This window comes from Camelus ferus, chromosome 1, assembly GCF_009834535.1.
Source record: "Camelus ferus isolate YT-003-E chromosome 1, BCGSAC_Cfer_1.0, whole genome shotgun sequence".
Classification (NCBI taxonomy): Eukaryota; Metazoa; Chordata; class Mammalia; order Artiodactyla; family Camelidae; genus Camelus; species Camelus ferus.
The window spans coordinates 15,424,624-15,496,712 of NC_045696.1; the positions used below are offsets into that span (position 1 = coordinate 15,424,624).

A 72,089-nucleotide genomic window follows, 5' to 3' on the forward strand; every position below is an offset into this window, starting at 1 on the left:
CCTATCCTTCAACATATTTCTAAACATCTGAATATTCTATCTGAGTACAAAGATCATTACATAATTAAAATGGAAAGCTTAAAATTTAAAGGCATGATTTATGTAAGACATGTAGTGTTTCTGAGAGAGGAGAAACCATTCACTAAGAAGAAAATTCAGCTGGATTTCTTTAAATGCTAAATAAGAGATCTGCTGTCTGTGAATCCAAATAATTGTAATTCGTAAATTTACACCACTGTCATCTAAAATGCCTGTCTACCAAAATGATCCTTTGAAATTAACAATAATAAAAAGAGTTCAAGTTACTGAATCAAAGTTATTTCAGAGATGGTATTTAGTGATAAATATTGGGCCACTTTTTACTGAAATTGGTAATAATAATAATAATAACAACAACAACAACAATAACAAATGCTACCAAAGGGCACAAGGCAATGACCACTGAAGAGAATGGCCAGCCCAAGACATGGAGGCTTTTGAGGGGACAAAGAAGAGTACAGGACTCTAGGTTCTCCTCCTTTATTTCTTGATCCTGATGTCTCTAGTTCCTCAAAATACTCAACTGGTAGTGTTGCCCTTGGACAACTGACCACTGAGAGACTGAGGGTTATGGAATTAAAAAGCAATGGCCTTCAGCAGTAGTGACTTCCTCCCAAATCTTGAGGTATTTCAGAATCCACCAGAGGTTGCTGGGTGGTCTGGGGACCCCAATGATCGGCTCATTTATAAACGAGAACTAACTCCCAGGACACACATCAGTCCTCGTCCCAGATGACTCCCGAGGGTTCTCCAGGCGCAGGGCAACAGGCATCATTGCTGAGCAATTCTGGGATTCCCTCCCAGGTTCATCTCTACTTCAGGGACCTCAAGCCAGTTCGGGACTCTCCTGATTCCCTGAAAAGTGATCAGATCCCCCAGCAAGGATAAAAAAAACCCACCAGCATCTTGGGGTGCACAGAGGTTGCCCTGTTATCCTTGGTATGCATCCCTGTGAACTAAACAAAGGTAGAAAGACATAAATGTGCTAAGTATGGTGGATTCGTTTTTCCCTAATATATTCATTAATTTGCCTAAAGAATAATGGGGCAGGAAGATGCTCTAGACCCTATACTAAACCTGACCATTACCAGCAGTGGCTAGAAAGGCCTTGGATTTTCCTTTTTTTTTTTTTTTTTTTTCCTTTTAGATTTGATAGTCTGAGGAAAGATAGAGGAGAGAGAAACCAAGGAGGAGTAACAATACCACTCACGTCCTAAAAAGCACCAACCTGCGTCCCCTCTCCTCAAATGTCTTCTTTTTCTCCTAAAAGAAATTTCTAGGAATTGGTCAGGGCCAAAGGTGATGAATGGTTGTTTTAGGAGATATAAATACAAAGGATACGTATTTATCATTTAGGTATCATTTAAGCCGAAGTAAGAAAAGTGTGGGCACATTTTTTTAATCTGGGGGGGTTAGGGGGATGAGCGCAATTCCCTTCAAGAGTTAACTCTTTCCCGCCCTGCCTTCTTAAAGCCAAGCAAAGGAAGTTCCAGTCATCCGGGATTAAGTGACAGATTGTGGGCGCCGGTGAAAGGCGCGCTTGAGAAAGGGGGGAGCCCGCGGCTAGCACACAAAGGCGGGAGTTCCCAGGCCTCCGGCGCCCCTGCCCGGGGACACCGCAGCCCTCAGGGCGCAGCGACGCGCCAGGAAGCGCCCGCGGCTCTCCGTCTGCTCGGCCCCTCCGCTGGTGGCTGGGAGAAGTTAGTCACCCGGAGCCCGAACCTCGCGTGCGTCGGAGCGCGAAGAGGCCGGGGAATGGGACGGGAGGAAACCGGGTACCGGGACGGCCGACGTGGGGCGAGAGGAGCGCGGGGCGAGGGGGAGCACGGGAAGCCGAAAGCCCTTGGCTGGTGGATGCAGTTGCAAGGTCGGCCGGGCCGGAGCGCACCGGCGTGCAAAGGGGCAAAACTTGCGGCAGGAACTTCCTACAGAGGCAAAGAAAAGCCGGAGTGAAGGAGGCAGGGAGAGACTTGAAACGTCTCAGTAACTTAAAAAAACACGCCAAAACACCCTTTCAGGAGATGAGGTAAGCCGAGGTTAACCAACCCCGATTGGTTGTGAAATATCAGACAAACCCCGAGCCACTGTGGCTTTAAATGAGGCCAAGGAAATCTTCTGTTTTTCTTACTCAAACACTTTCCCCCTACCTCGCCCTTGCTCCCTCCTTCGTCCCTCCTTCCACCTCGCCGTGTCCCTTCCTCCTTCGCGGTCTCCCTTTCCTCGATCACCCCCCTGGCCCGCCCTCCCCCTTCTGATTAGGCGCGGACCGGGAAGGGTGGGAGTGGTGGGGGAAGCTCTCCCTTTAAGAGGCAGCTTGCAGTGACGAATTGTTGAAATTGCCATTGCAGGATGGCATGCCGCTATAAATTCATTGTTCCACCTCCTCGCATCTTCACAGCGCTCGCGCTGCTCTCCGCGCTCGCAGCGGCCGACTGGGGATGACGGCTGGCAGGAAGACACTGCATCCAAAGGGACACGGACGCGCCTCTTCACCGGCTCGCCGAAGGCCGCCCCTTGCATCTTTGTTTTATTTTTTATGGCTTTTTTCCCTCTCTTTCTTTCCTTCCTCCTGGTTCCACTAGGGTCAAGGAAACCCACAAAATAAGAGAGGAAGCGGGCTTCGGAGCTTGGAACCCCGGCGGGTCCCGAGCAGCAAGGGGACTGGAGGCAGCCCGCACCCGTTGCCAGCCTGGTGCGCGGCACCTTCTTACTTTTCTTGGTGCACCGATCTTGGCCGCATTTGGGGTTGATTTGGGGTTTTCCCCTTTTCTCGTACTTGCTGAATCTCCAAAACCCGGCTTTTTTCTTTTTCTTTTTTCCCCCTCTTTCCGGAGCACGAATCCAAACATTTTCCAAACCAACAAAGAAAAGTTCGCACGTTGGCACCGCGGCCGGGACAGGCTGGCGCTGCTGCCGGGTCCCCTTCCCTCCGACACTTGACTCAACCTTGCAAGCAAGCAAGTGTATGTGTGTTCCCACCTCCCGCCCCGGTAACTTCCAGAGCGAATAACAAATTCCCATAAAGTCCCCGTCGCGCAGCCCCTCCCCGCGGGCAGCGCACTATGCTGCTCGGGTGGGCGTCCCTGCTGCTGTGCGCGCTCCGCCTGCCCCTGGTCGCGGCCGGCCCCGCCGCGGCACCTGCCCAGGATAAAGCCGGGCAGCCTCGGGCTGCAGCAGCGGCCGCCCAGCCCCGCCGGCAGCAGGGGGAGGAGGCGCAGGAGCGGACCGAGCCTCCGGGCCATCCGCACCCCCTGGCGCCGCAGCGCAGGAGCAGCGGGCTTGTGCAGAACATCGACCAGCTCTACTCGGGAGGCGGCAAGGTGGGCTACCTCGTCTACGCGGGCGGCCGGAGGTTCCTCCTGGACCTGGAGCGGGATGGTTCGGTGGGCGCCGCTGGCTTTATGCCCGCAGGAGGCGGGCCGAGCGCCACCCGGCGCCACCCGGGCCACTGCTTCTACCGGGGCACCGTGGACGGCAGCCCCCGCTCCCTGGCTGTCTTTGACCTCTGCGGTGGTCTCGACGGCTTCTTCGCGGTCAAGCACGCGCGCTACACTCTGAAGCCGCTGCTGCGTGGGTCCTGGGCGGAGGCCGAGGACCGGCGCGTGTACGGGGATGGGTCCGCGCGGATACTGCACGTCTACACCCGCGAGGGCTTCAGCTTTGAGGCCCTGCCGTCGCGCACCAGCTGCGAGACCCCTGCGTCCCCTCCAGGGCCGCGGGAGCGCCCCTCAGCGCACAGCAGCCCCGATCGAGGCAGGGCGCTGGCCCCGCAGCTCCCGGACCAGTCAGCTCCCTCGTCAGATGGGAGTCCGGGACCACAGACGTGGTGGCGGCGGCGGCGGCGCTCCATCTCCCGGGCCCGCCAGGTGGAGCTGCTCCTGGTGGCTGACGCGTCCATGGCGCGGTTGTATGGCCGGGGTCTGCAGCATTACCTGCTGACCCTGGCCTCCATCGCCAACCGGCTGTACAGCCACGCCAGCATCGAGAACCACATCCGACTGGCCGTAGTGAAGGTGGTGGTGCTGGGCGACAAGGACAAGAGCCTGGAGGTGAGCAAGAACGCGGCCACCACGCTTAAGAACTTTTGTAAGTGGCAGCACCAGCACAACCAGCTGGGGGATGACCATGAGGAGCACTACGACGCAGCCATCCTGTTTACTCGAGAGGTAGGTCCGGCCTGGGTGGGTCGATGGGGCACTGGTGTAAGGAGGTGTAGGTCAAAGGGGCAGTCTTGTTGACAGTCTGGTTTCTCCCACGAACCGCCTGCTGCCACGGATCTGCTTACCTGCCTCTTGCAGGAAACCCAGCCAGCCTCCAACTTTGCTCCTGTATTTGGAGTAGAGCCAGCAGCAATGCCCTGAATGACCAAGCACCTGCTTAGACGATCAATCCATCAATCAGGGCGGACACCTCCAGTCTGAGATATGGTGTCATAGATGCATGAATATGATAAAATGTGGCTAGAATGCTTGCGAAAATATGCATCGTTAAATGGGAAAAGGGGGAAAGCCAGTTTGTCTTTGGAATCAGAGATTTTCTACTTGCCAGTGAACATAAAGATAGAACTTTGTCCAACCTAATGGTCACTTTTATCCACGACCTTCCTTGGTAAATGTCCATACCTTCTTACTTAAATCCCCTTCTGTGACTTAAGCCAAAGGAAGAAATTATAAAGGAAGGACTCTTTTTTTTCAGTCTGACTTCCTAATGGACCTCTTACATGTCCAAGTGGGTGGAATCTGGGTTCTTTGGATGGAAGGGTTTTGGGAGGGCCAGGAGGACAGAGAAACCCAATCTTGTGAAGTTCCTTAGCAACTGCTTTGCCTGGTCCTCCAGTGCACAGTAAGCACTGCTCCGCCCTCCACAGCTGCTGGTGAAGGGTCACATCCAGCTTGCACGTTTGGGTTTTGGACAAATATGTTTCTGAAGCCCCAGTGTGGAAAGATCTGGGCAAAGAGTCAAGACATGAAGGAATGTTTTCCCAGGGTTTCCCTCTTTTAAGAAAGAGGGTTACAGGAAGGGAAAGAAACTGATATTTATAGGCCCAGAGGCTCTGGGAGGAACACAATATCCATCAAGACCACCACAGAAGTGTGACATCCAAACACAAAGTCTGGGTTGGTTGTGAGCTCATCTTGCTCAGAGCTCTGAGCCTCACTTTTCACAGCTCTACTTCTGATTGGCAGTCTTAAGTCATGCTCTCAGATGCCTGGTAAAAATGGACTTTTAAAGCTCATTCTTTAAGTGTTTGAGATCCACCCAGGATAGATGAAGGATCAGAAACTTTGAAATATTATGCAAAATCATGGTACAAAAGAGAATAACCAGAACCAGGACGGGAAATTCAGTGACAGCTTACAGGAGGTTTCAGAATCACACAGCTTCACCACCTAATTCTCCTATTTTTACTAAGGCACCCCTGGTATGAAGGAAAAGTGTTGATAAATTTGGAGTGGAGCAACACTTGTGGTTCATGGGGTGGACATAAATGTAAACCACATGTAAATAAAGACACTGGAGGGCAGTAGTTTAGGGAGAACTGGGCAGCACACTTTGCAAGATGGAAAATCTTTCTCCTCATTAAGTGATCTCCTGGAAACCATCCTTTAATTTTTCTGCACAGCATTAATCTTTAAAACGAAAAGGACATCCATTTTTGTAGCCTTTCATATGAAGTGAAGTTCTCCTGTAAAACTATCCCTTTCTTATTTGGTTTCCAAGTGGTTTTTTTCTGGAGGGGAGGGTGATTTTCTTCTTCTTCTTCTTCTTTTTTTTTTTTTTTTTTTTTTTTTTGGTAAGCAACTTTCCATGTCTGGATTTTTTGCTTTGCTACATCACAAGAGGCTGCCAAGAAGGAGGCTTCAGAGAGTTTATGGAAGGAAGTTCTCTAAAGACAGAGGAAAAAATACTTTTGTAGGCATACTACTCAAAGTGTTCACTAGAACACTTTGAACATTTTAATGGTTCACTTTCATTTTTTAATACAAATGCACATTCCATAATTTTTAAATAAATAAACATTAATAGGAGATCCAATTACTCCCTACTTCCTGCCCCATAATTTTCCCAACTGCTCCTTAGAAAAAAGGAAAACTAGTCATTGATTCTAAATGATTTGTCTGTTGCTTTTTCTGGTTTTGTTTTTTGTTTGTTTGTTTGTTTGTTTGTTTAGATAGTTAACAATTCCTGTTTTCCAAGCTCTGAGATATATCAGTAACTTTTAAACAGATAAAGCAAGGAGGAAATAAATTACCAGCTGTCTTAATTTTAATAAGTATTATAAGAACATTCATTTTTCAAACTAGTCCACCCATGGAAAATATTTGATCTGGGCCCTCCCTGGCCTTCTTGCCAAGCAGCAGCATACTTTCAGTAAAGTAAATCTCAGTTTGTCGTTGACCCTTTGTTATCTACATCTAACTTGATGAGAACCAAGTATCTGAAAAGCACATTATTATGAATATATGCACCTAATTTAAAGGAGTGCAATTAATTAGGGGGCTGAGAAAAACACTACGAGACTCTCATGCAATATTCAGGAGTACTTTAAAATGCAATATTAAACTCCACCTAATACTTTAGAATGTGGAAACCAAAAGGACTAGAGGAGGAATGATCTGGGGGCTTCAGTCTCATGGAAGTCAGATAGCTAAGCCCTGAAAAGAAACTTTCATGGCTATATTTTTTTTCAGTGAGAAATACCCAGAGTTGGCACCAGGATGCTACTTTTACAACTCTGTTTTGAATGTAAGAGGTACGTTGCCTAGCAGCCAGACGCCAAGCCATCAAATCCATGTTTTGATGGGCTCCTAGCACTGTTCAAATTCTATGTCCAGATGTCTTCTCCTAAACTACTTGTTTTTCAGGCATGAAGCAAATGTGTGAGGATATGTTTTCCACCCCTGTTTACCAGCCGCGGCCACCTTGAACGTTGTGTCTGGGTGTCAGCAGAATAGCTCTAGTAATTCATTTATCAAACTAACAGGCTTCACTGTCAGGACTGTGCCCCAGTGCTCCGTGCTGTTCTAATTAACGAAACTTAGCACCAGTCACTTTTCTGCAATCCGAGCCCTTTTCCTTCTGCAGTGGCACTTATGCTGGAATTCACACCACTTCTGCCATCAAACAGTAGAAATCCGATCTCCCCAGCATTTATGTTTGCTGTCCAGGATCCTTTTCTGGTTCCTGGCTTCCTCTTTTATTTTAAAATAGTTTCTTTAAAGGCAAACTCTCAGTCCCATTTTGGAGATGATGCACTATTCTTTAAAAACAAAGCACTTACCTGCTTGAGGACAAAACATGAAAATTGTTGTACATTCCCTCACCCCTGCACACCGTGAAGGAAAGCTTTACTTTTTCATGGATGGAAGCATTGGCTTGAAACTGAACCAGTTTAAGAGCTATATAATATAAAAGGTTCATTCACTTTCATTAACCATCCATGTGCCAGTTAACAGGCAATCCTGTCTCAGCTAACAACTCTGTTCTACATTCTGCCTTCTAAAGCTGTGGTTGGGACTCCACCCAGCACCACCAGCTGTTTCCCTGTAGGATTCTGACAGTGGGGGCCCTAGAGGAAGACTGGAAGCTTGGAAAAGGGACAAGGAAGTGCTTTTTCTTATTTGCTTGTAGGCTGGATTGACTAATTCAATCACCTGTTTGAGTTCAAATCCCATTTAAATTCAAAAGCGAACCCTTATCAAGGAATCCTAGCTGATAGGTCAATTCTAATCAATAAATAAGTTAGAAATAGGAAGACAGGGAGCAGATTCATCAGCTCAAGTTGACATTTTAAAAATAAATTGTACACACCAGAAACTGACACAACATTGTAAACTGATTATACTTCAATAAAAATATATGTACATTAAAAATAAGTAAATAAATAAATTGTGATTGAAAATTACTGAGAGTAGGTCGTAAAAGTTTGCATCACAAGAGAAAAAAATAATAACTATGTGTGGTGATGGATGTTAAATAGACTTGCCGTGGCAATTGATTTGCTGATTTCATATATACATACATTGAATCATTATGTTGTATACCTGTGTGAACCTAACATAGTGTTGTAAGTAAATTCTGTCTTAATTAATTAATCGTGAAGAATATTTTGCAAAATTTAAAGTCGATGAAATCAGAGACAGTAAACCATAGCACACAGGACATATTTCGCTGTCATCTTTCTCACATTCAGCACCTGTCTCTGAGCATTTCCTATGTGTGAGACACTCATTCAGGGAGCTGAAGTCAGCAAGATGGAAAATACCTGGTCTCTGCCCACCCCGACTTATTACCAGGGGAGAGGAAACAGATACATGCATAAATCACTCCAGTGTAAGGAAAACTCTCGTAAATGCTGTAATTGAGCTATAAACAAAGTCTGCAAAAGGAAAGAGGAGGGAACGGTCAACTGTGCCCCTGGATCTTTATACAGACTTCATTGTAAATGTAGAATTAAATTGCTCCTTGAAGGGTGGATAGATCTGATTTGGACTCAACCAGCTTTTCCTGAGCACTTCTCAAGACACTATCCACAGTCATAAACCATTTTGTAATTAATTCATTCAACAATCGGCAACCGTAGTAACAGTATTATGATTTGACAGATAAGGGCATTCATACAAAGATAAATGGAGATAAACTTCTGAGTAACAGCTGACAAACAGCAGAGAGGGAAGGTCGTCGTGTCTAGTGGTCTCTAAAGTAAAAACATTACAATGAATGTATTCAAACATTCAATATGTTTCTAATAGGCAAAGAGGGATTCAGAGATTTGAAAAGTGGCCCCTTTCCTAAAAATCTATTACAGGAAACAGACACGGAAATGAGTATTTGCTGTACAGCATGAAGACTTTTATAATAGATGTGGTCATTTGACATCATGGAAGTACATTAGAAGGTAGCCTAGCCCATCTGAGTTCAATCTAGAAGAAAGAGGAGAATTAGCTCAATCAGAAGGAGGAAGTAGGCATTGCAAACATGCCAGACTTCTATGTGCAATGGCCCAGAGGCAGCCTGGTGATTCTGGGAAATATAGAGGGTTAGGTGTGAAAGGACAGATGATATGAGAGTGGAAGCATGATAGATTAGTCTAGAGAAGATAACCAAGTTATAGAAGAAATTGTATGCCACGTGTATTAGTCTTTTTGGACCACCATAACAAAATACCGTAGACTGGGTGATTTAAACAACTGAAACATACTTTCTCAATTCTGGAGGCTGGGAAGTTCAAGATCAAGGTTTCAGCCTATTTGATTTCTGATAAGAACTCTTCCCAGCTTGTAGACTGTTGCTTTCTCACCATGTGCTTACATGGGGGCGGAGGGGTAAAGGGGAGAGGGGTAAGATGAGAGAGAATTCTCTGGCGTCTCTTACGAGAACACTGATGCTATCTGATCAGGGCCTGCCCCCAACTTATGCTTTTACTTAACCTTAATTACCTCCTTATTGGCGCTATCTCCAAACACAGGGACATCGGGGATTAAGGCTTCAACATATGAATTTAGACAGGGACAGGGAACACAGTTCAGTCTATAGCTTAAAGAGTTTAAAGAATTTAAATTGTAAGTTAGATTTAATGAGAATCTATGGAAAGAGCGTTGACAGGAAAACAGTGTGTTCTTAAATGAGCCTTCTGGCCCAAGTAGTTGGGCTGGATCCTGTAGGAAAATCTACAGGCTATTTCAGTAATCTTCAAGGCTTCAAGAAGAGATTCAAGATGGTCTAAACTAAAGCAGTGGCATTAGAAATAGAAAAGCAGGAATGGAGTCAGTAAGTGTTTTAAAAAAAAAAAAAGTGGATATGAGTAAATTAATCCTTTCTAGCAGGAGGAATATTTGGGCTAAGGTTTAGAGCCAAAATGTTGATGAGATATGCTGAAAACGTAGACAAGATGGATCACGAAGGAGCACCGAAGGCTGACAAGAAAGCCTAGTGGAGGGTTTTATATGCCAGGCTAAGGTTGGGATGCCTTTTAAGTTTTGGAGGAATGGTGGAATCTTCTAAATCTGGGCTTTAAAAGGAAACTGACTGCAGCATCTGGGTAGGGAAGTTACAGGAGACAAAAGGACCATTTCAAAGCCTTAGGTGATGGTCCAGGCAGGAAGGAATGAGAAAGAGAGGATAGCTACATGAGACATTTGGTTGATGGAGTCAGTGACCTCAGTGACCAGATGCGGCAAGTGAGAGACAGGCAAGTAAATGATGTCTCCAGGTATCTTATCCAGCCCTTCCAATTTCTTGTTCTATGGAATATCTTTCTCAGTGCATTTGATATTTTCCTGTACCTCTAGATTATTGAGTTTCACCAGACACACCACAGAGATAAAGACCATGCTGTATTGTTTGTGGCAAAAAAGGAATTTGCTTGACCAAGTACAGATTATGAATGCAAAAGATAAGAGTAACGTCGAGAAACATAAATGATGATTTAACAGCACCATGATGAAGTCAGTCCAGGAACTGGAGTGTTTAGATATCAGTCTGAATTTCAGCCTCACCCATCCCAAGTTTGCGATTTGGCCACTAATTGCCCCTGAGCTTTCATTTCTCTGTCTATAAATTGAAGTATTTCCCCCTAATACCAACACATGTGTAGCTGAAACAAACCCTAGAGACCACTTGGCCCAAAATTCTTATGCTGTTGATGAAGGAAGGTTGTCTCAAAGTATGTAAATAGTTTATGCAATGCTTCTTACTAACAGAGTTGAAGTTAAAGCCATCTACCTTCTCATTCACTGTCTCTAATCAGCTTCCATTCCCACTGTCCAAAATGATTCTTCTGAGCATCTGCTTCACCTCCATCCCCAACTTCCTCCATCTTTCCTTCCCCTTCTTACTTCACATTTATCAGAGAAAGTTTCCCATCTTGGAACTCTGGGCCCAGACTATCTTTCCAGCTATCCCTGCACAGCTTCCACCAGGCATGTCCTGTCCTCTGGCCACCGCAAAAGTGTGGTCATTTCCAGAACAACCTCTCCCTGCCTTTTCCTACCCTATGATGCATTCACTAGTCTTTCCTTGTTCGAATACCCTTGCTCTTACACTGTCAGAGTTCTTTTCATCCCTTAAGATGCAGTGACCTCCTTTAAGACACGTTGATTCTCACAGGGAGAGCTCTTCAGTTCCTCCTTGCACTCCCTCAACAGTCTGTTCAATTGCTTCTCTCATGACATGTCTTGTTTTGCTCACTAGCTCATGGTGTTTCCTAAGGATCAAGATCAGATCTCATTTTATTTACTCACCGCAGTGTCAACGCTCAGTACAGTGTCTGGCAGGTTGTGGGCGCACAGCAGTTGTCGTAGGAATAAATTCCTTCCCAAGGAAAGCGCCTCCGATCCAGCCGAGCTCTCTATGTTTGGTGTTACCTAGTTGTATCCAGAACCATGGATAGAGATTGCATAACATGCATCATCATTAATGGGTGCCTAACAGACCCAGTCAATGTGGTCTCTGCTGAAATTCAGATCAGGACCTCTGTTGTTGGAGACTTCTGTTTAAGTATCCAGGCAAGCAAATGACACCTCAAAAGTCGGATCCTAGGACACATATGAATTCTGGTGTGTAAGTGTTTGTTTGCATAATACTTATGACTGAAATATGTACCCCACCAGATTCTTCTACCACTAGTCCCTCTTCTCTAGAAAGTGGGTAGACAGATAGGTAGAGACACCCAAGACTGGTTAAACCCTCTTCTCTGCCCTTCCCTTGAACTCCAGGCTCGTCCTTACCAGGTGGTAATGTCTATAGAAACAGCAAGTACTCTTATTTAACTCCAGATGCTCTGGCACAAGGTACTCATCCTTCGTTTTGACTGTGGTTGCTGCAGTTGTGATGATATCTGCTCTTAACAGCCTTTGTGTTTCCTTCAGCTCCTTCTCTCAGTACATTTATGCTGCCTGAAAGACCAATCTCCCAGTCAGGACTTGAAATCCTTCATCTCCTGTTATTTCTCCCACTTTGCACACTCATATCTGCTTAGTTTACTTTCCCCACCCAGTACTGACCACTGGGATTTTCCACGTTGTATGATTTTCTAAGCCTCTGCTTCTCAAGGTAGCGTACTTTGCTGACTCCTTGCCTCCAACTCCATCCACAAGAATAGGCCTGAGGTACCACGAGTCTGTGTAAATTCCATGATAAATCACAGATATTCCCATAGTCATAATCCTCTAAACAGCCACGCCTGTTCACCACGTCAGTGACCTCCCTGTCAACTCTCCGTTGGTCTCACTGACCATCGTGGCTCTATTTTTGAATTAGATGCAATGTCCCAGTCCTGTCTCCTGGCCAGGAACACACCACAATCCCACTAGTTAAATCTCTGCATGCTCTTGCTACCCTGACATTTACTAAGAATTGTACTAAATCTTCTGTTACATTGTTGTCCACACCGTTGTTGTCTATACGATATTAATATCGTGATATGGTATTGATCCTGAGTGAAAAGGACCATCTAACATAACAAAGATGTAACTTACCTTCAGATGTAGATTGACTAAGCAGAAAAATTCTTGTCAGCGCTTTTAATTCATTTGCCTCTTATGTGGATACTGCATGTGATTTACATTTCTTTAGTGTCCTCTGCCTCCAGATTCAGAAGGTAGATAGATAGATGATAGATAGATAGATAGATAGATAGATAGATAGATAGATAGACAGATAGATAGATAGATGCTGTTGCCCCAATATTATCCTTACTCCTGTTCTGAATTAAAAAAAAAAATCCTATAAACTTCAAATAAGGATTGCACCTGTAAATGTCATTATAAATCACCATCAGAAAATAGACATGAGTGTGATGTGATGCACCAGCTGAGTTTTAACACATTGGAGTGAACATTGAATCACAAAGTACTGCAGGCATTCATTGTAAATCTTGAGGAAGAAACCATAACTGGGCTGCCAAGGTTTGAAATTGCATGAGTGAAACGGAAAGGTTGCCAGTTTCCAAAATTACAGTTACAGAAATGTAGACTATGGCTATGTACTCAAGGGGTTTAATCAGTGTCATTAAAAAAAAAATAACTGCTTCTGTTCATAATTTTGTCACATGTACATATTTCCATGGCAAAAGGCCAAATGCATTCAATGCAATTCAAGGATGACAAGGAGGGTTGATGGCCTCTAATGAGCAATTGATTACCAGTAAACAGAGCTCAAGAATCCACATTAAACTCTGTTCTGAGCAAGAGGGCCATTCCCATTAGCTGTGGCTCTTCATCTAAGCTCATTAATGAAGTAAAAAGTAAGAAGGGGAAGCAATTCTTGGGTTTTATTATTTGAAGATAGCAAACCCCAAATTTTGAAGATAAACATAAATCTCGATTTAAAAAAAAAAATCGGCATGTGCAGAAATAACCAACAGTGTCTAACAATTCACTTAAACCATGACCTGGTCTTTGGTCTTAAAGCTACTAAAATGTTTGGGGGTTAAAAATGAATTAAAACATGGATTGTACTATATAATTATCTCAAAGACTGATTGTTATGCAAAAGTGTGTTCCAATTTCAATTTTAAAAACTACTAATTTGTTCTCGACAGTTGCAATTTGAGATCCCACAGGATGACATATGAGGATGCACAGGACACTTTGGGAGGCTAGTATTGGTCTGGTGACTTGATTCACCAAGACTTCTTGGCTGAGATCTCCACTGTCTGAAGCTGTAATGACATGGTGGCCACAGTGCAATTCATCACAGCTGGGAGCTCAGAATATATGGAACACAATAAGGACCTGAAAATGTACTAGAGAGACCGTAGGGTATACCTTTTAAATATTCTTTACCATAGCAGGTCTTTTATGCAATGAAATAGAGAAGAGTTAGAAGAGTATGTTGATGTTGAGTAGGCGGCGTTGGTTATGTAGTAATAATGTCTTGTGCTGGCTTCCTGGAGTCTGCTGAGGTCTTGCTAGCACACAGCATATTAAAGGTGTGTGAGGTCTGCATTGCATCTGCCTGTATGTCATCAGAAATCATCTCAGCTGTAAGCAAATGTTTATTGAGTTCGTATCATGAGCCATAAGATATTGTGATAGCTGGGTAATAGCTGTAATGGAAAGAACACAGATTTCAAATAGTTAACAGTCATCTTTCATAGTAATTAATATTCTAAATTTTTTCTGCAATTTTTTTATTTACTTAAGGCTTACCAGGATAGTGTCATGTTTTTGGCTATAAATATACATACTTTCAATTGCTTTTCACTGCAAAAAGTAGTCAAAAACAAGAAATTCTAATGTTCATGAGTACTCAAGTAGTGTTTAAGAGAAAGTTTATCATTACAAATCTATCATGTCAAAAAATTTGGCATGTATTTTCTCTTTATGCTTCATAATTTAATATTGTCTTGTTGATTTCTCTTTCATCTCAACTGACAATTTGAACCATTTGTGAGGTGCGATAATGTTTCCCTTTGAAAATCTCTTCTTTTAGGGGAATGGAAAGGAATTTATTAGGGGTACGCTGCCATAGACGACAGTGGGCCACACAGTGTGAACCCTCATTTGAGAATCTCTTAAATGCTATGCAACTTCTCACCAGAAAAATGCATACACTCATTTATATTAATATTACACATATTTTCTGAGGATTGAGCAGGTTGAGAAACACTGCCTTCAATGCTACGGGAAAGAGCACATACATTTCTGAAGATACAGACTCTGAAATCACAACTTGATTTGGAAATGAAGAGATGACCTTTTGAGAAATTATCCTTATGGATTAAAATGGAATTTTCTATCCAAATTACTAATAAATTTACGTTCTGCCATAAATATGTAGTTGGGGTTTGCCCCTGGGATGGAAAATAAATTATTAAGCCCAGCTTCCGATAAATTTAGAATGAATTTAGGTCAGAATATTAAGGCTTTCCTAAGCATGACCCGCTGTGAAATTGATCATGGCCTAGCTATCTGCATAGACACCATACAGCTTGGTTAAGGCTGCGGCTGCTACTGCAATGGACAAGCTACAATCTTCTGACATCTTTTAAAGTGTAGTTGAGTCCAATCATCCTTTTTGTGCTTCTGGGCCCCAGAGAAGCTTGGAAGAGTCAATGCCGTTAGTTTGTCTTTGGAACATTTCCAGAGCTGAGCCAGTGACACCATACACATATCCCAGTGTTGACATCTGGGGAGAGCATGTGGCTCCACAAGGTGGCTCCTTCTGGATGGAAGTTGATTTTAATGATTTCTCTCTTTCTCCCGGGCAGGATTTATGTGGGCATCATTCATGTGACACCCTGGGAATGGCAGACGTCGGGACCATATGTTCTCCCGAGCGCAGCTGTGCTGTGATTGAAGATGATGGTCTCCACGCGGCTTTCACCGTGGCTCACGAAGTTGGTATGCGGTGCCCGTTCTCTTCCCTGGCCAAATCAAACACTTGTAACAGCTGCAATAGGAACCAGAAGACTTGGCAGTTAATCCCAGATTTCTCCTGGTTCAGATGTGCCATTGGGGATTACATTTGTTTACATTTGCCCTTTTAGGGTTAACTAATAAGAGAGAAGGAAAGCGAAGTCAGGCACACACAGTCGATATTTCCTTTCCGACAGTGCCTTTAAAAGTTTAAGAGAAATTCGCTACTGCCACTGGCTTTGTAAGCATCCGTAAGTGACTCTTAGAATTTGTTACAGTTGGCTATGGCACGCAGAGATGTTTCTGTTAGCAGTTACTCCATTGACTCATCCAGGGGTAATCAGTTTACACAGAAATGCATCAGGTTTTATTCCACTGTGAGTGAGAACAGTCTGCTCCTGTCAAAGGTAATCAATAGCTTATGGGCAACATTCCTGTCTGGTTTTATAGCAAAGCAAGTGGAACAAAACCTCACAGTCATCGGGGTTTGTTTTAAAATGTCTCTTCCCTGGTTTGTTTGTCATAAGAAACTCACCTAAATCCTAACACTAGTAATTTAGGACGGAGTTGATGGTTGAGAAACATCTCCTCAATTAGGAATATGTATTTCTTAACCATTGACCTAGTCTACTAGGTATGTAAGAAGTTTAGTACTTAGACACGTGAGAATTAGACGCATCCAGATTCAGCTCTTTCTGAAGTGTCTTCTACCTGTGTCACGGTGGTCTTACTATTTAAACTCTCTAAGCTTCAGTTTTCATACCTGAAATATAAGAATGACAGTGTATATTTCATTGAGTTTTTAGGGGCCATGTGTAGGTTATAGTTATTATTTATATCCATATCCACGTCTGTTTTGGTTTTTAACTAGTTCATTTACTTTATATATTTTTTTAACTATAGTCAGTTTACAATGTTGTGTCAATTTCTCGTGTTCAGCACGATGCTTCAGTACTATAGAAACATACATATATTCATTTTTATATTCTTTTTCACCATAAGTTACTACAAGATATCAAATATGGTTCCCTGTTCTATACATTTACTTTTTAATATATCACCTTTTAGCATTATCTTTTGGGGGCAAAGTATGGTTTGATAATTATTGTACTTTTCTTTGCTATATTTGATTAAACAGATTTAGTTTTCTTCAGCCAAAATCATCATTTTTAAATAGAAATTAAAACTTTTTTTTTCCATATTCCTCATAAGCAGAGAAAGTTTCACAATGTGTTGATTTTGGGCTGCTATGTTTTCTTTGGGGACTTAAAATAACTTCACATCAAAAGTATAATTGCATAAGTCGGTGTATCAGAGCAGTAAAATAGAAATCAGTAGTTAAATTCCAATTCTCTTGTGTTAATCATGACCTTAGTTTTCTTAACTGACGCCCTTGGGCCATCTAAGCAGAAAAAACCACAAACATAACCACAAAACCACCAATAGCATCACTGATAATAATTCAGTTTAACCCTTTATTAATTGAGCACCTTTAGCTTCAAGATGGAGTCCCAGCTCTGTTTCCATGTCCTGTTTTATCAGAGGCAAGAGATTCAGATGCTCCATCTCCATATCTTCCCTAGTAGGTGGAATCAATGAGGCACAGCTCCCTGGTGGCTGCACTAGAAGACCTGGTGTGCCTGGAAATGTTTTTAAAACACAAACCCCATTCCGTGTGAACTTCAGGGTTGGCGTTGTGTCTTCACCTCTCTCTCACTCATGCCTGTTCAACTAACTGATAAAAATTCAGCCTAACTTTGATTCTTCATCAATGTTTATTAGATATCTATGTGTGTACAGGAATGAGTGGGAGAAACACAAGAAGCCTCCAAGACAACATTCCACTTTTGCAGCAAAGCTAAGAATTAGTTCAAATACTCAAGAGCATTGTAATTACGTAGCTAGAGATGATTTTAAAAGTGTGCCAGTAGTTCATCAGCATTATTCAGAGTGGGAGAAGTCCCATAGGAAAAGTTCCCAGCCCTGGGCAGGCAGAGGCTGGTTCGTCTCAGACCAAGCAGAGGAATGATGAGAAAGAAGAGACAGAGAAGAATTGTGGCGTCAACTGTCCATATGATTATGAGCCCTAAATCCTGACCTTCTAAAGAAGAGATTACAGATTCCATGAAGGAAGAGCGATTTTCTTCCTTCAATCCTCTAGTGATTTATTTTCACACATTGACAGCATCTGGGAGCTTTCTTTGTAAGGGAACCACTGTGGCAGTAAATATAGCTTCTTTGAGGCTGCATTGACCCTGAGGGCAACTGGACTGGAATGAAGAATCTTCCAGCATTTCCCAGCCCTCCTGAGTTCCTAAACCAAGAGTTCACATAGGCAGACAAAGCAGTGAGAGAAGTCGGAAGCTGGATGCTGGTGAGAACAGAAGTTTTATTAAAACTATGTACAATATGAACTTTTCTTCATACTATGAGGATATTGGACATAGTTTTAAGAGAACAATGCAGGAGAAATGTCGGTTTCTATGCAGAAAAAAATCTAACCTAAATCTTTGATGTGTAACTACGCTGTGTGCCCTTTCGTTTCTTGGTTGGATCATTTCTATTTACTTCTTTAGAATTCTCTGTCAGTCATTCTCCAGTCAAACAGTGCCTACTTAATGTCCCTTTTTGTGTTACGTATGGCCTAATCTGAGAAGTTTAAGGTCCGGGGATAGGGGATATGGATTTAATTTCCCTTTCATAAAGGGATCTGGCTTTCGTTCACTTCATTTTCTAATTGTTTTATTATTCTTTAATTTCACTTCTTGCCTAAATATTGTGAACATGTGTTATAAAGTATGAGCTTTAAAAACTTTAGAGAAGATAACCTTACAAAATATTTCCCAATCATCTGTATGCGATTACAGAGCTTTGCCTCTGCAGGCAGTGGGATCTTGGGTAATACAGCTCGCTGTTCTGTTTCCAGCTCTTTATTTTTAGCTCCTTGCTTGAAACCATCAGCTCAAATTAACTCTGCTCTGGATTCTAATTCTACTCTGTTCTTATGTAATTTCCTCCCTTCCCTTTTATTAGACATTTACTACTTTCCAGATTTGGAGGTTATATATTCAGGCTACATATGGTGATAAAATGACGTCGTGAAACCTCGATCTTGCTAGAGTGTTTTGAATTTGCTTGTCCCATTCCAAAATGAGCAACTTGCTTCATGCACACAGTATAAAGATGTTACTGTGTTCAATACATAAGTTGTTGAGAAAATTTCCAGACTATTCCCATGATTTTTCTACTTTATTTTTTCTGTAAGCAGTAAAAGGATATATTTGATGAAAAATAACACTTTCATCAGCCAACTTAAGGTTTCTCATAGGATGCCTCATTCCTGGCTTCCTCTTTCTATACACGGTGGTTTGAAATACAAAGTCATTAGAGTTGAATAAAAAGCTCTTCATCCCTTTACTCCCCTTTAACCTGTTCTTTTACTCCCTCCATTTAAAAATATCCCTACCCCGAGAATTTTCACGTAAGGTAGATAAAAGCAAGCCGGAAGCCCTTATCTTGCACCTTGTCTGTCCATGATGTTAAAGTCATAATGAAGTGACTTAAACGAACAGTTCTGAAAAGGGACTCTTCGTGTGCCACATGGCAATGGGAACACATCTCCTTGCCTGCTCACTCTTTCCAAAGGAGAGCTAGATTTTGGAGATACGGAGTCAACTGATGCCAGGAAAGAGACTCTAATGAGTCTAGACTCTGCATAGGGGCGACAAATTGCCTGCCTTTTTGTTACGTTACATGTATGTCAACACTGCGTAAATTGTTAGGACGTTTAAGAAAGCTGTTTTAAACTATCAAGAACACAATCCCCATCCCTGGGCCTTGGGTTGAGGTAAGAACATGGTTATAGCCATTTTACAATCCAAATGTGAACCGTAGCAAGTTTCAAGTGAATGTAAGTTTACATTTGGAGTATATACTTTTAACTTGTCGAACTTTTATTATCTGCTCGTAATAATAAAGATTTCACCTGCTGCCCACATGGTTCTTCAACATCATAATTTTATTCATGTCGGGCCAGCTTCTAACATGCTAGAGGGAACAATCTGATTTTATTTAGACTAATGGAATACATGATTTGCCAACATGCCGAAGCTTGGCTTTAGAGTAATTAGAAAATGTGCTAAGTGAATCTCCACCGTGAAAGATTCCAGAATGTCCTCCTAAGCTAAAGTCAAAGCCAGGTTTTCAGCTGGAAGCTGAGGAAGTGGTCGAGACACAACAGTATGGCAGCCTGTGTTTTGCTGTGGTTACAGGGAGTTCTCTGGTTGTGCTGATCTACGTGTGACTGCCCCCACAGATGATTAGATTAAACAAGGCCATGTTTTGAAAAGCTGCAGAGGCCCACGAAACACCACAGACCAAAGGCAAGTGCACAGAATCAGATGTCAGGACTGGCTGTGAGATGTGAGGTAAAAGGAAACTCGGATTCAACTGGGTATTTACCTCCAAACCCATAGCTTTAATCAACATAAACCAAACATGTTTTTTTTTTCCTCCAGTTTGGAGCTATGCCACATTCTGGCTTTCTTGGCCCCCAGATGAAAGGCGTTTGCTACATGTCCAGTGGCAGCATTGAGAGATTTGGTGTTTTAGCATCAGTTTGTTTGTTTGTTTTTAAATCAAATCCCAATTTTATTTCTCTAGGGGAGGCCTATAGGTTTTTCTGCCACACGTATAGAAACTCAACAGGTTGAAGATGGCATAAAATAAATATATCACACACTCAATGTGTGATGTTTTTTCCTCTTATGATTAGAAAATTTTCCCTTCTCTCCCAAATCAAGAGTCTCTAATAATATCACAATTTATCAAAAACCACTGAAGACTAGATACTCGTAAGTCAAGTTATAACAAATCCAAGTTTTCAGTGAGAACAATAAAGTCAGCTAACAATCACTGCCCATTTATATTTGTTAAGCATGTATTCTAAGCACTTTGCATCTTTTATATTCTTTAAGCTTCACAAAATCCCAGGAGCTAAGTACTTTAAATGAGTCATCCAAGAGAGGAGGACACTGCCATGCAGAGAAGTTTCTAAACTAATCTAAGGTCAAAAACTAGCATACTGCTTGGGTATAACTGGAACCCAATTCATCTGACTCCATTGCCCAAGATTTGGGTATTATCCTATAATGACTTGACAGTGTTCATTTTGAAGGAGATAATCCTGAATTTGATTCACAAAGATATTGACTCAACTATTTATAAGGTGAAAAAAATGTGTTCTCTTCCTTCCAAATTACATCATTGATGTAAAGTTTTGCTTTTATGTTTAATGTTTTGAAATGAGGGTTTAAGAGTTTTCTCACTTCTACATAAGGACTTGTGTTTGAATAGACGTGTACCATCCAATTGTTAAGAGTTCCTGGTCCACTTCATCGAGGATTCTAGATTCTGATCCCATGTGAGCGTTTGACTCCCTTTTCAACCCCTGGCAAGACCTTCCTGCCCCCTTAATAATCCCAGCTGGAAAATTAGGTAAAATAAAAACATGACCTCATTAAGAAACAGATGTTTCATCTGAGCTGGGCTTTCTTAAGTAAACACATTACAGAGCTTCTTGTGACATTTTTTAAGGATGTGGTGCTATGTCCCCTTGACCATTGGTCAGTTTGGGGTCAGGAGACAAGAACTTGTAATCCTGTTTAATTTACAGACCAAAGTCTAGAAAAACAACCAAATTTACTTCCTGAGGTTAATGTTATAAGTCAGCCCTAGCTGTAATACCTGAAGCTGAGTAAGAAGCTGAACCAACGTTTTCCTCTAAAGTATTGTGCCTTTGCTCGGGGGGCACATTGTCTCAGATTTTCTAACACCAGGTTCACATGTGAATTGAAGGAGGCGAGACGCTTTTTGAATCCACATTGTGAATATCAAAGGTGAAATGTATTTAATGAAACGTCACCCGCTTGCTAATTGAAAAAGATGATTACTGTACTAGAAAAATTATCAGGTGACTAACTGTCTGCTATTTCTGAACTAACAACATGACTCAGACGCTTCCCCTGCAGACTTTTCTGTGACATAATTTACCATGAAATTCATTTCCTTAGCACAATTCAGATAACTCCTTCCTGGTGTTGCTTTGTGTGATGGGCACTCCTTAGCAGGACTGCCGTGTTCATGACATGGTTTAGTATTTATTAAGAAGACATCAGTATTTTCTACAGACACACTTATAATTTACACCTTGATTTTTACTAATGATTTCGAACAAACAAGTTATAAGTTCTGGGGTCTGCATCACTTGAGGAAAATACTAGATTAGAGCCCTGCGTTACTCTGTACATTTCCCTCTGACTTCAGTTGTGCCTCTTTTTTTTTATTAATTTAGTAGATAAATACAAGTGCTGTTAACAAGTGCACCCTCTTCACAACTGTGTTGGGTCCTTAACTGTGTGAGGTGAGAAGTATTTTAGCTGAGAAGTATTTTGCTGAGAATTATTTTCCAATTACAGAAAGATGCACAAAGAAAGGTAGCATTGTAAATAAGATTGCTTAACGTAGCTAAAGCATACAAACCTCTCTTCTGTCTTTTGCATGCCTCCTGATTGCAAATGGTTCCAAATACAAAAGCTAATTCTTCCTTAAAGCCAGACTTTGGCATCTCTGCTTTAAACCCTGACCTTGAACCCTGGTTCCCTGTATCTGTATCTCCCTTATCCTATCACTAGAAGTTTTCCCGTCCTGTTTCACTCAGGGAGCTTGGCTGAACTTCCTCAGATCTCTTCATTTACCCTTCACAGTTGCCTTGACTCCTCTTCACCCTTTTCCTATGCATGGACTTGAGAAAGAAATATCTCTCGGGAGGAGGGTATAGCTCAGTGGTAGAGTGCATGCTTAGCATGCTTGAGGTCCTGGGTTCAATTCTCAGTACCTCCATTGAAAAAAAAAATTAAATAAGTAAATAAACCTAATTAGCCCCCTCCACCCCCCCTGAAAACAAACAAACAAAAAAGAAATCTCTGAGTGCCTTCCTCCGTGGGGTTTTGGATTCAGTCACTCTGACTCCTTCAAAACCTCACCCCTCAACTGACTGTTTTTCATTGCTCTAAAAACTCATCATAAAATACATTTTGATGAAAACAACAATACATTATTTTAGGAATTGTCAACATTTTCTCCAATGCTGTTTTTTATTCTCTGGGGCACGTGTGTTTAACCCCCCACTGCACTAACCCTGCCAGAGTCTGTTTGTGGGAGAAACGCACCATCTCCCATCCACACCTGTAGTTTTAAACATCTCCATGGGTGACTTAGGAACAGACTCTCACTGGTAAAAGGACAAGGTCCTAGGCGATCAGCGACATCATGATAAATTCTGATTCAACCCTTCACAACATGAAATGTATTGTTGTTTTCTGTGACGTTATATTTGACATTTCCTAGATGCTAGATTTTTCTCTGCTCATAAGCTTTTAGTATTATAGCAAGTTGTCTCTAATGTGAGTGTCCCTTTGAAATAGTTTTTGCTTTTAGATGTGTCTTGCCATGTCAAGGCTCAGAGATATGGGCAGATTTCAGCACCATGACTGAGGGATCACATTTGAAAAATCTCACCTCTTCGGCTGTTCACAGCCTTTAGTATGCCTGTCACGTCTCTCCTGAAGAGCTTCCAAACATCCCTCACATGGCTTTTCCATTTCAATTCCTCTCCAGCCCCTGCAGGGAAATCACACAGGTCCCTCGCTGTGCCTGGTTCCAGCTACTGTGGAAGTGGCTGCCAGTTTCTCTGGGCCCTGAAATGTTCCTCAGTGGCCATGACTCTCATTGTCCTTGAGAGGGCACACCTCTCCCAGCCAGCTGCCAGACTTTCTTCATGGAGGACAGAGCATTCATCTTCCCTCCAAAGAGTCCGTCTCTCTTAAGGGACTCTCAAGCAGTCCCTTTCTGACCGACTCTTGGAGGTTCTTCCAAAATTCACATCACCTTTCAGCTCTTGCTAATGTGGAACTAAGATTTGTTCAGGCCCAGAATGGCAATCTTATGGCCATCTAAGAATTTCTTATGTGTCTTTAGTGGCAAGTAAGATATATTGATAAATTAGTGATTTAGGGGCCAAAGGACATGCCAAAAGAATCATAAAATAGACCGAAATATTTTAAAATAAATTGTCTTTGCTTGCAGTATTGATATTTAACATGATAGACTCTACCTTTCTGTATAAAAGAAAAAAAAAATGAGATACTTGCTTAGATCCCTGAAAGAGAATTTAGTGTTTACCACATGGCTTGTATTTTATATCAGAAATCTAAAATTTAGCCTCCAAATGAAGTGAAACTCCCTGGGTACAATCATAAAAATGCATATGAAAAACACTGTTTATTTAGATACACTTGGGGGAAAAAAAAAAAAAAGACTGTTACTCCATTAAATAAACATGAATATCTTATGACATAGAAGGCAAAAATCACAAGTCTTTTAAATAGAAAATCTGGATTCATGTTGCAGAGGTCCCCTTAGGCCACGTTCCCTCTGTCTTCTATGCCAAGGTGGGGAAGAAAACTCAAGTGTGTAATTTCCACACAAATCCCACAGTCAGCTGATCAAGATTTTACCTTCTCAACAAGTGTTTGATGTACTAAGTAACTTTAAGCAGTTTTGACTAGGACGTGAATGAAAGGGTCTATTTTTCTGTGAGCTGTGGATGCCATGAAAATCTCAGCATACCACCCAAAAATTGGAGGATCCCCTGCCAGTCTTCTTTGGCATGTGATATGGGAGCTACTTTACAAACTATCATGCACGTTTATGGTCCTGACCAAATAAAGTGTGAGTGGTGGCGGGAGGGTTTCCCACAACTTGCTAGCCTTGTAAATGCTCTTGAAGTAAATAACTGCATAAATAACCTGAAAATGTGGAGCCTTAAAAGGTCACCGAGCCCTGGCCACTGAATTTCGGCCACAGAAGCAACCAGCTGCTCAGTGGACAATTTTGTTACAAGGTGTTAGTGATTTAACAAGTTGGCCAAAAGCAGTTGGAATTTAGCATACAAAATTTCATCTCTGTTTGGGTTTTACTGTTGTACACTGGATTTTTTTCTTGGTGGAGTGGCCAAAGCTCCTGCCTTTGGCATTCAGGAACCCAGGGGGCATAGAGTCATCATTTTTCTGTAGTATTTCCCTCATACAGTTTTGGTGGTTTGTGTATAATTCTATAAAACTTTGCAAAAAAAAAAAAACACTACTAGAATGACTTGGCTACTTTTTAGAGTCTCTACAAACTGATGTCCTGGATTTTTTTTTTTTAACAGCATTTTTAATATATTGGAGGCTGCATTATCTCCTTAGACTATGTGCAAATGAATCTTATGTAATTAAAACAAATTAGTCAGATTATAAGAATGGGGTTGAGTATTCTGTGAAATAATACCTGGCTTGCTAGAATGGAAACAGCTGTGATGGGTCGCATGTTGAGTAGTCTTAAGAACAAACACCACGCGCCGAGTGGTTTTGGACCATCACTTACCTTCCCATATTTGTTCTCCCTGCAAGCACTAGCACACTAGCTTTGTGTCCTTGACATCTCTTAAGTGTAAATGGGTATGTCTCCAAAATATACCTGTGGAACTAGTAAACATTCACAGCTCACTAAATAACTAAAAGAAATGAAAGAGTGAATGAAACAAGCTTACATTTGCATGGAACCAGAAAGTTACTAATTTCACTTCTTTCTTTTCCTCCCCTGGTCATCTCTTAGATGACTACCTATTTACTTAGCCAAGAAAGTGGAAGTCACTGACATTCAAAAACCATTTATTCAGTGTTTGTAACTCACAGAACACTGAGTTAAATACAGGCTTTTCATACAGTGAGGGGGGGGAGATGCTCTCTGATCTCATGGGGCTTATGGTTGATCAGAGAAGATGGAAAATTAGACAAGCTTTCAAAATAATATGTAGTGAGGGCTATGACATAATCCCACAGTTGCCTTGCAGATTCTAGATTCTAAATAAGGCCGGTTTGTATGTATCTTTGAGCATGTGTGATCCAGATGGATTATGGGAACATCCACTCCAGTGTAATTTTTCGGTTTTCCTCTAAATGTTCACCAGAAGTGACTGCCCTAATTCCATGCGGCTTTAATTTCCCTGGGGGCCCAGTCACTGTGTGAAAATGCAGTTAAAATGAACTCATGTACGATTGGGAGTTAAAAAGCCAAGGGCTAGTATAACTGCCACGGAAAAGGAGAAATGCAGACTCCCTCATTATTTGTTCTTCATATATTCTCTCCCTTAGGACATCTCCTTGGCCTCTCCCATGATGATTCCAAATTCTGTGAAGAGAACTTCGGGACCACAGAAGATAAGCGCTTAATGTCTTCCATCCTGACCAGCATCGACGCATCCAAGCCCTGGTCCAAATGCACATCTGCCACCATCACGGAATTCCTGGATGATGGCCATGGTAGGTAAAGTTCAGGACAGCATAGGCTCAGAAACAAAACTTGGAATTATTACAAGTTACACTTTATTATCTCCTCATGACATCCACCTGGCCCTCTAAGACAGTAGTTACTTGGATAGTATCAGAAGAAGGATAAGAGACTGTCTGTGGGTGTGCAATGCCAACACCCTTGGTGGCATCATAGCAATGGTATTTTTGCTTTTGAATCGCAAAGTTCAAAAGAGAAGCAGTGTGGGAGACCACACAGAATGCCTCGCTAGTGCCCTGAAAGCCTGGCTTTTATTCCCCCTTTCACCACGAGCTTCCTATGAGAACGCTGGCACGTATCTTGCTTCTCTGCTATTAATGTGACTCTCAGAATTATTTGTTACATGCCTATTATAGGGGTGTGGTTAAAATGTAGGTGACAGTTCTGTCGGATTCTCTTTATGGCGACATAAAACCAGGAGAGGAAGCTCTTTAGATTTGCATTCACTAAAAGATTTGGTTTCATCCTGACAGCAGGTTTTCCTGAAAGCGGAGTCAAAACTGCAGAACAGAAATAGAAAATCAATCTGAATGGTGAGAAAACAGTTTAAGAACTTCAAAAGAAAATCTTTGGCTTCACTCTTTAAATACAGTTCAGGAGCATAGCGTACTTTATTAAGTTCTGTAAATCCAGGATTAGTGCTGTAAATTATATAAAAATACTGAGGAAGTCACAGTTTTTAGAAATAATAAATTCTGACCTTTAAGCAATCTTTGAAACAAGCTCTTGCTAATTTCCTAGCATTCTTTATTACCTTAAAATACTAGAAACACAGGAGAATAGTTGCATTAGGGTTGGAAGAGATCTTTGGAGACCACAGAGTTCAAGTTTCTCGTATTACAGAAGAGGACATATTCTCATGTCTTTTTTTCTTCCTCTTAAAATTTACCTCTTTAAAATTGGTGGTTGAATACGAAATTCTTGATCACGATAATCGTTCACAAAATTAGCACATGATGTACAATTCAAAGTCGGATAAAGAAAATCTGTGATAACTGTTTTTTTCCTAGTTCCACAAAGTTTAAAGCTTAATTTTTTTGTAATTTCTTAGTAAGTTGGCCACCTTGAACTTTGGGTACATAATTACAAAACAATTGATAAATTCAATTCTTTTCAGACAAAAAGAAATTTTACCATGCAGTTCTTTGGCATCTGGTAGCCAAAATATTCACTAACTCATTTCTTGCTATGTTAATGGTGAACTGATAATGCTAATTTAGCTACTTGGGGCTGCTTAAATTTCTATTTCCTATTCCTGAAAACAGTCCACACCCAGCTTGCTTTAAAATTTCCCTCAATACAAAATAAATGTTCTCTGTTTGTTGAAAGGATGGCCGAATATCTCAAAGATTCAGAAACAATATCAAGAATTGATGTATGAGGTTTTTCTATTCTACTACTAATAAAATGGTAATTTTCTGTTTTGCTCAGTTTAAAATGCTGATAAATGCTGATAAAGTCCTGAAATGAATGTTCACCTAATTACCCGCCTATCTACATGGGTCAAATCCCTGTTTAAGAAGCTTCCTCTTGGGTGGAATCTTAGTTTCCACTCTTAATATTACGTTCACTGTTTTTTCCCCCCAGGTTTTCTGAAAATGGAGTAACATTAATATTTTATTTCCAAATCACACATACACATTCCAAAAGGTTGAGCTAAACTCTGAATCTCTAAATGAACGAATTTAGTTGCTAAGGCAGCAAATACTTATGGCTAAAATGGGACCAACTTTTTTTTTCCCCATATAAGTATTAGGTCAGCTAATTACAATGCTGTGCAGAATTCTGTTCCTTATTGCCATCATTCTGGAATGATTCATTTATTTCATGTTTGTGGAATTCACGATTTTACTTTCCATGCAGTAAATAAGCTCCCAATATTGTTTTCACTTTTTAAACATTATTTCTGTATTTAAAAGAGTCTACACTCAGATTTTTAAAAATTTTCCAGCAAGTTTTCTGTGTCTATTCTAAGTGATTTTGTGGTAGATGGCAACCAAGCCTATACTTTTACTAGAAATAGATCTTACTCATTTGCACGGATGAAATCTTATCTGAATTCCCCGTCTGCATGATAAATAAATCAATAAATTCAGTTACCAACGCTTGTTGGACAGGAAATGCTCATCATTAATTAACTAATTAATTGTATCAAACCTAGACTCTCTCACTTTTGAATGTGTTGGTTAGACAGTCTTGTGTTTTAACCACACCACCACCCTTACCCCCCAGATTTGAGTTTATCAGTAGCCCGTAGTGAATGAATTTCAGAATGATGAGAATCCAAGGCAGGCACAGTGGCCATGATACAGTGGCAAAGCTCAGCCGTACTCATTTCAGAAGAGCAGGCATAGACACAGAGCCAAAGGAGCAATAAATACTCCCTGTAGGGCTGTCATTTAAACTCGAACTTACATAATTTAATAATTTTTAGATTGCAACCCAAGACAGACTTAAGTCAGTTTAAGTAAAAGTGTGGTGATGGGAACTAGTTGACATGACTTTGAGAACGGTGGAGGTTCTCACATTGCAACCTCCGAGCTTAGGAGAGAACCAAAGGGAAATCAAAGCCCAAGATGATGGGAAAGCAAACAAACATAAGTCTTTGTTCGAAGGTCAGCCTGATGTCATGAAACCGTGTCATCAAACCTTTTCATTTTTACTCACCCTTTCGAGCAGAGCCCATGCATTCACATTTAGTAGAAATAGTTCTGCTCTTTTTCTGTTCGAATTTTCTAGGCCCCTCACAATTTAGAGCAATAAAATGGTCATTTTGGTGGGTAGGGCACTTCAGAAAGGTAAGCTGAGAGCAAGAAGTAAACTGACTTGACAGTGAGAGAGAAACCAGAACAGCTGGAAAATGTTAGCCCTAAAACAGTAAAAGCACAGTGGTCTGGCCCCATTTCCCAGAAGGTCAAAAACTCTCTCCCACCATCACAGTCCCTCAAGGAACCTCTCTCTTTCAGCATGATACAATACTCAGAAAACTGATACTCAGTTCAACTGATACTCAGAAAAAAAAGTGATTTTCAGTTATTTAGGAAGATTAAATTCTGACACGCCCATAAAAGGCAACAAAGCCATTGCTGTTTTTAAGCAGATAGTCTCACAAAATTTATACAATATTTAGGTCGTTCTTAAAGAATACCTTGCCTAGAAAATCTTTGTATGGAATAGCTCGTCGGTGGCCTTCCCACCTCCAGCAGTGCTGGAGAAATGTGACCTTAGGGTACAATTACATTCAAGTCATTGGATTTGTTTTTTACATTATTAGCCATAAGTAGCTGGACATTGTAGCCCTTTATCACTGCCAAATTTAAATTTATTAATCTTGAGTGTTTCCTGATTTAGGTCCAACAAGAAGTAGGCAACACTTAGGTTATGGTGGAAAAGTCAATGTGCACACTCGAAAATCACTGTGCCTGCAGATTTGTGATGCAGAAAGGAAAAAGCCAGGTCTCACAGGGAATTCTCTCCCACCCCAGCCTGGCCAAGATACTTGTAGACTTTCTGCAGTGTTTCTACAAGTTAGCTCTAGGCAAGCTGGCCGGGAGGATGATCCCCCAAAATAAAGGTAAGCACTTGGCAGAGAAACTGCTCAGCAAAAGCAGGTTATTAAATTTCCTTTCTCAAATGCTTCATAACCTTGAAGCCAAAAACAACAGCTGTGTCCCCTGGATCCCAAGTCCTCAGCACCGGTTGATAAGAAAGGCCACTACCTACGTAGACACAGCTCAAGAACACCCAAGACACGGGCTGCAAAGGAGAATCTACAGACAGCTGTGAAAAATTAACAGGTAGCATATTTAAAGAACTAAGTTTACAGCCACTTGCTAAACACAGAACTTTGGAGATAAAATGGTATTAGAAAACCAAGTCTCTGAATCCTTGGTAAGTGTAGACAAGAGAGCTAGTGATATGACCTTAAGGTCCAGTTTTCAAGGTCATACTCATAAAATTCAAAGCTCCTTGTGGAGTGTCTTGATTTTTACAATAAATAGGTTCTTTAACAGAGTCTGTCAGTAAGATGTATATTTGAAGTCCACGGTGACCTGTATGTTAAAAAACTATGCTTTATCTTTTAACACAGAGAATTTTTAACCTAATTTCCTTGGCATGACACCTGCTAAACTGTACCGATCTTCTAACCGTTTCACAAAGAAATGCCTTGAATTACTTTGGTCGGCAGCAGTCGTCATGGCCCGAGTTAGTTCATCCATCCCTGAGCCCATAAGGCATCAGTGTCCCTTCTAATGTTAGACGTTCAAATAAAGACCTAAAAGGAGAATCGCAGGGCCAGAGAGGTGGCAGGAGGAAGTAAAAGAAGAGACTCTGCCGTGTTGTGAGGCATCTTGGAACGAGTTTCATTAGGAATATTAACTGATATCTCCTGAGCCGTGGCTATTTGGGCCAATGCTTCATTTCATTCCTGTGTATTGAAAAGGAAGAGGAAACAGAAGTAACTATGGTGCTAGAAATGGGAGGGGAGGCGGAATGAAATGAATAAAGAACAACCAACTTTAATCCGATAATTTTCTTTAATCATTAATATGAAGGCAAACAGGGCTAGAAGTCAGATATGAAAAACCAAAGATTTTTCTGCTCCATTTCCTGGAGGCAGGGCTTACTGTCCATCACCCCTTAGTGTACTTTTGGCCATGGAGAGACTACCACATTCTTTCTTTATTTGTCCATCACAAATCCCTGGGCCTTACTTTTTAAAAGTAATTTTTCACCTTACTTATAGCATTTATCTTAATTTAACATGGGTGGTAAAAACAAACAGGTGATGTGCACACATTTCTATTGTCTTTCTTTTGGAAACTCTCCATCTATGTACACAAAATGCTGAACAAAAGGAAAGACGAAGGAAAGTGGGGAAAGAGAAAGAGAGAGGAAACGGAAAAGAACTAGGCAATTGTGTGGACCAGGGCAAACAGACAAAATGTCGGCAGTGAGGCCTAGATAGGAGTTCAGGCTGAGATAAATTTAAAAATACGTGAGTAGATGTTAAGAAATGGTTGAGAGTAAAAGGAAACAGATTAGGAAAGTGAACTAAAGATTAGATGCTTTTAGAGGTCAATATAAATGGTGCTAAAAGATTGATCAATTTCTTCTCTCACCCTCCTCCCCAAATTGTACACCTTTTTTTTTTGTAGATGGACAATGTTCATCCAACCCACTATTACTTAGATCTTAACTATTTCATATCATGAGATTCAGAATCAGGATCTATACTGGGTTTTGTTGTTGCTGCTCCCTGGCACAAATCTGCCACTGGGTAGCGATCTCTGTACCTATTTTATTGCAAAAGGACATAATTCAACACAGAGATGAAATCAGCAGACTGTCTATTTCAGGGTTCACTGAAACTAATGCAGCAACAAACCTTAATGTTGAGAACACTGAAGTGAAAAATCAATGGCAAATCTGAAAGAAATAATTTTACTTTCAGTGATAAAAGATCGTCTCCAGATAACCTCTGAGGGAAAACCATAGCACTGAGATAACTTTTTTTTTTAAATAGAGAAGCAAATGTGGTATTCATGTTTAAAACATACTTTGGTGTTGAGCTCTGTAAAGAGATGCCACATCTTGAAGTCTACTTGTTGTAGGCTGATTGCAAATTGCATTACACCTTTCTTTTCCCTCATCATCGGCCAGTAAGGCAGAAAGAATCCCGGTGACCACATGTCCAGGGACAGACGGTGAGTGATTTGGGCTGGAGATGATCAAGGTAGACCCAGGCTGCGTGCACCCACACACGTTAAAGACTTCAGCTAATATTTAGTTACACAGTTTCACAGTCTGTGCTTTTCAGTAAAATTAAAAAAAAAAAAAAAGTTTCTTAAAACAGCACTTTTGAAGAACTGGAAAGCGTTCTTGCTGCCTCAGAGATTTGTTGACAGTTTTCTACCATCAGCAGATCTGCTAAGCGTTCCCTGGTTTATACAAGGTTCTTTTTTTATGGAGCAAGGAAGATAATGCTTTTCCTGGAGTTCTGAAGTGCCTCATCTCGTTTTATCTTCTAAACAAAGCTTAGTGAGCTTTCACTGTCATTCCTTCCTATTGCCTTGGTGTTGATGCTTTTCTTTTTACTTGATGTTTTTCTCCCAAAGTTCTCTTTGGCCGGATACTTATTTTTAATGCTTTTTCTGGCTGGCCTTAAGAAGCTTTACCTCTTCAAACGTTCTGGCTAAGAAGTTAAATAGAAACTTTTGCTCTTTATTCATTTTCATAGAATGCCTCCATCACAGATTGACAAATTTTAAGGCATTCATTTTGAAGAAACTTGAGTGTCGTTTTAAAAACATTTGCAGTAGGCTGTGCTGACTTAAAATGTGCTGAATATTCCATGTCTCAGTGGAAAATAGGATTTAAATATGCTTTTTGTTTGTTGAATAAAAAGAATAACTTGAATACATCTGAAATGTTGTTAAATATGGGAGTAGTCCCAACTAGGATTGTTTTGTGTATTTCTGGGTTCCCCTTATATCTCTGTGAGCTGATTTTGCCCTTACAGTGTCACAGTGAGGAGAGAAACATTTCACAGATCTTGAAAATAAATTAGGGAGCAGTTAACTAACTTGGCCAAGCACTCAGCCATTTAGTGTTTTGCCAGAATTAGACTTTAGACCGGGTGTTTCTACCATGAGGCAAGCTATCTACCACTTAAAGGATCCTTCTACGTGCCTGCGCTGGAGCAAGAAAATAAGAAATCTATCCACGTTGCTAGGCAGAGGCAGGATGGTATAAGATGAGGAGGGGAGGCTCTGAGTGGAAAACCCTGACAGCCATGTGACTGACCTTGGGTAAGTGGTTCATCTTTATGTGCCTCAGTTTCTGAATCTAGAAACTAAAGAAAATAATAGAATTCACTTCATAGAGTTCTCATGAAGATTGAATAAGCTAATACATTTAAAGACCTGAAGGTAGTGTAAGTGTGTAACAAATATTAGTTATTTTTAGCATCGTTCATAATCAGCGTGTCAATTGTAAAATCAAATAAACAGAAAAATACAGGAACTGATGGGCAAAAAGCAAGCTCCCCTATGAAGAGAGAAAATTAATGGCGTTAACTCACTGGATAGGGACTCTTAAGGAAGCGTTTTGGGAGCACCTACTTGTTTGGGGCAGACCCACTCCAAGGACCCAGCACGTACCAGTTAAATTCAACAACTGACACAAAGGGAAGAAAAAGGAAGAGATGAGTAAAAAAAAAAAAAAAGGGCCTGATCCCAAGTTTTCAGAGGTGCTTTCTCCCACTGCTCCTTTATTCTGTGATGCTTGAAAGCTCTTTATTAAAATTCTTTCAGTCTAGGAGAAAGACTTCATCTAGTTTATTGGGAGTCCTTGAGAGGTAGAGCTGGATCATTTTTCTATATTCCCAAAATCTAGTACCTTTGCTAGAACATTGTAGGTGCTCAGCACATGCTTGTTGAATGAGTGCAAGGATGAACGAGTCATCGCCTTGTTTATTTTTTACAGAATTAATGAAAAGATGACATGGAAGGGTTCATGAAAAGGGAGTAAAATGGGGCAATGGGAAGTAGAGAACGGGGTATAGAAAGAGTGCAAGGACTCAAAGTTGTATACACTTTATTATTATTATTAATTATTATTTATTATTATATTCACTATCTCATTTTCTCTATGTCCAGCCCAATTTCTTTTAGTCCCTCACCACAATGGCTCTTTTCACAACCAATTATTATAAAATAATTTTATTTAATCAAACCACTGCCATCATTATGGATACCCCAAGCACATCATCCATTGGAAATCCGGGAGGAGGTTGACAAGCTCACGGAGGTGCCCAGCCTGGTCCCCCGTGGAGTCGCTTCTCCAGGACATCACACTGCAGATCTGTCTGGATGCATCGTGTTTCAGCACCAACCCGGGTCTTGCATTTTCAGGTCCAATAATTTCAGAGATTTGAAATAGAAACGCAGAACAGTGGTCAATCTTGGTTATTCTGTTACCCCCAAAAGTAAAGACCCCAGTTCTTGTCATACCTGAAAGACAAGTTTACAGTCGGGAGACGGTGCGTCGTGTAGTGAAAGATTTTTAAGATTTATTTAGAAAAAGGAAAGTGCACCTCCAAGAATGGGAGGCAGGCTGATCTAAGGGGGAAAAGCAGTGGTCTTTGTCTCTCCTTCTCTTACAACCTTGCTTAGAGATGGTCTTTTAATTGATTGACATGATGCTTTGTCATGTTTGGCCCCTTTTACAAGTGTCTTTACCCCTGGTTTTTACAGAAAAACCCATGGGGGGGGGGGGCGCTAAGCCGCAAAGTTAATTATAATACAGTTGTGTTTTAACCAGTTTCTTGCTGGCACTCATTCAGAGGAAGTAAAGCCCCTTTATGCTTATGGGCATAACCCCATCTTCCAGACCACCCTCCCTCTCCTCCAGCTATCTGCTCCATGCCCCGACTTATCTAACCACCTAACACTTCTTTTAGGTAACTGTTTGCTAGACCTACCACGCAAGCAGATCCTGGGCCCCGAAGAACTCCCAGGACAGACCTACGACGCCAGCCAACAGTGCAACCTGACGTTCGGGCCCGAGTACTCCGTGTGCCCCGGCATGGATGTCTGCGCGCGCCTCTGGTGCGCCGTGGTGCGCCAGGGCCAGATGGTGTGTCTGACCAAAAAGCTGCCAGCCGTGGAGGGGACACCGTGTGGGAAAGGCAGGATCTGCCTTCAGGGCAAGTGTGTGGACAAAACCAAGAAAAAATATTATTCAGTAAGTGATTTTCTTGTCACGCAAAGCCTGGAGACCCAAGGTCTGAAGTCTATTCCTGGGACATATGTGGGGCCTGTCACCAGAAAGGCTTTATTCCCTAGTTAGAATATTTTTTCCTGGAAAGATCTATATACAGATTCCTCCTTTACCCACAGGAGCCAACCTCAGTCCTCAAATAGTGGAGAAAATACAGATCTCAGGCTATATACTGAAACAAAAACACAGAGCCCAGATTCTGTCGAATGGAGACCACAAGTAGGGCCCCAAATCAAGGTTTGGGAGTTTACTTTTGACTTCTCTTAAATGTTATGGGAACTTCACTAAGGAAATAGCCATAGACGTGATCCTCACACATACTTGGTGAGCTCCAAAAGGGTCATGTTTTTCCCCTTAGAGCAAGTTAATCTACCTGTAGGAATTGAAGTACACCTGCTCCAGGGAAACACCTCCTGCTGTTTCCAAACCAAAAAGTTCTTGTCCCCGAGGCACAGCAAGGCCAAAGAAACCAAAACGTAGGAGTTTCGAGCAGAGAAAGGTTTGTTGCAGGGCCAAGCAAGAATGGGTGGCTTGTGCTTGAAAAACTCAAACTCTCCATTGGTTTTCTGGGAGTAGGTTTCATAGGCAAAATTTAGGGAGAGGGCTGCAGGGTGTGTGACTGTTCTGATCGGCTGGTGGTGGGTAGCAGAGCAGTGCTCCAGGGATCTTGTGCTCAGCCAGAAGTTGCCATCCTCCACCTGGGTGGGGCCTTAATTCCTGCAGAAGAACTCAAAAGATATTGTTATGGATACTCCTTGACGAGGTACCAGGATCCTGATTTAATGGCAACACTAGCCTTTCTTGACTGCTCCTCCTTGGACACAGAAAAGATTTGTACCAGGGAGGACCCCACAGGGTCCTGCTCCGTTTCACTGCCTCCCTGTGCACCCAGTCCAGCTTCAGGTCAGCCATCGCCACCTTCGTTTTCAAGGCCCACACAAAGCATTTGTTCCCTCTCAATCCAACATTTTCAGAGTCCCCAGAAGAGTGTTGCCATGTGCATGTTTCCTCTGCCCTTCAAGACTGTCATACAACTGAGCATTCTCAGGTACCCTGACCCAGGCAGCCAGAGGAAGTTCTTCAGGAATTCCCTGGACAAAGGAGTTTCCAGTGTGCTTGCTTTTGGTCTCTCAGCTTCCTGCTGTAGTGTTTCCAGAGCAAGAGGCCTGGGGTGTCATAGCAGGGCTCTTCATTCTCTGTGGTGTGGGTGCATGTGACAGGTGCACGTCAGTATCTGTCTGTTTCCTCTCTGTGGGGTATAATGAAGTCAAGCCCAGGTCAGATACATTCATGCATGTGGCAGAGGGTCTGTCACAGATGGGATGTGTGATGTCCACCAGGGGACCGCAGAACTTCAATGCCAAAAAGGGAGAAAATATGTAAGCACTATCAGCTAATGCCTGAGTCATGCAAAACCTTTAGCATCATACTGTTTGTTAAACATGCGAGATTAAGAGTGGACACAAAGTGAACTACGCTTCAGTGGTTATTAACCGAAATGCGCAGTATCAGAAGGCCATAAGTAACCCTTGCAGTGTGCTCAGAGCTTGGGGTGAAGTATTCAGACTCTCTGCTGCTGGAGAATGGAGAGGCAGACAAGGCGAGTTGCTTAGAACTGGAACTGTGTTGTAATTCCAGAGCGTCCAATACCTGTGGCCATGTTAAATTCAGTGACAATGTAACTGTATCTAAGATGAAGTTTCCTCTGAGTCATTGAATGCAAGTGATCTCCAAATGTATGTTTTGAATGCTTTCCTCCCTTCTGAGTTAAAATATCTTCTATTTCTCTTTTAGACTTCAAGCCATGGCAACTGGGGATCCTGGGGGTCCTGGGGTCAATGCTCCCGCTCGTGCGGAGGAGGAGTACAGTTTGCCTATCGCCACTGCAATAACCCTGCGCCCAGAAACAACGGCCGCTACTGCACAGGGAAGAGGGCTATCTACCGTTCCTGCAGCGTCATACCCTGCCCCGCTAATGGTACGCCGCTCCCGAGTGTCAGTAACCACCATGTGTCAGGTGTAATTTGTATTCTACCAGTCATAAATAGGGAGGCCGGAGAAATAGCCTATTCATCTTGTCTGCACATTTCTACCAGTGTGCAAACCAATAACAAATACATGAGTGATTTTTATATTATTACTGCAAACAACTGAGGATTCAGAGCGTAGAAAGAAAATAATTACTGTTTTCGATTTCGATAAAAAATCTTCCAATGCTGGTGTGTTAAGAGACTCTACAAAGAATAATAAGTTAGCATTTTCTCCTTAAAAGTATTTAGATGGATAAGAATATATCTAAGTTTCAGAACAGATCGCGTAATAATGCGATACGTTTGCTTTTTTAGGTAAATCTTTTCGCCATGAGCAGTGTGAGGCCAAAAATGGGTATCAGTCTGATGCCAAAGGAGTCAAAACATTTGTGGAATGGGTTCCCAAATACGCAGGCGTCCTGCCGGGAGACGTGTGCAAACTGACCTGCAGAGCTAAGGGCACCGGCTACTACGTGGTGTTTTCTCCAAAGGTAACTGCACACAGACTGCCACACACAGCAGGTGTCCTTGGTGGAGATTGTTTAAGAGAATGGGCCGTGCTCATACCAGATGTAAACAGTCATTATCTTGGGGGGTGGGGGCAGGATTTGGGGAGGTTTTTATTTTCACCTCTGTCGTTTCTATATTTTCAAACTATATACAATGAATCAAAATCATTTTGTAAACATAACGAGTAAATGTTTTAACAACTATATTTGAAGAGTATGACTCTCTGTCAAGAAAGGTAAGAAGTGACCTTAACGTCACAATAATATTTCCCGGGTGCGTTTGTCAAGGAGACTAGGAGGCAAGGAAGCTTTCTGTTTTTCTCCCATGTAGTTAAGAATTCCTTTGTTGATTCATGAAGATAGATTTCAAGATCATCGTCTCTGACTTAGAATTTTAAATGTCTTGCATCTTTCATATGAATCAGTGTCCCTCTAGTTCTACACATTATAACGTGTGCATGTGACGTTATCCCTTATTTTCCACAGAAGAGCATTTTCTAAATTACTTAAGTAATTCTCACAATCAACATTACACAGCAGTTTAAAATATTGTTTATCTAATTTGTAAATAGGTGCTACATTTGAAACCACCTCTGTAACTTAAGCTTTCAGATATTTATGACATACTATTGAAAAATTAGTGAATGTCTAACTTACACAACTTTTAAAATATTTTATCTTTTTATTGCAAAATAGTTTTTTTTCCAGTTTTTATTTTATTATTTTATTTTATTTTTATTGAAGTACCGTCAGTTACAGTGTGCCAATCTCTGGTGTACAGCACAATGTCCCAGTCTTGCATATACATACATATATTCGTTTTCATATTTTAATGCAAAATAATTCATTTTTATTTAAAGTTGTATAGAGAAATAAAAGCAAAAATATTACTCGGAAATATAATCATCTAGAGAGCTGTTAGTCTGTTGCAGTATACTCTACATCAGTTTACACACAGGTACACACACTTGTATCTTCACACACTTATGAAGAGTTTGATATACACACAAATACAAAATACGTGTGCTTATTTGCACGTATGGCTACATATGTTATTTGCACGTATGGCTACATATGTTATTTGCATTTACCAACATGCACAAATCACTAGAGTCCATATACATACTGTTTTATAATGAGCTTTTAAAATATATACTAATTCTTTTATCCAAATATATTCAGTCCCTCCCAGTAACTACTTTTCTTTGACTTCCCCAGATTTCTGTTTTACATGAATTTGCCTCTATCTCAGCATCTCACAGTTCGACACAATAGGAAATGCTTTCCAACCATTGTGAGGTTGTGAATGTCAGACGTAGATTTTCAGTTTATTACTGTAATAACAATTATGCAACCAAGGATATCTGTGTCCTTGAGCCCACCCGTATTCTGTTCCCCACATAAGTGACAGACAGTCCCATACATGAAGTGAAAGATGGACTCTGTCAGTAAAAAGGCAAGACTGTACCATGGGAGCTTATCATGCACATGGAAATGGAGATCAGGACCCTGGGTCTCCTAATGTTACCCCACAAGGGGAAGGGAAATACCCTAGTTCTTGTCGTAACCGAAAGATGGGAATACAGATGGGAGACAGAGCGTTACGTCGTGAAAGATTTTAAAGGATTTATTAGTAAAAGGAAAGTACTCTTCCAAGAACAGGAGGTGGGCTGATCCAAGGGGGAAAAGCAGCGGTCCCTGCCTGCCCTTTCTCTTATACCCTCGCTTAGAGATAGTCTTTTGACTGATTGACAGCTCTTGCCCCTGGAGTGCTTAGTCATGTTTGTCCCCTCCGCACATGTCCTTACGCGTGATGTACACAGAAAAACCCACAGAGGGGGCCTAAACTGCAATGCTAATTATATTACAACGAGCACTGGGTCACGTCCGGTTAGGTCCTTGTCGGATTCTAAGCGGTTTCTTGCTGCCACTCATTTAGAGGAAGTAAAGCCCCTTTATGCTGGAGGCAGGCATAACACCATCATCCGGACCATCCTCGCTGTCCTCCACCTGTCTGCCCGGTGCCCCCACTTATCTGCCTACTCAACACTAACACATTCGGAATTAAGCTCAAGAGAGAAAGGGCATAACCCAGATCTATCTCAATTCTTTCTGTCAATACATCAAGGATTTGTCAGTCGATACTCCTATTAACTAGGGGTGTTTTGGGGTTTTTTGTTTGTATGTTTTTTGTTTAGTTTTCAGTGTACTATCTCTTCCAATCAAATTTAAAACTTCCAAATTAGAACTTGCTGTTTTATCAAAGAAACCACGTTCACAAGCACAGGTATTTCCCACGGCTGACGTGTTTCCCATTGTTCAGGTGACTGATGGGACCGAGTGCAGGCCATACAGTAATTCCGTCTGCGTCCGGGGGAAGTGTGTGCGGACCGGCTGCGACGGCATCATTGGCTCGAAGCTGCAGTATGACAAGTGTGGAGTGTGTGGAGGAGACAACTCCAGCTGTACAAAGATTGTTGGAACCTTCAATAAGAAAAGGTAATGAGAGAGAACAATTGTCCTTATCTGACCTCACCAAGGCTTTAGATGCTTGCAAAATTGATAAAGGAGGACTCACGTTACATCATAAGCTATCTGTAGGAGGGGGTCTGTCTAGCTCAGCTCTAGGAAGACATGAATTGGAGAAGGGAAGGAGAGGAGATAAAAAAAAAAGCTCTGGATGCCGACTGGACACTAATGGCACCTCTGAAAGCAGGTTAACTGCAACGGCCATGGGCTCAATGTTTTACAAAGTGTGGAAAAGGAAACAAAAATGTCTGAGACGTTCCACTTTGGCAATATCTTGCAGATCTATTATTCCTGAAACATGATTTAGGAAAGGATGGCTTGGTTCCATCTTAACTACTTTCTTTTACAAATAAATTCTTCTTTGGTTGTCTTTTTCTGGAGAGAACATTTCTCATGGCAAAATGTACATTATCTGCAGTGGTGTAGTGGCAATCCCGTTTTATAGTGAATTATCCTGATTCATATCGATAAAGAGTCATGTCTGCTTCCTGCTTCCCCTCCTGGTCTTTGATTACACACTTGCTTTAACTATGTGAGTTTATAAAGTACCAATTGCTGGCATAAAATATTCTGCTATCAGCTAGGGTGGCTGGGTTGGCTGAAGAGTCTGTTGAAATGCAGCACCGTTTTTCCTCTTCACCAGACCACTCCTGTGCTGAGTGGTTTTGGTCGGGTGCACCCGCACTCCTGCTGTATGTGCTGTGTTGTCTTTGTGGAGGGGAGTATGCAAACTGAGTCAACAATAAGGACTTAGTAAAACAATTGCATGCCATGTTAATGTAAAAAAAAACTAGAAATCATCTTCCGTATGATAAAAAAAAGGTATGGCTGGAGAATTTATTCTGAATTAAAATATGCATTGCTAAAGCCTATTTGCTGGTGATGGAATAATTATTCATCAAATTGTGTTGGGCCATCTAGGTCAAAAATCCTACAAGTCCAATTATACGCTGCATTTGAATGTACTTCAGAGATGCATGGCACCTTAGAAATGATTGATCTAAACTTTTGTTTTACAAATGAGGGAACTCGGACTCTGAAAGTTTAAGAATCTCCCAGTTTTACATGGCTGATGAGTGCGGGAGTAGAGGCTGTAGCTTAGGTCATAGGAATACGATGCACAGGCCATTTGTAAAAAAAGACAGGGAAAAAAAAAAAAAAGGAAGGGAAAGAAAGAAAAGAACCAAATGAGAAATACCATAATTTTTAAAATAAGTGATAGCTTATTTACTATATAATATGCAGTCTTCCTACATAAACTTCTAAACCTCTTTTTATAATGCTTAATTTAGCATTTTAGGTTTTCTGAGTTTACAACAAATATCTGCACATTTGATGTCACAGGAAAAGATGAGGAGATTCAGGAGAGTAGCAAGGGGTACACAGCGTAGATGCTTGCAGATTGATTTGAGCAAGATTGTATTATGTGGTGCAAATGACCTGTGTGAGTAACCCAGATTAATGTGTGATGGATAAAAGAGAACATTGACCTTGGAGCTGGAATGTTTGCAGTCAAGCTCTGGCTCAGTAATTCACTAGCCGTGTGGTCTTTGCAGAGTCACTCAACTTCTTTCTCTTAAGAATTCTTGAGAGTAGAATGGAAATACGAGTACTTATCTTTCAAATTAATTTTGCTGTGTAGGTCAAGTGAAATAATGCATATTAAAATATTTCCTTATTTTCAAACTGATTTGCAAATATGATCCAATTTTAATTCACTGCTCCCTTAATATTCTTCACGTCAGTAAATGGCAACTCAGTCCTTCTTCTGCGTAGGCCCAAAACTTTGCAGTCATCTTTCACACTTTATTTTCTCTCACACGCCCCCTCGATCCATCAGCAAGTCCCGTCAGTCCTTCCTCCAACATAGCTCCAGAATCTGGGTGCCCCTCACCACCACGAGCACTGCCACCCCAATCCAGTAGTCATTGTTTCTTGCCTGGACCAATCCAGCCATCTTCCCAGGGGTCTCCCAGCTTCTTACCTCTTCACAAAGCAGAGAGAGCCATCACCTCATTACCTACATCATTCCTTGGCTCTGTGTCCTCCAACGGCTATCATCTCATTTCGAGTCAGTTTCCAAGACTGTTCTGTAACCTATGAGAGGCTAAAAAATTGGCCCCTGCCCTGCTCTGGGTCCCTTCTACACTGTCGCCTTCTCTTGCCCTGTTCTCAGATACTGGACTTCCCAGCTTCCTAACATTCCTCCAACAGGGCAAGCAAGAGCATGTGGACTGTTTTCTCTGCCTGAAGCAAACCTTTTTTACAGTTAACAACCAATGCTTCTAGAATTCCTTCCGCTGTCTGTTACATGTCACCCCCTACCAGGCAGCGGTTTCCCTAAATGAATCGGAGGATCTCTCCCCGATCTTCTTCATTCCTCTCTTACTCTGCTCTGCTTCTTCACAGCTCTTACCAGTAGATAATTTGTGGGTCTCACTTCCCCCCGCTAGGATGTCACTTCCATGGTGGCCTGCTTAGTATGTATGAATGAACGTATTCCTTCGTGGCAGGTACTGTTCTTTGTACGGTAGGGAGAGCCCTGAACAAGAGAAGAGTCCCTTGCCCTGCCAGCCAGCCGCACATCAGATCTCAGTTGTAGGAGAACAACCGCATTCATTCATGGTAGCCAAGGAAGCTGGTTAATGTCCAGAGTTTAAATGCTACCAGGCAGGATGCAAAGAAAATGAATGAGCACAAAGGGAATCCTATTTCACTAAAGCACCAAGAAATCTGGGCTCTAGCCCTCAGACTTCCCAGTGCCTGGGAAGCTCAGTTTGCAGACCTGCCGCGGAGCTGACAGTTCCCACTGATTCTCGTAAGTATGAGACAGTCTCTAAGACAAGGATTTAAGACAAGAAAAATGCTCTCCTGTCTGAGTCCCTTACCCTTCATTCTTTATTTTCTTTATACTCTGGTATCATTTAAACTCTGAACATCACCAGAACTTATTTCCATTTAACTGTGACAAAATACAGCTGGCAGAGGATAGGGTTTCGTGCCTGGTGGTGTGGGAAAAGGAGCACACAGTGGGAGGCAAGAGGCCCAGCCCTGCTGCTCCTTAGCTCTCCAGGGACCCTGCGCACGCGCTTTACTGTATCTCCACTTGCGTACGTAAGATGGAATGTTTTCTCCCAGCTTTGTTTGAAACCATTGTAGAAGCATCTCATCTCAATATTAGATATTAAAAAAAAAAAAACACAATCCTGTGACAGAATCGAATCCAACGTGTATTACAAAAATAAAAGTGACTCAAATTCAACATCGTCAGCATTGCGCCTTTTCGCTTCAACACAGTAGGAAGCTCTGACACCTGTCTGGCAGTCACTGTAGGTCAGATGTCCAATAGAAAAGGCCCTTCCCTGGGGACCAGTCTCCTCTCCAATTCCGAGGAAATGCTCGAGCGGGGGAAACAGACTTGGATGTTCAGTCTGTGAATCAGTTACCCCATAGTCTCTAACCCCAAGTAAGAATTTGAAAGTATATAATTAAATTTCACACACATCCGTCAAACTGCACAAGCAAAGTATTTCTTTCTATTTAAATAACTAGGAAAAAGGAGGGTGTAACTCAACGGTGGAGTGAGTGCCTAGCATACGTGAGGCCCTAGGTTCAATCCCCAGTGCCTCCACTAAAATAAATAAATAAATAAACCTAATTACCCCCCCTAAAAAAAAGTTTTAAAGTAATAATAAATAAATAAATAAATAAATAAATAAATAAGATAAATAAATAAATAAGATAAATAAATAAAAGGAAAACAAAATACACAGTTACCTTACTATGAAATTACTTATACAGGCAAAGATTTTGGCAAAAGATGACTCCTTCTCAGTCCCTTGGTGCTGAATCAATGCTTCCGCCCTGGTGTATTCTGCAAGTTTATTGCTATCAGAGATATTGAAGCCTTTGCCCATTTTCCTGAGCAGATGATGGATCACTAGAGAGCTATCTCATTCATCGCTCACCATAAAGCCTCACTCAATCTGTCATAACGCTTTATGGGCCCTAAGCATTTGGGGAAACTTGCTAAGGCATTAAAGATTCTGTATTTTTTTCTTCTGATGATACTAGTAAGCTATGGCTACCCAGTTACAGAATGTTATGTTCCATTTTCTGCCCCAGGAAATCCAGAGTTCAAGTCAAAATGGAATCAGAGCCTCTACCCTGTCTCTAGTCCAACAAATAATTAAATCCATGGTTTCCCAGCTAGTCTGCCCGTGTGGAACAACGTGAGGAACTCTGAGAGCATTGCTGCCCATAACCCGTCCTGAAAAATGGGATTTGACTGCCCGTGTGTCTGAGGATCTAAATTTGTAGGCTTTGGAATTTTTTAAAGATACTCATGTGATCTCAATGTGCAAACAAGTTTGAGAAATGTCACCAATTTCTATGAGATTAACTGAGGGTAGATTTTTATTGGTTTGTGTTTATGTGTGTCCCATTTTGTGCCAGAAGGAATCTTAGGTAGCTTTGTAAAGATGAAAGGGCTTGATAAAGATGTGTGATTTTTCTGTAAATCTTTAAATAAAGGTGGTATAAATTTTTAAAACAAAGGCAGGTTGCTAACATTGTCCTAACTTTGAACATTCTAATGCAAAGGTATACAATATGATAGTCCAACTGCAATTCTATTTTGTTATAAGAAAATTAATTTTGGAAGCCAGTTTTAAACTAATCTCTTTCATACATTAAAACTTTGTATTAAGATAAGGTGAGACTTTTAGAGAATTTCTGTTGATCTATTTATTGTTTACTTATTTTTCCTTCTTCCCATTTCTCTCTGTTTCTCCTCCCCTGCGGACATTTCTGCTTCCAGTAAGGGTTACACTGACGTTGTGAGGATCCCCGAAGGGGCAACTCACATAAAAGTCCGACAGTTCAAAGCCAAAGACCAGACTAGATTCACTGCCTACTTAGCCCTGAAGAGGAAAAACGGTGAGTATCTTATCAATGGAAAGTACATGATCTCCACTTCAGAAACCATCATAGACATCAACGGAACAGTCATGAACTACAGTGGTTGGAGCCACAGGGATGACTTCCTGCATGGGATGGGCTACGCAGCCACGAGGGAAATACTTATTGTGCAGATCCTTGCAACAGACCCAACTAAAGCATTAGATGTCCGTTACAGTTTTTTTGTTCCCAAGAAGTCCACTCAAAAAGTAAACTCTGTCACCAGCCACAGCAGCAATCAGGTAGGATCGCACACTCCGCAGCTGCAGTGGGTGACGGGCCCTTGGCTCGCCTGCTCTAGAACCTGTGACACAGGCTGGCACACCAGGACGGTGCAGTGCCAGGATGGAAACCGGAAGTTAGCCAAGGGATGCCTTCTCTCTCAGAGGCCTTCTGCATTTAAGCAGTGTTTGCTCAAGAAATGTTAGCCTGTGGTTATGAGCTGATACAGAGATAACTGGGTTGATTCTTCACTGATACGGTCCTGGTGAACAGAGGTCAACCTAAAGCACAGAGTCACACTTCAGTGTCATTAGCAACAGGAGTCCAGTCATGGGCAGAATCTGCTCTCAGCGACCAAATGAAGATGTGCACTGCTTCACAGGACAGTGGTGACCTTGGAATAGAGAAAACCTTGGGAGTACTGAACATGCCCTGGACCTACAAGAATGCAAAAACACTGATGAATGTAGAATCAGGGGACATTGGAAGCTGGCAGAGCAGTCTCCCCCTTGTCACCTACCTCTTATGGAATGTCTTCAAAGGCATCATAGTCATTTTGATGCATATTACACAGTAGCTTATTTTTACTGTTTGTAAATACATTCTTTCTTGGTATGTCACTTTATATCACTTGGTTCTATTAAATATATATATATATATATATATATATATATATATTTCTATAAAAAAGTGTTTGACCAAAGTAGGTCTGCAGCTATTTCAACTCCCTCCAGTTTCCAGAAAGAGCTGTGGATGTTTTACTGGAAATTAAGAACTTGCTGCTGTTTTAAAGAGATTTACTATACTTTCAGACTACAGGAGATACAATTTTCGTCAAAAACCATTTTGACAGCAAGCATCTTCTGAGAAATTCTGAAAAGAAAAAGGATCTCCGTGTATTTAGTCACTGAAATATATACAGGGGTCCATTTATTTATATCTTTGACTGCCTGTATTTTTTCAGGCAGCCAGCCAAATTAATGCATAATGAGGAGGTAGAAGTAGTGTGTGCGTGTGTGTATGTTGTCTGTATTCAAGAGTCTAAAAAATAGTTTCCTTCTGTTGGGATTTAAAACGAAGAGAAAAAACACCCTTCACCATATTTTTAAGTTATATCTTCACCACTGCATTCTCTTTCTGTAGCTCCCATCTGATATTGCACAATGTGTAGTACACGTACAGAACACACGGCAAAGTTTTCTATCACCTTCAACACTGGTATACCTCTTACCAGCAAGCCTTTAAAATGCATTTTTGTTTTCGCTTGTTTGTTTTGTTCAAGGGTCTTATAGTAACTACTATGTTTTATACTTCTTGTTGACTTAGCATAATAGGAATATTAAAGATCACTTGGTAACTAGCCACATCTAGACGTGGTTATTGTTAATGTGGCTAGTGCAAAAAAAAAGTGGTTAATATTAACAAGACTGTTTCCACACCATAGGCAATAATTTCTTGCATTTTTTTTTTAATCTAAGTATACTGATACTGTACTTAAGATTTTTCCCAATTAGAAAGCATTTGGTTGTGCCAGGAAGTGTTTGAGTGATGAAATGTGATGATTTTTGCAGTTTGCTTTTATTTCCATAGCCTGTCTAGTAGGTTGTAAGTTGGAATAGTTAGACGTGGAAAATTTTTACAGTCATCTGCATAACAATCTCATAGACAGGAGACCTCATCCCTCTATCCCACAGCTGAGAAAATCTAACATATTTCATTTCATTGGTTTTTCTTTTTCTTTGTGAAATATCACAAAGCTATTTGTTTTTATAAAAGTTTATAATTATCATACCAAATGTGCCTATTGTTAAAGACTTGCATGTAAGGATATTAGGGAACTATTATTTGAGTTCCCCTAAGCTCATGAGAGTTTATTTTTATTATATGATATTTTTAATATAAAAGGATTATGTAATTGATCCTGCTGAAGCACATTCATTTCAGTAGGCCAAGGAAATGGATGTCTCACTAAGTATTTTCTTAAGAAATCGTTTGGTAAAACAAAGAATTGTTTTACAAAACTGTTAATCATCCTTTGGATTTTCATAGGCTGACTTTGCTTTAGATGTGGTCATTTTTCTTAATAAATGATCAGCTACAGAAAGGAGGCCTATACAAGACTGGTCCCCTCCATTTGACAGAGGTCACCAGATACCAGGTACTGGGAGCAAAGCTGTTCATATCAGTCAGAAAAGATAAAAATAAAAATCACACTGACCATTTGACTATGCAGAGAAAATTAATGGAAAAGCCAACCTTACTGTTTCCAGTATTCAAAATAACTTGAATCAAGTAATTCCACTATGACAAAATTTATGTTTATCTTTTGCAGTATAGTGACAGCAACATTAAATAATCATTGAAAAGCAAACATGATTGTCTCCTACTCTGCTTCTCCAGACTGTATTTATAGATTTTTTAATATGAGTTATCAATGATTCACTTTTTCCCCAAATAATGAAGTTTTACACTTCTCATGGGAACAGTCCCGGAGACCTTAGGACAAGAAACCACTATTCCATGCTTTTAAGGAATTTTCTTTAGGTTTCTTTTTTTGTATGGGTATCAATAGATTGACTAACGAAATGTATGTCTAAACTCCTGAGAAAATACATAGACTGGAAACTGAAGTTCAGAGAAATGGAGTGTTTGGCAGAACATAGAGAAAGATAAGCAAAGGGAAAATCCTATATAATGTAAAATAATTTAGCCCAGTTTCACTCTGGATTATACTTTTTACCTTTCCATAGTTACATCTTAAACCACGAGCCTAGGATTCAGGATGTGAGGGGCTATTTCCTCAAAAAAAAGTTTGTCTGAAAATGCTCAGGTTAGTAAGAATCTAATCTCACTCACAAAACTAAACACTTCAGGTTGAGTTTCATTAAACACAAAGAGAGCCTAGAAGAAAATAGCATTTATTTCTTCTAGAACAGAAAAGGTCAAATGAAGCCCCACCTTGTTGTTTAGAAGTTTAAGGACATTGTTTTAATTTATTCAGAAAATTCAGCTTCCTCTGCCTTCCTGTGGAAACAGTTTTAGTGCATTAAGAATGAAGGGATTAATCACAAACAAAAAAGTTGCAGCACTGAAAAAAGAAGTAATTTATTGTCTTTGCAACTGGTATGTGAATTTGTGTGATAAAATTATTTATTCTTATTTAACAAAAATATGTGCAAATTCTTCTATATTTAAAATGTTTTGCTATTGTCCTACTTTTTAATTTATGCTTCATGTTTGTGTATAAAGTACACTTTGTGAGTTTACATGATATACAGCACTGGTTGCTTTTGTATTTTTTTTACAGAAAGCTTTCTGTGTGAAACAGGTGTATGTGTGTATATTTCTCATGTGTTCTTATGATACTATCCTTGTCCTTTCTAAGGAAGTTTTAAACTTAATCTTTCATGACTAGTAGTGTTCATTACTTGTAAGTTACATTAATAGGTCTTTGGGTTCCATTGAATGCTAACTTTTCCAAGTCACAGATAAGAAAAACACGTACTCAACCAACTGAGGTCTAGAAGTGTCCCACAGAAGCTAAGACTCAGCTCAGAACCAGGTCCATGCACTTCACTGATAAACTTGGACAAGGAGCTGTTGATACATCATGACCTCCGAGTGACAGCAACAATGTAAAATTAAATATTGTCTTTTGCTGCTTTAGAAACACTCCTTACAATGACTATCATTTAGTCTCTAGTATCTTTAAGGTTCTACAGATGAGAGTAAACAAACTGGATTGAATTATTCAAATATCTGTAGTCATAACAGTTTCTGCAAGTATGGGATGTCCACTGATATAGTGTGACTTTTTACTACTACAAATTACTCTCATGGAGAGATAATAGGACTTGGGAAAAGCAGGGACCCCTATGATCACACCAGCTTGCCCCTGACTGTGATTGCACGGTCTGATCACAGCAATAGGGCAAAGCATCTTTGGATACACAACTGATCGGATCAACCTCTGGCTCTGAAGTTTCTCCCATTGACTCCTTCCTTAGTAACAAGGTCATTGTAGTGGTTTACATGGGGACAGCAGCCAGATTCAAAGAAGTTCAGGACTTGTGCTATGGCTTGGAGTTCACTTTTTGTGAAATTAGATTGAATTCAGTCATGACTGAATTTTGCTAATTGTTTGTGGCTGAGTGAAGTCTCATTGGCATGACTGATCACTATTACTAATCTATTTATAGTTAAACTGAGGCCATAAAAATACCTAATTTTTTTTTAACATTTTGGAGCCACAAAATAAATGAATGACCTTGAGGACAGAAATGGTCATCCAAAGAACCAAATGCACAGTCAAGGTGATCTGTCACTTAGACACCCAGAATAGGAACTTGTATGTTTTCTCTATTTTTTTTTTTCACTTGCCAACAACATGTAGTTCTAGATGGTCGAATAGGTAGATCAACTTAGCTCACTAGCCCACTGAAAAAATACAGTGTTTTATAGTTCCTTGTTGACATCAACTACAGAAATGACTTCTTAAGTTATATCACATGAAACACATCACTCTAAACTGCATAATTGTGTATTCTAGTCAATTAATGTATGAGAACATATTGAAACACCAACCCATGCATTAGTGAGCTAGAAAATGGGAATGTATGTAGCATTCAGATCAGAAAACCATTCGATCTGTCACATATCTCCCTGGCGCCACGATATCATAATTCTCAATGTAGGTTTTGTAGAAAAAATAAAGGAACATGTTGTTAGAAAATGTTGGTTTTAAAATGGAATAGAGCTGAAATGTACACATTTGTTAACTCAGTTGACAAATTGCACCCTCAATTTCCTAGCACTAACAATAAGTTTGCCGTCTGTGGTCCTTATCTCATAGCTCCACCGCCTGATCCATGTGCACAGACATAGGTTAGATGAAAAAACAAGTAACAATGGCCCGTCACCCTATAAGGCACTGCCACATCAGAGTGACCCAAGTCTAGCACTGTGAGGAAAACTGTGATTTGTGAATAAAACCGAACATTTTTTTTTCCTTTGGCACGTTACAATTTACAATTGTAAATTTATCAAGGTGCTAACATCCTCAGTGACCAACTGTCAAATGTGATATTTTGGACTTACTGTTTTATTATACATGAGTTTTCAATTTGCAAGAAAGAATGCCAAGTGTTTTGTCAAGTTTGGGCACACCTTGAAACTCAAAGTTTGGGAAATTGAATCTAGCGGTCATTCGGATCAGCAGTGTTTAGTGACATAAGCTACATGTACGCTGAGGATGTTTAAGGTGACATCAAACTTGAAGAGCATCAGGTTGAAGCAGCAGACTTTAAATGAGTCACGTTCCATCACTTACTAAGCCATTAGTCATGTTCCATTGCTTACTAAGCCATCAGCATCCCTTTCAAACAAACTTGTTTGTTTCTTATACGCAAACGCCTGTGTATATTTAGCCTGATTTTGTTTAAGCTTTGCAATATTTTATGTTCCTGGTAAACACTTGGCCACTATATCTCCATCTTTTCTGTAATAATTCGCAGCATATTAGAAGCCTTTCAACCCATACAGAGTATATTTACAGTAGAGTATCATACTGTGTGTGACTTTGTGAAACTAGACTTTAGATTAAGAAATTTATATTGTCTCTGGGTGGTATTCTTGCATTACACACTCCAGCATGACATAAATGTAGGACTTGACAAATACTGCTTACATTTTAGTATAACGCATTAATTAGAGGAAATCACGCACATGCTTTGTAAATAGAGCAGATAACTAAACAGATTGCGGAAATGTGTTCCACTTACTCTAGGCCGTGGCATGAATATTTGATTTCTATATTAGAGTCTGGGAGTCAAGTCAGGTAATAAACCTAAATAGGTAGAACTGAGATTTTTAAATCTTGAAAGATGCTTTCAAAATAGAGAAAAATACTGAGAATTTACATGCCAGACACAAGCAATATAAGCTGCTTTTTACCCTCAATTTTCCAGGAATGATGGCTTTTTTCAGTCAATATAATGCAGCTGAAAAACCAAAAATATATCTTGGAAAATTAAGATGGGTCTTGTTTAAAATGTGTCTTCAGCTTTGGCAAATTTCAAACCCTGAATCGACTGTTGAAAGCATTCTTGTGTCTTGTAGCTCGCCCTCCACAACACTGCCCTCCGGCATCCAGGTAAACCACTTGTACTGAATCGGTTGGGACCTATACCGTAATATTTTTCATTAAGGAACAGTATCCTGTTTTGTAAAGCATTTCCCTATGTATGACTTTAAACTGTAAAATTAAGCATTGGCTTTGTGATTTCAGTGGGCATAATAAACGTAAATTGTAAACTAGGTTAACGTATGTACTGCATAGAATATGTTTTAGAGTTGGAAACTGTTGTCCATTTATTTTTAATTTTCTCATAACAGCAGTAGGACCAAGCCAAGTCTTAACGAAACCCTAGGCTCACTATAATTTCTATCATCTCTCATCCACTTTGGCACAAACAATTAATACTTTCCTTAAATTATTATGGAACTATTGCTTCAAGTTCTTCTTACCAGACCATCATTCCCTGAATCTGTCTAGCATTGAACTTCTGATGTTAAATTAGAAGCAGCAAGCAACGTAATCTACCTGCTTCATCCTTACTTTGTAAAAGATTAAACACATCCTAGATATAAAATTAAAGAGCCAAGATAATAATGCACGCGCAGAAATTCAAAAAGAATTGACACCAGCAAAAGCCTATGTATTTGCTAACAAATTTAGAGTATCAGGATTCCAAAGGACATTCATTCCTTCTAAACCTGAAATCATTACTGTTTTGTGTACATGGCAAACATTGAATTTCTTTCTCCTATCAAATAATATTTCAGAACTGTGCCTTAAATTTTCTTCTTGGTAGGCTGTAAACTTTTTAAAGAAATAATTGAAAACACTTAAATGTTTGAAAGCATGATACATCATAATTTGGCTAAAATATGTTGAACATCTCTTTGGGTCAGGCCTTGGGATAAACACCTTTACATTCTCCCAAGTGTTTTTCTCCAACAACCCTCATGACATTGGTCATCAGACCCCAAAATTGCAGATGACAATCACATCATAATAACTAATGGTCATCTAGCTGTCACCAAGTTCCAGGCACTGTTATAAGCACTTTAGATATTTATTATCAATTATTGGCTTCTTGTAGCCCCAGGAATCTTAAATCTATATGGACTGTGAGTCTGAGGGAGGGACTGCAGAGTGGATGGAGGAGGGTGTGAGACTGGGGAAATGAGGGGGAGTGATTAGATGCCCTAATATGTGGGTGAGTTAAAGCAAGAGTGATCTTAAAATTCCAATTAAAATTGCATGGAAACTGGAGAATTGGACAAGCCGTGAGAGTAGAGACAAGAGCTCAGAGTGTACAAAGAACTATTGTTTAAGGAGAGAGAACTTGATTTAGAAAACTAGTAAATGGCTGGGAAAGGTTAAAAAAGAAAAATACTCTTCAGTATTTAACCTTAAAATTTCCTTCACAGGTAACAATGAGCTGATTCAGGCAAGGTCGAAGGTGTAAAAATTGTCCTGGGGGTAGTTTTTAGATTAGGAGTAGAGTGAATAAAGATGGTTAGAAATTAAACGATAGACATTTGAAAAGTTCAACCATCTTTAGTTCCTAGATTCTGTGGGGGTCTTTCTTAGTGTATTATTGTTTTATCTGTTCAGGTAAACTCATTTTTCCCCCAGAATGTAAGATTACATGTCTTAATGTAGACACAAGCAAGGGAGAACAGCTCTGTTTTTCTCAATTTCTTCCATGTTCACCTCAGAGGTAAAGAGAATTGAATCCCAGAATGATTCACCAACTGGGGCAGGTCCCACAGATGGAGAACGTTAAGAAACAGTCCCAGGACCTCACTCTAACATGAATTCATTAACTTTGCCATAATATTGACCTCTCTTCTTACCTCTGCATGTCCATAGCACTCTGCCACCCTATTTTAGCTCTCATTGGAGTTTGCCTTGAATTGGAGTTACAGACATTTTGTTGTTATTATTTACTATTAAAAGCATGTAAATCTTGGAAAGCAGGAAGATTTCTTAATCACTTAGAAGTACTCATTCCAAAAACAATGGCTGAACTAGTTTTAGGTAAAAAGAATTGTTCATCTACAAAAGTAGATGAACCACTAACACATTCATCTTCCAGATAAGTCTGGCGCCTACTAGACGTTGTAAAGAATTTATCCAGATTTTTTTTTTTTTTTACTGTTGAGTCTTTATACTATCTCTTTGCCTATTCAGTGATGTTTTTTCTTGCTCCCAGGATCTTAGCTGTGTTGTTTTAGGCAGTTTGAATGTGGGAGCTCGTTTAGATCTGGATAGGATCAGGCAGAAGATACAAAGACACCAGAGCCTACGCAGATGGAACCCGAAAGAAGTGCCTGGAGTGTGACCACTGTGGGTATGTCAGACAGAACATCAGTGTATAGGAATAAGCAATGGACATCTTTACTTTGAGAAGATGCTAAGAATAGCCACTTCTCAGCTCCTCTGCTGCTGCCAACTTAGTCCAAACCACCAACATTGTCCACCTTAAAAAGTAGCAAATGCCTTCTAATGGTGCTTCCTCCTTCCTTCAGCAGCCAGGCCGATCATGGAAAGCCCAGATCATTTACGTCCTTGGCTGAAAATTCTCCAACACCATCCTATCTTAGTCAAAGTGAAAAATAGTGTCCTTTCCATGGCCTTCAAAGCCCCAAGGATCTGATTCCTGCCTCCCTCTGACTTCCTTTCCTCTTTCTCTCACCCTGGTCCAGCTACTTGACCTCCCTGCTGATTCTCATGGTAACAAGCACGAACCCTGTCCAGAACTCTTTACCTAGAACATTCTCCCCCACATAAGCACTTGCTGCTTCTCTCCCTTCAAGTCTCTGCTTAAATGCTATCTCTCAGAGAAACCATCCCTGACCACTCTAGATCAGATAGAACCATTCTTCCTTCATTTTTCCTCAATTTATCAACAATTGAAATTTTAATATATGCTCATTTGTGTACATCTGATATCTATCTATGTATCTAAATATCTATGTATGTATCTATCTATCTACCTACCTACTTATGGATACAAACATACATACTTTGAGGGTATAGTCTTTGTTTATTTCTCTGCCACATCATCAGCTCCTAGGAAGGTACCTGGCATATAATAAGTACTCAATAAATACTTGTTGTATGAATGAATGAATGAATGAATAGATGGCAATCAAGGCAGGTAATTATCATTAAGGGGGTTAGGGAATCGTCAAAGGGGTCTTAGCAGGCGGGAAAAAATATGGTAATGAAGATATTTTAAACGGGTAATACTGACATTCTAGACAAAAGGCGAGCCTGGGTTAGGCCAGGGAAGTAGGGGACCAGGGCAAATGAACGGTAGCAAGAACTCAGCTCCTTGACTCCAAAACAGATCTATAGTTCCTTGGATGACATGTTGTGAAAGACAGAATTCTAAAGATGTCCCTCCATAACTGCCATTCCTTGACCAGTCAGTCAAACACTAACCCAGCTACTGCTATACAAGTATGGTGCAGATGGAATTAATGTTACCAACCCACGTAACTTAAAATAGGAAGATTACCCTGGACTAACTGGGGCACTCAATGTAATCACACGAACTCTTAGAAGCAGAAGAGAAGGGCAGAAGAAGAAGCCAGAGAAATGCCAAGTATAAGGATGCTGTGCACCACTGCTGACTTTGAAGGTGGAGAAAGGGAACCATAAAAGACAACAGGAAGACACTGGATTCTGGCAACAGCATGAAGGAGCTTGGAATCAGATTCATCCTCAGAGCCTCCAGAAAGGGATGCAGCCCCTTCGTCACCTTGATTCCAACCTGGTTATACCCAGAGCAGAGACCCAGTTGAGCAGTGCTGAGCCTAGACATCTATAGAACTATGAGATACAGACTGGTGTTGTTTTAAGATGCTAAGTGTATGGCAATTTGATAAGGCAATTATAGAAAATGAAAACAAGGAAGGATGCCAATCTAGAGTGGAGTATTAGAAAGGCTATCAGTTTACACCCTTAATCAGAATGCACAAGGTTAAGAACCAGTTACTGGGGTTATAGTATAAGAGGAAGGACACAAGAAAAACACAGAATCAGACTTACTAGAATGGGCACAAAAGCTTGAGATCAGACCCCCATCTAAGCTAACTTTGATATGGAGTCACTTGGTCTGCTGGCCAAGAGGTCCACATAAACCCCCTGACTCAAGGACAATGTTAACCGAAAGCTTGACGGCAAGTAAGGATCTGTCACCACAGTGATGAGAACAAGCAAAACAGGTTGAAAACAGGGGCAAAAGGGATGAGTCCATGGGGAGGGAATCTATTGCCTGGAACAATGTTTTCCAAGATGCAGCTAAGAAATCTTTTGTTGGCAGTAGATGAATGCATAAAGGCTTTGATCAAATAAGTTAAAATTTTAGTAAGGATGTTCTGATTTTATACTGCTATTAACAAGCCATCCCAAAATGTTGTGGTTTAAGACAACAGTTTACTGAACCTCGTAATCTTGTGAGTCAGGGCTCAGTTGCGGCAATGCATCTGCTCTGCACGTCAACTGGAGTCATTTGATGAAATTCTTCTGGTAGCTAGACTGGACTGGAGGGTCCACGACAGATTCACTCACATGCCTGGTGTCTTGGCAAGGACAACCAGAAGGTCAGCCTCAGCTGGGGCCCTTCTTTTGCATGTAGTGTCAGGTCTCTCCCCATGGTCTTTTCCCCAAGTTGTAATCGGTCTTATGACAAGGCGGCTCAGGGTTCCAGAGTAGGTACTTCCAAAGACCCAAGTGGAATCGACAAGATTTCTTACATCCAAGACGTCAAAGTCCCAGAACATTCCTTTTTAACGCAGCTAATTAAAAAATTTCACAATGTGTGAATCAGCAGCACTCAAAGATCCTTCCTCAATTCCTCCAAAGTCGAAACATTATACTATACTCCATCTTTGTACTTATCAACCTTTTAAAGTTAATTTTTCTTTGCAACCATGTCATTTCCACACACAAATAAATGGAGGTTTTCATTTCAGGAACAACAATGTTTAGAATTACAAAGGCATAATAGTTAACAATTAAGTGGAAATCATTACCCTTTATGTTCATTTGAGTATAAATCCAGCGAGCTACAGACAATAAGTCACACAGTCTTGTAATTAACTTTGTGTACCAGCCCTGACTCTGGGGAATCTTTCGGGTTGGGTGGGGAAGATGAATTGATTTTTATTGTTTTGGGGTTTTTTTGTTTTTGTCTTTGTTGTTTTTTTTCCCCACTCTGCATGCCTTTCCCTGAATAAAACATTTCAACATGTCTAAAAAGTTGTCGTCATCCTGTGGACCAGGAGTGTCTGACTTAAAGAGGTCTCAAATTTAAGACTGTAAAAATGAGGCTTGGGTATCAGCTGTATGTGTGGAATTAAATAAATAATACATAAATCTTTATTTTTCTAAAATATTAAGCCAGATATGTACAAAAGAATAATAAATTGTTCAGTCATCTATCTGTAGGTCATTTTACAATCGAGCAAAACTCTTCTACCCAGGAAGATGAAGACTTCGAAAACGTGCTTGTTAGGAAACGTGCAAAGCACCTTAATTTGGCTCTATTATGCAGCTGTGACCAAGTTCCAGCTCTTTCAAAGTGATAGACCTCCCTCCTAATTCTACCAGCTTTTCTGCCATTGGTCCTCCCGGGGACCAGCCAGAGACTGTGGATGAATAAATACACACCCATCAACACAGATTTCAGAAGGCATCTGCTGCTGAAAATGGGTCAGGAGCCTATAGAAAGGATAGCTTGTATGTTGCATCTTTCTCATAGTGAAAGAACAAAACTGTCTTAATATTGGTAGAGTATGGAGCTCACAATTTTAATTTTTAAAATCCAATATATGTAGAATCTTAAACCCTCTTTGGATTTTGACATTGATAAGACTCCAGTATGTGAGCTCAAAGTTTGACATGAAATCCATGACTGTCATGGCAGATGCTTTTATCTTTTTCCTTTTCTTTGTTTTTTTTTTTTTTTTTTTTTAACTTTTGGGCCATAGGAAGACACAGAAATCTCTCCAAAATAGGCCCTTTTGGGTTGTCCTATTTTCCTGAAAATTATTCTTCTCTCAGAATAGTTTTCTTTTGATATTTCATTTTTTTAAATCTACATTGTAGAAGAAGTTAAAATTTCGTGAGCCAAATATCACTTCAAGAACCTGATTAAAGCTTTGATTTGCTTAATACACACACACACACACACACACACACATGCACACAAAGTATTATGCACAATTTCTAGAGAATTCATGGGCCTTTGAAGCTAAATAAGAAATTTCAATGCAACAGAAAGAAAAATAAATATGTTGTAAATGGAAACGTACTAATAAACAGTGAAAATTTTGCTCTTAAGATTATCAGATATTTGGTATATAATGATAATTTTTAAAAATTTATTGATGTCTTAAATAATATAGCCAATAATGATATTAGGGTGCAATAGTAAATAATTCACAATTTCTAAGGACCTAAAGCCAGGGTGATGCATAGAGATGACCAAGAAATTACACTGCAGTGTCATAGTTTCTCTGATACAGTTAAATACAGGGTTAATCAAGTAATGCAGTTACCAAAGAAGCAATTAGACTCTTGAAGTGTGTTGCTACAGTTATATACAGTGATTCTCTCCCTATTCTGTGTGTTACAGGCACTGTTATGTTGACACCATTGCGCCCTCCCTCCTTGCTCTGTGCTAACAATGGTAAGGCAGAGGAGACTAGGTCATTGAGAAACCAAAGCCAACAATCAACCATCTTTGGAATACTTGTTTTGTGAGAACTATTTTTTTTTTAAGGTTTAAATCCCTATTGGATTTTTCTCTCTGCTGTAGACAAAAGCATTTCTAATTGATTCAAGTTCCCATTTCAATCCTGGGAATCCTAATTTAAAAATAATATAAACAGACTGAAGCTCCTTTAAGGGAAAGAAGTTGGAAAGCTGAAAGAACTTAAAACTATGTCCTATTTGGTGTGGTTAAAAAAAAAAAAGGTTGGAAAGGGATTTTAGAACAATGTAATATGTGTTTCAAATAGCTGATGGGCTATAGTGGGGAAGAAAAATTGTAATTACTTTGCACAACAAGAAAGGTAGAATTAAAACCGATGAGCTGGTCAAAATAAAGGCAAATGTCGGCAAAAGTTTCTACCATTCTCACATTCTAACTTCTCTTCCAAACACAGGTGCCCCAGAAGTACCATAACTACCGACGTTTATTTTTACTTCTCCCCTCCCCCAATGAAGTGTGCCAAAATGTCAGTGTATGCTTTGCACATACACACATACACACACACACACACACATATATATGCTGCTTTTTAGTCTGCTTAATAAGTATCTATCTTATTATTCCCTTTCATCCTATAGACTGATACATAGTTCATGAATTCATTATGCAATGTTGGCCAATTATAAAAGCCTAGTTTTATTTTTCCCTAATACAGTAGTTCTCATTCAGGAGAAATGTTGCCCCGCAAGGGATGTTTGGCAATGTTTGGCGATATTTTTGATCGTCACTATGCAGTGGCCAAGATGCTACTGGTGTAAATGAGGTGACTGAGAAGGGCTTAATTTCCAGAATATACAAACAGCTCATACAAATCAATAACAAAAAAAAAACATGAGCAGAAGATCTAAACGGACATTTCTCCAACAAAGATGTACCAATAAGCGCATGAAAAAAAAGTTCAATATCTCTAATTATCAGAGAAATACAAATCAAAACTGCAAAGGGCTTCACCTCACACCAGTCAGAATGGGCATCATTAAAGAGTCCACAAATGAAAAGTGCTGGAGAGGGCATGGAGAAAAGGGAACCCTCCTACACTGCTGGTGGTAATACAGTTTGGTGCAGCCATTATGGAAAACAGTATGAAGATTCCTTAAAAATTTGAAAACAGACTTACCCATGATCCAGCAATCCCACTCCTGGGCATATATCTGGAGGAAACTCTAATTTGAAAAGATATATGCACCCCATTGTTCATAGCAGCACTATATACAACAGCCAAGACATGGAAGCAACCTAAACGTCCATTGACAGATGATGGGATAAAGAAGATGTGGTATATAGATAAAATAGAATACTACTCAGCCATAAAAAAGAATAAAATAATACCATTTGCAGCAACATGGATGGACCTAGAGGTTATCATACTAAGTGAAATAAGACAGGGAAAGACAAATATCTGATATACTTATATGTGGAATCTCAAAAAAAAAAAAAAAAGGAAAGATAAATGAACTTATTTACAAAACAGAAACAGACTCACAGACATAGAAAACAAACTTATGGTTACCAGGGGGAAAGGGTCGGAGGAGGGATAAACTGGGAGTTTGGGATTTGCAGACCCTATCTACTATATATAAAATAGGTAAACAACAAGGTCCTATTGTATAGCCCAGGGAACTATATTCAATATCTTTTAGTAACCTATAATGAAAAAGAATACAAAAGAGAATATATGTGTACATATATATGTGTGTGTATAACTGAATCAGTATGCTGTATACCAGAGACCAACACAACATTGTAAATAGACTATACTTCAATTAAAAACAAAGGATGCTACTAGTGAGGTGGGAAGCCCCATGATAAAGACCGGCAGGACACCCCGGCAGGGCCACTACTCTCCTGCCAGCACCATCCGGTTCCCAGGCCTGGTGGCATTATCTCGCTTCTTGCCTCTGAAACGGCTTGTTTCTAGGAAAGTGGAACTTAACCCTAAGATTCTATTGGTTCCCTGAGCTAACTCCTGATTGGTCCATTTGTAGCACCTTATTTGCATGGAGCTCACTCCTGATTGGTCCATTTCTACCACTCATGATTGGTCCATTTCTACAAAGTTCGTTCCTAATTAGTCAACTTTGTTATATGTTATTTGCATATGATGTTGCAAAGTGTAGACTGGCAGCCTATAAAAGCCTGTGTAGCCCTACAGACCGGGTCCAGAACTTGGAGTGTTAACTCCTCTGGGCCCACCGGAGTAATAAACCTGAGTTCTCCAACCCTCCGAGTGCTGCTTGGTCTCTCGCCCGGATCCAGGTTACTGTCACAACTGAGCTGTCACAACTGAGCTGTCACACTTAGCTGTCACACACTTTGCTGCAACACTAGCATCTAAGGGGTAGAATCAAAAGATGCTGCAATGCACAAAACAGGCCCCTGCAACAAGGAACTATCCCATCCAAAATGTCAATAATGTTGAGGCTGAGAAGCAGCACTTCAGTAGATCACGCCTGTCCCGCTCTGCCTATGGGATACACATTCTCAGGAAAGTACTTCTTACCTTCTAATTAGATGTGAGCCAACATGCCTGTGACTCTTCAGTGCTGTGAAATTTGGAGCAGCAGGAACTAGGGGCCAGTGCTTCATTTTCAGAACATTGGCACTTGGTGTGTGTTTCCTCATATGAAAACCAAATAACCTCAGGTAGGTTATGAGCCCTGGGCATTTGGGAGACAACTGATGGATTATGCAGGTGAGCATGGCATAGACTGATGACAGGCAATTACTATAAATCACTGTTACTCTGACTTCCAGCCATATGCAACCGATTGCGGGAAATGTGCGGAAACTAGCCCATCCAATTGAGAAAATGAGTATTGTGCCCAAAGCCAGGTTTGCACATTTTCTGAATGAGCTAAGTGGAATATTTCCCGTATAGCCAAATGAAAAGAATTGAGAAGAATGAAAGTTTTGTTTTTCATGGGCATTTTTAAACAATATTTTATTTTAGGTGAAAATAGCATACATATTTAAATAGTAACTGCTGTAAATGGGCATGGTTTAGTTTCCAGAGAATTCTAGTAATACAAAAACTCTAGGAAATACAAAAACAGGGTAGTACAACAGACAATCCGAATTCAATTTTCCATGAGTCAGAATCTACGGATGTTGGTTTTTTGTTGAAGAGTAAGAGTTATAGAAAGGCTTATATATAAAGATCTAAGCCAAAATGTACATTCTCAAACTTAGCTATTCAGAATAGCCCCAATAATATTCTAATTGACTATAGAGGGGGAGAAAAGGGTTTTTGGTTTTTTTTTAAATTGTGTTTCTTTTTTTAAACCACAGCTTCCTAATTTAGAAAGGAAATCACCAATACCACAATAGCTGAAAATTTGATCAAAACCAGAAAGAAGCCACCATCTCTGAGAGATTAGGAAGAATGAGAAAGAGGGGGTGGGCGGGAGAGAGAGAGAGAGGGAGAGAGAGTTTGCAAGCACTGTTGTTAAAAGCAGGTAAGATCAAGGGAGGACACACTATGAAATTCTGCTTCCATTTTCGTGAGGTTACTGTTCATTTTTAGATATATACAGTGTACTTGCCACTGGATCCCACCATGCCAAACCAGAAGGATTCCTGAGGTTCTTGTTTATTTCTAACATCTCATGGCATTACCTTCCACCTCCTAAAAGACTCAATGCCACAGCTTTCAAGTTAAAGCCAAAGACACTCCATCTCTAGAAGCAAGTGTACAATTTGAAAAAATGATCACACTTTGATGTGCTTTGTTTTTCTCTCAGAGAAATGATTTTCAATCATAAGAGTCCATCCTGGCTCAATGCAGAACCTAATACATGATCACCCTGGTATGTTCAGACACAGCCATCAAAACGAACAGCCAACTCTAAAAATGCATTACCTTGGTTTTGCCTGACTGTGCCCATGATGCAGACAGGGGAGTGAATAATGCCTTTTGTCAGTTCAAAGCTAAATTCTGGAGGCAGCCTGTTTTCCTGGATGTTTACCTAAACCTTCTTGGCTAAGTTGACTAGGTCAGAGCTACCAATCTCCAAAACACTTGTTGTATTTAGAAACACAGTGGGTTCTCATTTGTGGGGATTCTGAGCTTTGAAGAGTATTTACAGCTCAGTTCTTTACCCTGGAGGGCCTGAGTCTGGAATCCAGCAGATGATGGCTACTCAGAACATTCCAGTTCCAACCAACTTTTCCAACCACACATCCAACCATCACATCTGATCAGACACACTTATAATTCTGTCCCCAAAAGCATATTCTCTCTTGAACTGTTTTCTCTGTGCCCAAGTTTCTGCCTTTGCCATGTGGTTCCTTCAGCCCGGGTTGCCTTTCCATTATGTCTCCCAATAAAATGCTCCACGGTTAAGAAGTAACATTTTTCGTGTAGACTGCCCAGATCCACACACACACTCCCAGTCAAAATCAATCACTGTGTCTTCTAAATACCCACATTATGGGTAATTGCATTATTATCCTCTTCTATTTTTGCTTCTTTCCCTACCTCACTGACTTCACCACCCTACATTGGACTCTAAGTCTGTTGAAGGCAAAGAGCATCTTTTCAACATGTTTATATTTGTAGTATAAGGAGGCAATACAACATAAGGACTGGAAGCTTATTGTACAAATGATTGCATGAGCGTGTATTTGAATATTAGCTTGGGCAAACACTCTAAGACATGAATTTAAAATACTAAATAAATCAAAAATTTTAAATGCAATGTTTTTATCTAGATTGTTGATGTTTTATGCTTATGGACTTTTCATTTTCATTTTGATTTTTAAAAATGGAACAACAGAGATGATTTTTCTCGAGTACTGAGTCTTTTATGACACCCCTGCTCCCTCCTTAAATTGGGGGCTGCAGACAAGTTCTTCACTCATCTCATCAGAGACCTGGTGCTGGGACGGAATACCCAGGACATCTAAAATAACTGGGGAAAAGTTTGTAAAATGTGTTTTTTGTTTTGTTTGTTGTTCTCAATGCTAATGAGCTTCTGTTACTGAATAATAATAATAATATAATGTATAGATTAGAGAATTAAGGGAATTTCAAATTGTATTATCCACCATCTTTATTATATAGATGAAGCCCCTGAGGGCTGGGTTGGCTAGGAGAAAGCAGTCCAGGTTCACACTCTTACTTCTCCTTTATGTTGGAAATACTGGGTCTTCAGGTGGCTGTTGGGGTCTATGGATATGAACAAAGTCCAGTAGGCTTCCTTGCGCATGGGACCCAGCATAAAGTCTTTGTCTTTATTAGTAAGGCTTTCTAGCAGCCTGAACTCAACCAATCTTGGAATGACAACACATTCTAAAATGAACAGGGTACAAGGAAGCCATCTTAGATTATATGCAATTTCAGTTTATCTCATTTGCTGTTTGGCTCTCATGTGGATATGTATTTCCTCAGAGGATTTTAGGATATAAACATCACAGGAAAGTAACAGCATTTTCAAGGAGGTAGGAGAAATACAATGACTCACTGCCTTATCAGAAGTTTCTCTTCTACCAGATAAGGAAACTGAGACCAAATAAGAGGCGAATATCTGTGGAGACATGTTCTTGCACTAGCTTGCTCTAACAGGTTCTCAGTCTTGGCTGCATTAAAGTCACCTGGAAGCACTTTTAAAAAGTACCAATGCCAAGGCCTGGCTCCACACCAATTACATCTGAAGTACTGGGTCTGAGGCCCAGGTGTTAGTATTTAAAAAAAAAAAAAAAAAACTCAGGAGATTCATCATGACTCCAGGGAAGTAAAGTATTTCCGCACATCTTTGTGGCCATGTTCTCAGTCCTAATTCTGTATTTTTTTATCATAGGCCAAATGCTTTGATTAGTTTTGTTTTTAGGTGCTCATCTTTGAAGTCTATCCATACATGATTTTTGAAACAAAGAGGACAACCAGCCCCCCACCCCAGACCACTTGAATTTGGGGAGTTTGCCTCTCTGAACCTAAAAGCCAAGAGATGGAACATAATGCCTTGCTCATCTTGTGGCACATGATAGGAATTTACCCAGTGGGCACCTGGTGGACTGAGTCTGCTTCTTCTAGAGTAAGTTGCAGTGCAAGAATCAGATGCAGTACATCGTTCTTCTTTAGATCTTCAGTGAGCTGCATTTTCCCATCTCTACCTGTCTCTAGCTTCCTCTACTTCCAAGCCTTTTGTGTGCTGAAACTTGTAATCTCTGAGTGAATGTCGAGAGAGAAACGGGTGCATATAAAAGAAATGAGGGAAGGAACTGGGCTCTGGATTTAATTTGTTTGGACCTGAACATGCTTACAAGTCAGGAGTCAATGTGCCTACTTGCTGGGGTGGCTCCTTTCTTGTCCGAGTTCAGAGATTGGAACCTAGAGTATACAGACTAAGACCAGCTTTTCAAATCCACCACACTAGAGATCCAATTAGCGAAAATTCCACCCTTGTTCTCTCCTTGTATTTGATTTATCATGCTCAGTTAAAATGAGGTATATCACTAAGTATGTCTAGTGTGCTGACCCTGAAATCCTATTAACTTTGATAATCAGAAAAAAATAGAATAAAAATAGAATTCTGGTGTCTGCTCTACATTCTGTACCATTAGATTTAGTTTAGGAGGTTGACCTTGATGCAGGCTAGAGGCTCCCATGAAGTGTCCCCGACCCTGGTCTCTTTGCCTTGTGCCAGATCATTGGTTCTGAAGAATCTCTTGAGTCTTGTCACTATTGAAGCTTAGGCTTTGTTCACTCAACAACGCTGGATCCAAATACTCAATCTACAGATCTCAGCAAGTTTTCAACATCCTGACCCCTCGTTTCCCTATCCATCTGTATAAGGGGAAACTTGACAAGCTTGTGTAATATACAGCACAGGAGAATAGCGCCATAAACTTGTGGTCTTGCTTCATTTCTTCTTTCTAGCTCACCCACTTTCTCTTCATGGAGCTACATACTTAACACTGTCCATGTCTACCAAGTGCCAATTATCCAAATAAAACTCTTAGTCCTGACATTCTGGGGCATGTGCAAGTCTAATTTTCCCACTTTTTCTCCCCCTTCACCTTTGTCCTGAACCATAAGGTCATCTCACTCATCTAAAATGACTTGGCCCCCTACCCTTATCCTTGCATTCAAAGATCGCTGTCCCTCCATCTGGGAGGACTCTACACCATCCTTTTGTTATTGAAATTATGCCCTTTCCCTAAGGGCCCATTTAATTGCCACTTCCTCCAGGAAGCTGGCAGGACCTCACTCCAAAGACATTCTTTCAAATTTAGAGACTGAAATTCATCCCTTGACTTTTAAAATCAAAAGTCAAATAAACCAAGAACACACCAAGAACTTATTTAAATTCACGGTGGAGTCAACAAATGGAAGAAGGAAATAAATCTGGCCCTCCGAAAAGAAAATATTCTAAAATATGCTTTTAATAAAAAATCTGATTCCTCATTCATACATTTTTTCCCCTTCTAATTTTAAAAAGTCAGATAAGTGAAATGACATTTGTTTCATTTTAGCTTAACCTTTTCTCACTCTACAAGAAAGTCATGTGTTCACATTAATTCTCTATGTTGATGAAATTCTTAGATCCTTGAGGGGTCTGGTATACATCCTGTTTGCAAACTAAGATTTCTTTATGAATGAAGAATAAAATGTGCACACACAGGCCTGAAACAGAAACCTTGCTTTGGGGCACTGCTATTAGTTCCAATCTCTGTAATCGGCAACTCTGAAATGTTCCACTTTGCAAAGTACAAAGCCTGTTTTCATAGTTCTCTCATAATTTGTTTTCCTAATGCACTCCAATCAGTTTGATGCCAGTGAGTTTCTGTTGTGTTTATTATATTTTGTCTTCTTTCCACCCAGGCCCCCACCCTCAAATCCCACATTGTGAACAAGCCTTTGAGCAATGAAAAGCTTATTAGTAAATTTTCCAGCAAATAGATTTTTTGGAACTTTTTCCACCTTTGGTTGATGGGCTTACACTGAAATAAACCAGTCATGTTTGTCCTAAACGTCTAATGGAACTGCACTTCCAGCCACATTTAATGAATGACAAATTGAATATACCAACAAAATCAACTCATAAGTGAAAATAGAGAGACGGAGACACACTGAGTAAAACAGAAAGAATGCGCGAAGGGAAAGTCAGGAGAGAGAATGAATGCTCACTCTTGTGGCTCCTGTAACAAAAACTTCAAAAATATTGCTTTCCCTGAATTGGGTATGAATATATGACTATATGAGAGAATTAAAAATTTTAGAAGTTAAAGCCATATTTTATTTCCATGTAATTATTCCATAAAATCGTTCTCCTCTAGTGACACCAAAACATTGATAAATTTATTGTTAATGCAAGTGTTAAAAGTCACAAAATGAACATGAGGTTATAATACCCAGCAATTCCACTCTTGGGTATATATCTGAAAAAAAAAATAAAAACACTAATTTGAAAAGGTATAGGCACCCCAGTGTTACCATATGATCCAGCAATCCCACTCCTGGGCATACATCTGGAGAAAACTCCAATTTAAAAAGCTACATGCACCCTTATATTCATATCAGTATTATTTATAATTGCCAAGGTATGGAAGCAACCTAAGTGTTCGTCAGCAGATGACTGGACAAACATGATGAGATATATGTATACACACAGACAGAGAGGAATACTACTCGGTCATAAAAAAGAAAGAAATTTTGCCATTTGCAGCAACATGGGTGAACTTGGAGGACATTAGTCTTAAGTGAAATTAGTCAGAAGAGAAAGACAAATACAGTATGAAATCACTTATATGTGGAATCTGAAAAATATCACAAACTAGTGAATAAAACAAAAAAGAAGCAGGTTTACAGATATAAAGAAAATATGAACTAGATTCAAATACTAAGTAGACACATCCAAGCAAGTCAGGAAGTACACGATGACAAACAGAATGAGATCTAGATTTCCTTTCTTCTAAAAAGTCCCCAGGCCTCAATTATATTCCCTCTGTCAGTTTTTGGTCCCACTTTATGGCCTTTCATTTAATTTTTTAAAATTTAATTTATCTATATCTTTCTTATTACCTTTTCAAAAAGTCCTAAAGTATTTGCTTTTGAACTAAGATAAATAACTTAATAATAGGAAAATTAGAGGGAAAAAAGCAACCAGACAAAGAAATAATGACTTCAAAGAAAAAACACCTTGAAAGCAGTCACATCTCCATCCCGCATCTTGGCTCAACCTGCAATCATTTATTGTTAACGTCACTGAATTTTGTCCTAAGGATATGAGACGACTTAAGAAGATGATCAGAATATTACATCCTTCCTTGATAATGCCAATGCTTAACATGTTCTAAATACCTCAAGATACTTCTAAAGCCTCAAGTTACTAGATCAATGATAATTTCTTACACATAAAATAGCACTGTGTATATTTTTGGAAATGCTGTCAAATACTGCATCATATTTCACCCAACTGACCCAAGATAAGTGTTGATTCAATGCTTAGTTAATTAGATAAAAATACATTGAAATCATGTAAGAAGCTCTGCTGTGTGCTACAGACCTGGGAAATGAGAGTTCAATCTAAATGTTAGATTGGAGAAAGCACTTGGTTTGTACGCAGTCAGATCAGAGCTAAGGACCAAACTTGTTGGAAAAGTTGACACACCAGAACAGCTGGAGTTAGTTTATTTACCTGTGGAGGAAAACACATACACAGAGCAGTGGAACAGAGGCTGGTGATGACAAAACTAATTAGAAAATATGTGGTCACCTTCCCTATTGCATTTTTATAAGAAGAGATCAGTAATTCATGATGAGGAGTCAAATCACCTTTCATCCACTGATTCAAAGGGATCAAGTCCTTACTCATGTCTTCACAACACTTCACATTTCCATGACACTTCAGCATGCTGTTCCACTGCAATCATGGCACCATCCCACCCTCTCTCTTGGCTTTCCCTCACACCACAAGCACTGATCAAAACTAACACCTCTTCGAGCTTCAGGGACTCAGCAGGTACACAGGACTTCGGGTCCTCACTGGTAAACCTGGAATTTCCCAGCCATAAAGCCCTGTGCTGCCTTTGCGATGTGCTGATCTGACTTGGAGCAAGAGCAGATAGATGGGACAGAAGGAGTGAGAGCAGATAAGGAGATCAAAGTGAGACTGAGAAAAGTGAGAAGCATTGAGTAGACACAACTCTGAATCAAAAGGGGACGCTTTAAAGTTCTGTTTGAGAGCAGAACACTGCTTAAAGCTTCCAAAGAGTTGTCCCTTTTGTGTTACTTACCTGCATGGCAAAATATTCAAGGACAGAGAGCAAAGAAGTTGAGCTGCAATACAGGACTTTTGTTGTTGCTAATGTTTTAATTTTTTTCTTGTCTTTTTATTTGTGTTGGAATTTGATGCAAGAATATTATTCTAGTATGTAAAATAAGATAGGAGGAATGAAAAACTTCCAGCAGTACTAACTCATTCTAAAGACTATGAATTTTATTCTTAAAACTGTAAATGAAAAACTGAAACAAACAAAGCACATTTATCTGTTTCGTGGCTGCTTTTGGACATTTGTTTGCTAAAGGGTTTTATTCTTTATTTATCATCAAAACTTAGGCCATATTATGATTCTGACAGTCAGAGACATCTAAGGATTCCCAAAATAAAATTCTGCTACTAATTCCACTTAAGACCAGCATATATGAGGAACATGTAGATTCTGGAAGTAAACTGTCCCAGATTATTGTTTTGTCACAGATTTAAATTTCAAAATACAGATTAAAAATTGAACAAAGGACTGTCACGTCTGCCTGTGACACAGTCATTGGAACTGGACTTGCCTTCTCAGTATAAACAATGAAAAAACTGAAAAAACATGCAAAACTACTATTTTTGGGCATTGGACAACTGACAATCCAGGACTATAGTACCTGAGAGAATATTTTTAAAAATGAGGTGAGCTACATGATCACTGCAACTTTTTTCCTGAAAGCATTTTCTAAATTTCAAAGCAGGGAAGAGGAGCATGTTAGTCCTGCTGAGTTGATGGAACAGAGATTAATGTTCAAAGAGCCTGAGAAACCTGGATTTGCAGGGCAAGTACATATCTTGTGAGATGAGAAAGCTCCCAGAGAAATAGCTCCAGGAGACAGCATGGGCTTCTTGAGATTTGGGCTGAATACCAAGCCATACATGAAGGGTAAAACTAAGCAATGCATAGGGTAAAATACCTATAGGGCTGGGCAAAAATAATAAGCTACTAGGGAGCTGTAAACTGAATAAATCCAAAATTCACTCAGGGATGGGAGACTATTGTGTGTTGACTACGCAAACTGGAGAAACCTTGCTGAACACATGAGGCATCCAAAAGAGACTTCAGAAGGTGTCTTCATTGTCAGGCTACTCTATGTCCTCTAAAAAAGCTGAAAGATATGTTCAAGATAATCCATAAACAATTAAGCTTCCTGCCAAACTGTATTTCAATACTCTTTAAAGGAACACAGCAAAATTAGCACAATGTTCACAATGCCTATAATCATATAAGGATTTACTGAACATGGAAAGAAGCAGGAAAATGTAGCTCAGAGTCAGGAGAAATGCTTGTTAATAGCAATAAACTGAGAAATGACAAAGATGATGCAGTTAGCAGACAAATACTTTTAAACAATATTATAAATATGCTTAAGGATTTAAATGAAAACAAAAACCTATTGAGAAGAGAAATTGATGATTTGAAGAAAAACAAGCATAATTTATAGGACTGACAAACAATATCTGAGAGGAAAATTTAACTGGATGAACTTAGTAGCAGATTAGAGATAGGGCAATAAAGGATTAACAAACTTGAAGACATAGCAACAGAAATGGAAACTAAAGTATTCAGGGTGAAAATGAATGAAAAGTAAATAAACAGAACCTCTGTTACCTATGGAACAACTGGACTTCCAGAAAAATAGGAAGAAAAGGCAGATTGAAGGGGAAAAAAAAAAAGAATGGCCAAAATTTCTTCAAAATGTCTTTAAAACCACTTTATAGAGATATGATTGACCAACAAAATATAGTACATTTTTAATGTATCCAACCTGATGAGTTTGAAGCTAAAGGCACACCCATGAAACCATCACCGCAATCAATGCCATAAACACATCCATCACCTCAAAGGTTCCTCCCACTCTTTTTACTTATTACTATTATTTTTTGTGATAAGAACACAAAATAAGATTTATCATCTTAGCACATTTTTAAGTATACAATACAGTATTGTTAACTATAGTCCCAATGCAGTACACAGATCTCTAGGACTTGTAAGTGAAACTTTGTACTCTTTGGCTAGTACTTATATAAATCCACAGATCCAGGAAATTCCTGGATTATGGCCAAGGCTTATCAGATCAGAAGAATCCGCCACTTCAAATTTGTAGCTTGTGACATATAGATACAGAGACCATAGGAAATTGGTTCTAATGCCAGCAGCAGCCACATCCATTGTCCAGGGCACCAGTAGCCTACAGTGGCCTCCAGGAATTAAAGTGAAGGTTGTGTAATCTGAGACACCAAATTATACAGTGGTGGCAGTTGCAGCGTCCTTGCTGGACAGGATCTGTGGCTTTCTCATTGTTTGTGCAGTTCTGGCTACCTTCCAGCCTCCTTTGTTCATGACAATTTCCTGAGTCTCATTCTCACTTTTTCTGGGAATTCTGTGAGTTACCCAACATCCATTCAATATTCTTTCCTTGAAATGGTTTCTGCTAGTCTTTGTCTTTTGCTACTAAGAACTCTAATACAAATTGCATCAACCATGTATACAGTGACAATCTCTAGCTTTGACCCATCTACAGACACAGAACCACCCCTGCCTTGAAATCTCCCTTGGATAAAATTAAATAGCTATAAAATAGAATTCTTGATCTCCTTCTCCCCCAGGAAGTGGTAATTGGCCAACAAAGGCAACATATTTTCTCTCTACAGTGCATCAGTTAGCAGCAACCAAACAAATCCATCTTTCTTATAATTATCGTAACTATCCAATTCTTTAGATATCGTACAATCCAGTGACTCCCCTTTCCCTTGTATCCCTTCCCAACTCACAACAGGTAAAAGTATCGACAAATGTTAACATGACAGCAAGCCAGAGGTTATTACCCCTTCACTTACAGCAAACAACAGGATCTCTGTTGCCATCTGGCCATCGCATGATCCAATTCCAGAATCTCATCCTGAGAGTCAGCATCCCAGAACCAATTCCAGCACCTAAGATGACTGACAAAGGGTTGAACTTCCCAGAAGCAAACAGAGATGAGGAATTTTCAGAAAGTGACGTATTTGAAATATTTCTAGGACATGCGTAAAGGAGTGACGACATGGGACCAGAAAAGGAAGGAGGACAAGGAACGAGGACAAAAGCCCCACAGAGTGTGACCTAAATTCAATAACTCAAAGGCACTCTGTGTTCCATGTAGTCTCACTGAAGAGTTGTCCCGATTAGGGGCTGGAGTATTTATATTCACCCACGTACCAGTCATTGGCTAAGAGCTTTCTCATGGAGAACTAAATTCTCAGGCATTTCCCCTCTCTGTGCTTGCAGGCAAAACAGGTTCCAGAAGCCTGGCAAAAGCATAAGTGTTGATTTTGTGCCTCTCCCACCAGCCTGTGGGTCCCATGAGGTCAGAAGCCATGCCACACTCTACAGTGCTGTGCGCAGTACCTAGAATGGTGTAAGATGGTAACGGTGCTTTTGCATCCAGTCACAACTATGCTGGGTCCCGAGAATCAGGGAGTGGAATTGGGAAGACATTACTTAGGAAGCAGTACCTTGAGGAAACCATGGGAAGTAATGTAAATCAGGATCAACAAACGCTTCTTGAGTGTAACAAGGAGAGAAAGGAGGTTTAAGGCCAAGTTCAGAACTCTAGAGGAGACAATATACTAGTTAGACTGAAGCTGACTAAAGTAAGAGATCTTGGAGACATCACTCAATCAAACAGATAAGCAAAACAAACAAACAAACAAACAAAAAAAACTTTTTAATGCCATGCATACCATTGTTGGTATGGGTTATCCTGGAGAATTCAAGAAAGCCAAGGAAGAAAGACACTGGACAACATTTGGTGACTTTGACTGTTTGATAATAGTGAACTTGTTCTCAGGAAAAAAAAAAAAAAACTCTCCAAAAAGCTGGGAAATTACATGGAAGAATCAGAGTCATTTCTTCTTAAACCAGCTATAAATCAATTCATGAAAAACAGGTATATAACCATCCCTCTGTGGGAAAGAAAACGAGGAGAGATTGTGCATTGAGGAAACTTAGAGATCTCTGAGCGGCTAACGAGTACAAAGCACAACCAGGCTGCCCAACAGAAATAGAATGGAAGCCATATATGTAATTTTAAATGTTTTGGTAGTCACA

General features: G+C 40.2%; 1 protein-coding gene across 1 annotated transcript; it reads left to right on the forward strand.

The window, feature by feature from the left end:
- Positions 1 to 2,575: 2,575 nt before the first annotated feature.
- On the forward strand, positions 2,576 to 51,201 carry ADAMTS5 (ADAM metallopeptidase with thrombospondin type 1 motif 5). Its single transcript, XM_014560438.2, has 8 exons — positions 2,576 to 4,205; positions 15,254 to 15,386; positions 25,658 to 25,825; positions 34,318 to 34,601; positions 36,432 to 36,615; positions 36,983 to 37,158; positions 39,500 to 39,675; positions 44,525 to 51,201. The coding sequence occupies exons 1-8, from the start codon at positions 3,102 to 3,104 to the stop codon at positions 45,090 to 45,092; spliced, it is 2,793 nt and encodes a 930-aa protein (XP_014415924.2). The 5' UTR covers positions 2,576 to 3,101; the 3' UTR covers positions 45,093 to 51,201.
- The last annotated feature ends 20,888 nt before the right edge of the window (positions 51,202 to 72,089 follow it).

Coding starts and splice junctions, on each gene's coding strand:
- ADAMTS5 (XM_014560438.2), top strand. CDS start 3,102: ATGCTGCTCGGGTGGGCGTCCCTGCTGCTGTGCGCGCTCCGCCTGCCC. Junction 4,206..15,253: donor CCATCCTGTTTACTCGAGAG/GTAGGTCCGGCC, acceptor TCTCCCGGGCAG/GATTTATGTGGGCATCATTC. Junction 25,826..34,317: donor ATTCCTGGATGATGGCCATG/GTAGGTAAAGTT, acceptor CACTTCTTTTAG/GTAACTGTTTGCTAGACCTA.